This window comes from Primulina tabacum, chromosome 11, assembly GCF_025594145.1.
Source record: "Primulina tabacum isolate GXHZ01 chromosome 11, ASM2559414v2, whole genome shotgun sequence".
Lineage (NCBI taxonomy): Eukaryota > Viridiplantae > Streptophyta > Magnoliopsida > Lamiales > Gesneriaceae > Primulina > Primulina tabacum.
In genome coordinates, this window is record NC_134560.1 from 32110272 (window position 1) to 32182360 (window position 72089).

The 72089-nt window shown below is 38.8% G+C and overlaps 5 protein-coding genes across 5 annotated transcripts in view; 3 read left to right on the top strand and 2 right to left on the bottom strand.

Moving 5' to 3' along the window:
* The first annotated feature begins 38106 nt into the window (after positions 1 to 38106).
* On the top strand, positions 38107 to 39114 carry LOC142519745 (uncharacterized). Its single transcript, XM_075622774.1, has one exon. The coding sequence runs from the start codon at positions 38107 to 38109 to the stop codon at positions 39112 to 39114; it is 1008 nt and encodes a 335-aa protein (XP_075478889.1).
* Positions 39115 to 42324: 3210 nt separating this feature from the next.
* Positions 42325 to 48302, top strand: LOC142517770 (acetate--CoA ligase CCL3-like). The gene is made up of 3 exons (XM_075620208.1): positions 42325 to 42597; positions 45887 to 46474; positions 47263 to 48302. The coding sequence occupies exons 1-3, from the start codon at positions 42382 to 42384 to the stop codon at positions 48157 to 48159; spliced, it is 1701 nt and encodes a 566-aa protein (XP_075476323.1). The 5' UTR covers positions 42325 to 42381; the 3' UTR covers positions 48160 to 48302.
* Positions 48303 to 51895: 3593 nt separating this feature from the next.
* LOC142519746 (uncharacterized) lies at positions 51896 to 52381 on the bottom strand. The gene has a single exon (XM_075622775.1). The coding sequence runs from the start codon at positions 52379 to 52381 to the stop codon at positions 51896 to 51898; it is 486 nt and encodes a 161-aa protein (XP_075478890.1).
* Positions 52382 to 54165: 1784 nt separating this feature from the next.
* Positions 54166 to 55827, bottom strand: LOC142519747 (uncharacterized). Its single transcript, XM_075622776.1, has 2 exons — positions 55660 to 55827; positions 54166 to 55605 (listed from the first exon to the last, which is right to left on the bottom strand). Exons 1-2 carry the CDS (start codon positions 55825 to 55827, stop codon positions 54166 to 54168), a joined length of 1608 nt encoding a protein of 535 aa, XP_075478891.1.
* Positions 55828 to 60726: 4899 nt separating this feature from the next.
* The window catches only part of LOC142518806 (beta-D-xylosidase 1-like), a 13525-nt gene continuing 2162 nt past the window's right edge, over positions 60727 to 72089 (top strand). Inside the window, exons 1-5 of the mRNA XM_075621624.1 lie at positions 60727 to 61199; positions 70288 to 70563; positions 71152 to 71321; positions 71410 to 71507; positions 72035 to 72089. The exon at positions 72035 to 72089 is cut by the window's right edge and continues 290 nt beyond it. Coding sequence (XP_075477739.1) covers positions 60804 to 61199; positions 70288 to 70563; positions 71152 to 71321; positions 71410 to 71507; positions 72035 to 72089 — 995 coding nt within the window. The 5' untranslated portion in view covers positions 60727 to 60803. The remainder of the gene's footprint in view (positions 61200 to 70287; positions 70564 to 71151; positions 71322 to 71409; positions 71508 to 72034) is intronic.

Below are 72089 nucleotides of genomic sequence, written 5' to 3' on the forward strand. Positions count from 1 at the left end.
CGAAATTAAATCTTACCAAAAACTCCGGGTAGTGGTTTCTCATATCTGCTTCTGTCTCCCAAGTGGCCTCTTCCACTGATTGATTCAGCCACCGGACTTTGACCAGTTTATTCACCTTGTTCCGAAGTCTCCGCTCCTGTCTGTCTAGGATTTGGACGGGTCTTTCCTCATATGACAGATCTGGAGAAAGTTGTAACGGCTCATAGCTCAATACATGCGAAGGATTCGCTAAGTACTTCCTCAGCATCAAGACATGGAACACATTGTGTACCCCGGCCAGATTCGGCGGTAAGGCTACATGATAAACTAGTGTCCCAACTCTGTCAAGAAACTCAAACGGTCCAATAAACCTCGGACTAAGCTTGCCTCTCTTCTCAAATCTCATAACATCATTCATGGGTGCTATCTTCTCGAAAACGTGATCACCTACGGCAAACTCTAGATCCCTTCTCCTCTTGGTAGCATAACTCTTTTGGCGACTCTGGGCGGTCTTCATCCTGTCTCGGATCTTGACCACCACATCTGCAGTCTGCTGAACAATCTCTGGACCAAGTTCTAATCTCTCACCGACTTCATCTCAATGAATCGGTGATCTGCACTTCCTCCCGTATAGCGCCTCATAAGGAGCCATACCTATAGATGATTGAAAACTGTTGTTGTAGGTAAACTCCACTAGAGGTAGCTTAGATTCCCAAGTCCCATGAAAATCGATTATACAGGGTCGCAATAATCCTCCAAAATCTGAATCACTCGCTCAGATTGGCCATCTGTCTGATAGTGAAAAGCTGTACTGAATAGCAACTTCGTCCCCATGGCTGCATGTAAACTCTTCCAAAAGGACGATGTAAACCTCGGGTCCTTTTCGGACACAATAAAAACGGGGATCCCGTGCAATCAAACTATCTCTCTGATATAGAGCTCCTCATACTGCGTCATGGAGAAAGTCGTCTTCACTGGCAAGAAGTGTGCCGACTTAGTAAGTCGATCCACTATAACCCAAACGACATTGGATCCTCTGACTGATCTCGGCAAACCAACAACGAAATCCATGATGATAGTCTCCCACTTTCACTCGGGGATGGGGAGTGGCTTAAGCATCCCTGCTGGTCTCTGATGCTCTGCCTTCACCTGCTGACAAGTGAGACATTCAGACAGAAACCGGCGGATATCTCGCTTCATCCCTGGCCACCAGTACAAAGTCTGCAAATCCTTGTACATCTTGGTACCTTCTGGGTGAATGGAGTACTAAGATGCATGTGCCTCTGTCAGAATATCCTCTCTGATCGAATCAACACTAGGCACCCACATCCTACCTCTGTACCTCAAAATACCATCGGACACTGTGTAGAATACACTGCCCTTAGCTTCATCCTTCAGTCTCCATTTCTGCAACTACTCATCTGAAGGCTGAACTTCACGGATTCAGTCAAACAAAGAAGATTGTACTGTAAGATTGGACAACTTAAGAGCCCTCCCCTTAGGATAAACTTCTAAATCAAACATCTGCATCTCTGACTGAAGAGATCTCTGTGCTGACAGCTGTGCTACGACTGCAACTTCTCTGCTCAAAGCATCTGCCACAACATTAGCTTTCCCCTGATGGTAGCTAACTCACAATCGTAGTCTTTCACTAACTCTAACTACCGTCTTTATCTCATATTTAGCTCTTTCTGCGTGAAGAAATACTTGAGAATCTTGTGATCAGTAAATATCTTGCATTTCTCGCCATACAAGTAATGTCTCCATTTCTTCAACGCAAAGACGACAGCGGCTAACTCAAGGTCATGGGTCGGGTAATTCTTCTCATGCACTTTCAACTGTCTTGAGGCACAAGCTATAACCCGACCATGCTGCATCAACACTGCGCCTAACCCGAGCTTAGAAGCATCGGTTTACAACACAAAATTGCCTTGACCTGCTGGCATGGCTAACACCGGTGCTGCAATAAGAGCTTGCTTCAAAGTATGAAAGCTCTTCTGACATTCATCACTCCATACGAATTTAGTATTCTTCTTGGTCAATGAAGTGAGTGGCACTGCTATCGAAGAAAATCCCTGAATAAAATTTCTGTAGTAGCCTGCTAGGCCTAGGAAACTGCGGATTTCTGAAGCATTCTTCGGCTCAACCCATTCCTTAACTGCTGCTACCTTAGCTGGATCCACATCGATACCACTGCTAGATATTATACGACCCAAAAACGCTACCTTCTCCAACCAGAATTAACACTTACTGAATTTTGCAAACAACTTGCGACTCTGCAAGACCTGCAAAACTGTACCCAAATGCTGACGGTGCTCCTCATGGCTCTTCGAGTATATAAGAATGTCGTCAATAAACACTATGACGAATTGATTTAGGTAGGGCTAAAACACTCGATTCATGAGGTCTATGAATATCGCTGGAGCATTGGTCAGTCCAAACGGCATCACTGAAAACTCGTAGTGTCCATACCTGGTCCTAAAGGCTGTCTAACGAAAATCTGCATCTTTCACCTTCAGCTGGTGATACCCCGAACGAAAATCTATCTTAAAGAACACTGTGGCTTCCTGCAACTGATCGAACAAGTCCTCGATCCTAGGAAGTGGGTACTTATTCTTGATTGTTATCTTGTTCAGTTCTCGGTAATTGATACACAGCCTCATGCTCCCATCTTTCTTCTTCACAAAGAGCACTGGTGCGCCCCATGTTGAGAAACTAGGGCGGATAAATTCTTTGTCTAGGAGCTCCTGAATCTGCTGCTTGAGCTCTAACATCTCAGCTGGAGGTAGACGGTACGGTGCCTTAGAGATTGGCACGGTGCCTGGCACAAGGTCAATTGAAAACTCCACCTCTCTCTCTGGTGGAAGGCCTGTGACGTCATCCAGAAAGACGTCAGCAAAATCTCTGACTACTGGTACAACAGCTATTAACGGAGTGGATACATCAGGTGCAGACACAATGCTGGCCAAGAAAGCCTGACAACCCTTGTGCATAAGTCTCCGCTCCTGTATGCAAGAGATCATGCGAGGGAAAATCTTCCATCTAGCTGGCTCAAAGAGAAACTGTTCCATGCCCAAAGGTCTTACTAACACTGACCTTTTCTGGAAATCGATAAGAACTATGTTCTTCGTCAGCCAGTCCATTCCCAAAATGATATCAAATTCTGGCATCGGCAATACGATCAGATCGACATACACCAAGTGACCTTGCAGTTCGAGATCGATGTCTCTGACGACGCTAGTAGCTGATAATTCTTCCCCTGATGGGACTGTCACTGAATAGCTCACGTCGAGTCCAATAGACTTGACGTCTAGATGACTGGAGAACGTCTCTGAGATAAAAGAGTGGGTTGCCCCTGAATCTATCAAGGCCTTCGTGGCGACTCTTTTTATGAAAATATTCCCTGAGAGACGATAGCACAATGCAAAACTTATATCCCAAAAATTCTAATCTTAACCTCAAGCACGGTAGAAATCTCTACACCCAGTCACCAAAATGCTAACTAACGCACTAATAATCCCAAAATCAATTTCAAAATATGCATGGCAAAATAATACGGAGCTTAACTAAATGAGTTTACCGGTCAATAATGTTGTGTCTGGGTTCGCCTCCTGAGCATGCATGGCGAATATTCTTCCCTGGGTCGGCTGCCTCCATTGTGGGCACTTCTTTAACATGTGATCGCTGGCTCCGCATTTAAAGCACTTGCCGGATCCATATAAACATTGTCCCGGATGCTGGCGGTGGCACTTCGGGCACACCGGGTACTCACCCGGCCTCTGAGGAAGCCTTCTGCTGTGGAACAGGACCCTTGCCCTTCGGTGGTCCCTGAATTGGCTTCTTCCCTGGCTGCCCCTGGTAAGGCCTCTTAAACTGAGGTCACTGTTGCAGCTGCTGCGGTGCGTGATAGGGCCTCTTGCTCTGCCTGTCAACCTCAATGTCTCTCTGATCTTGCTCTGCCGCCAAGGCTCTAGATACGGCAACGGCATAAGTAGTCAGGACCAGCAACCCTCACATCATGGCGCAAGATCGGCCGCAAACCATCCATGAAATGCCTGAGCTTCCCCTGGGCATCATTAGCTATCAGGGGCACAAAGTGACACCCCTTTTCAAACTTCCTGACAAATTCTGCCACGCTGCTGTCTCCCTGTCGAAGCGTCATGAACTCCCTATTTAATATGGAGCGTACTTCCTCAGTGAAGTACTTGGAGTAAAAGACCTCCTTGAAACCATTCCAAGTCAAAGTCTGCAAATTAACCGACATAGACGCACTTTCCCACAACAGTCTGGCGTCCCCTTTCAGAAGGAATGTGGCACACCTGACCCTATCTGCATCTTGCAGCTCCATAAAAGAGAAAATCACCTCGATGGACTTAATCCATCCTTCAACTATCATCGAGTCAGTAGTCCTCGAGAACTCCTTAGGATTCATCCTTCTAAACCTTTGGTACACAGTTTCTGGATCTGGGCCTCGCCCCTGTGTCTACTGCAATCTGGTTCCCCGCAAACTGTGCGAAGAACTGGGTCATCCCTGCAAGCATCTGAGCCTGCATATCTGGGGGTGGACGAGGAGGAGTGACCCTCTCTCAATCATGGGCTTCCCTATTCTCATCGCCTGCTTCACGCACAATCCTACATCTGGGAGGCATACTGTTCCAACATTTAACCAACACTGTAAACCCAACATGCAAGAACATAATACTAATATCATAAGATGCACGTAATTTGAACTCAAACATGCACATGCTGAAATCATGACTGGATTCATATTACATGAATGAATTTAAAACTTTAAAACTTACAGACTTGAGTTGTGACTTCGTGAGCTTCTCGCAACTAGCAGTAGGCATAACCCTTTACAAGAACATCGCTCTGATACAAACTGTAACGTACCGTATTTTTGAACTACTTGAAATTTGCGGAAAAATAAAATTTTTTCTTAAATAAGAAATAAACCTTCACACTTCGATTTAAAATAAACTGCTCATCCAAAAATAATTGAAATAAAAAGATCGCGAATAATGTATGCTAAAAATTCTTGTTTAATCATCGTAAACCATAACATGAGATCAGAGTGATAAAAATTGTCGTGCGTAAAATCTTAAAAACATGGGCGGTCCTCGGGTTTAGCCTCCCGCTCAGTCCAACCCGGCTCACTGGTCCTCACCCCTCGTCTCCTCAACTTCATCCTCACCTACATCGATCAAGTCTAGTGAGTTTAAAGACTCAACATGCATAAACTGAAATTAACAAGTAATACGTAATAAAACCACATGCATCCTTAAAATAGGGCGTACATACTTGGAACTTGAACATGCGTGTAAAAGCTTGAACTTACATACATAACATAGACGTGCCATAACGTGAAACTTTTCTGAAACATGCTTGCAACATACATACTTGAACATACATGAACTTCATTATTTTGCGTAGAGATATGTTTCAAAGCAAGTGACCCATACATAAATACGCCTGATCAGACTAAACCACAGTACTTCGCTGGCAGGGAAAGTCCACTACCACATACATGAGATACCCATTCATGCTTTAATGGGAGGATTGGTCCCTGGTCATGCTTTACCGCTTTTCAATCCTTATCTAAACCCGGTCATGCTTTGCCGGGGTGGAGAGGTCCTCGGCCACATTCACCGACTTCCAAACCCATTCATAATTTGGTCACAAGACATTAAGCATACCTCAAAAACTTAAAAGTATTTTCTTTTGCACGTCGATCATACTTACATGGCGTTGAGAGATTCGTTGGATCTTGCTTGGGCCCACTGCTGCACATACTAACATGAGTTCAAACCCTTAACTTTCATAACTTAGATGTAGGTACTCGTGCTCACCACCGAAGTAAGTAAATAGCTTATGACATTTTAGATCACTCGGGACTAGACCTCGTTTAATCATCGTACTAAATAATGACATCAAAATCTCAAAACAATCAATATAATTTTCCCAAAAAAAAAAAGAAGTACACGGACCCCGTGCCCAGATCCGGCTATGGGTCCGTGTAGGCTCTGTAAAACTATATCCGAAAAGAAGGAAGGACACAGACCCCGTGTGAAGTTCCGTCTAGAGGTCCGTGTAGGCTTTGTATGTTGACACTTCAAAGGAAACAAGGGCACGGACCCCGTGTAAGGGTCTGCCCCGGGTCCGTGTACCTGCGGGAGAAGAAAACCAACGAGAATTCCCGTGCATGTGACTTAGTCTCCCTAACTCGATCATTCCGACCTTGAATCGACACCTCGAGACCAATCCTAGGATACTATAGCACTGACTCAAGCCTATACAAATGCCCCAAAACAACTACGCATCACAAGCATGCCAAAAATCCGTGAACACGACACTTGACGCCAAAACTATTCCAACGACTTCTAATTCAACCAAGTGCCTAACGACACTAATCGAAACACCAACAATCACGCCAAAATCATTCTCGATATACCTAAACGCAGCAGTGATCTCCCGTCGATCCCTAACGAAGTCTGCAACAATAAAACTTCAAGAACACATCAAGAACGCATTTTTCAGAAAACGCAGTTTGAGTAGTCCCACGAAAACAATCATAACTCACTCAATTCTTATCCAAATATTTCGAATTTTATATAAAATCGAAGGTATCAAAATGTTCTACGTTTCATATGTTGAAAGTTTTTCCAAAAAACCGACCAACAAATCGCAGTAATTAAAATGATAGCAAATTCGAGTTTTGAGATCCAAAACATTTTCAAAAGTGATCCAACCATATTTGCTCAAACTTCTACATAACATACACATGGTTTTTATACAATAAACATCAAAACTATTACTATGACAAGACGATGCAGAAATGAAAGAATATACATGCCTTTTGATATTTAACGTTACCTAAACGACGATACCGAAGCGGCGAAGATGTGAAGGTCGATCCGGAACGAACGTGGCACGATTTTCTTGAAGAAAACTCAACGAAAAAGTGCTGGAAAAATGAAGGGGAAAAGGGGCGGCTGCTCTTGCTACAAAAGCCCTAGGTTTTGCTCTCAAAAATTAAACAAACAAATGACATACGTGTGTGTGTGTGTCACGTTTGTGAACTGTGTGTAAAACTTTGTGTGTGCGTGTGTTTAGGTAGTAAATAGGGGAAATTATGTGCTTAATCAAAAATTAAAAATTAATTTAAATACTAACCTTCCTCTAACTTTAAATAAAATCTCTTAATTTAAAATAAAGTGTACAAGTGACACATTTCTAAAAGTTTAAAGTCATAAAATCACTTAATAATTAAATTAGGCTTTAAAAATGCTTAAAATTTAATAAATCTTTTAAAAAATGTCCCAAACATATCTTAAAATAAAATACCACATTTTAAATTCGCCAAACATCGTCACCGGTCCCTTCTCCTCGATCCCGCATCGAATAATCGTCTGAAACATGACACTCGAGAAAACATTTAACGTTCATCACGTAAACATAAATATTTAAAATAATGCTATTAAATAGATCATGCATCGCTATAAATAATTTTTAAAATTACATAAACAAATTGACAATTTAATAAATGCATGGGTTTTACATGTACTGATTTTGGGCTCTATAGCATCAGTGTCTGAAATCCCAAGAGACATGGCTCCAGAAGTTTCTGGAATCTGTTCCGTTTCCTGTTGAGTAAATACAATCATCGCACCGTTAGTTGGTTCTGTTTCATGCGCCACTATTTCTGAAATGTTTTTAGTTGTAAGTTCCTGGGGAGGAGAAGAGACAGTTGGAAGAACAGAAGTAGTAGAAGGTTCTTCATTTGAATGAATAACTGCTTCTTCAGCTGGTTGATGAACTAGTTCTTCAGCTGGCATTGCTTCAGTTCAGACTGAGTGCAGCTGAGTCTCTTCAGTTGGTTCCAAAACTGCCTGTTCAGTCATAACTAGTGACTGAACTGGCTCTTCAGTTTCTTCAAAAATGGCCTTATCGGCCTGTTTTTCAAAACTAACAGCTTGATCAGCTGGTTTATCAACAATGATAGGATCAGCTTGTTCTTCAGTAACAGCTGGCTGGTCTGCTGGTTCCTCAGATATAACAACATATTCAACTGATCTTGATGTATCTAGCTGAATATCAGAAGTTGCTGATTTCATAACCTCATCAAGATTTGCCAGTGATAATTCAGCTTCAGAATAAGGCATTGGATCAGCAGTTGAAGATGAAGGTGCTGAAGATGATAATGGTTGAGCAACTGATGTGGAAGGTTCAGTTGTCTATTGAGCAGTTTCAGCAACTGTTTCCTTGGATGGCTCTTGAACTGACTGTTCAGCTGGCTCTTCTTCAGTTGAGAAATCTTGGGAAGCCGCTGGAATGATCAGTTCTTGATCCATTTTCCAGTTTTTGATTTCTATTTGCAAACTGAGAAGATTCGAGTCTAGTTGATTATGCACAGCTGTATCATTGAATCCAGTTGGACTTGTAGGATCAAAATCCAGTCGCAGTTCAGCAACTATCTTTTGTAGCTTCTTAGCTCTCAGTTGATTGGAAAAATAATTATTTTGCTCCAGAGCCTGACAAATTGTAGAAGCCTTGACTACCCTCAGAACAACAGTCTCCAGATTAATAAATTTCTTCAGTTTAGATTTCTTCTGAAGCTGTCTGGCAAAGACTTCCATTTTGAACTTCACCCATTCATTGTAAGCTTTGAGCTTGTCAGCTGCAAATTCATTGATCTCTTTCCAAATAAGATCAATGTGGGTTTGAATGGCATTGGTTGGCCTTGGTACTTCTTGAAATTTGCCTTTGCCTTTAGAATCATTCAGGACATGAAGAATGCTCAGCCTTGATGTAGTTGCATCAATCTTTTCTCTGATCACTATTTCCTTAGGTCTGGCAGTAGGTAGGGAAGTGTATGCAGAGATAATGATAAATGGAGCTTTAACTCCAGCAAGCTTCTTTTTGTCACCAGATTCAGTGATTTTCTTCTTCGATAGAATGATAGATAAAGGCAATTGATCTCAGTTGAGGGTTCAGTTGGAACAGCTTTCAGTGGAATAGCCTTGATAGGCTGTTGAGCTCCTGACTACATCAATCCTTCAGTTGGAATAGTCCCAACTGCAGCAGTAATCTTTGTCTTCAAGGTTCGTGGCTTCTTGACGACCTTGGGCGATGGAGTCTTTTCTGAGTCAGTTTCACTGACAATCAGTTTGCGCTTAAGCACCTTCTTTTGAATCTCGTTCCGTGCTTTCTTAACTGATTTTGGGGCTCCTTCCATCCCAATCTCCGTCTTTACTTGGATAAACTTCTCAGGAGTCATGTCCAGTTTCTGCTTGGGCGGCTGGACATTTTTGGCATTGAATATTTTCAGTTTCGATGACTTCTCAGAATCATCAGTTACCACCCCTTTTACTTTCAGCACATGGCTGAGCTGCACCAGCAAAGCCCTTTGACTGTTTGGACGACTGAAACATATTTCTCAGAATGTTGAAAATAATATTCTTCCAGTTCAGTTTCCGTCCAGCCATAATAGTAGTCATGGCCTGAAACTTCTCAAGAATGAGTGCAGCAAAGGATCCAGCCTTTGTCAAAAGCCCTTTTGCTACTATATCAACCAGCAGTTGCACCTCTGACTTTAGTTCTTTCTTGGGATCGGAAACCTTGATTTTTCGACCAAGTAGGGTTTGCATCTCTTCAACATCAGATGCCTTGACTTCAGAAAATTTAACTATCCCATTAGTAGGCAGTTGGAAAAGGTTGCAGAAGAACTCCTCCTCAATGACCAGCAACTGACCATTTATAGTAGACGCTATATTGCCTTCTTGAGTGACATAGCCATTGGCATAGAGTTCCTGAACCTCTTTGACATAGATTTCTTGGGAGGATAATCCCAAAAATTGTTTAAATCCGGCTTCTTCCAGTTTGATGAAGATGATCTTCACAGCTTCATCCGCTACTGTCATAACCTGATTCAAAATCGATTGCCATAGGATTCATGATGTGAGCGGGGATTTGGTTTTCCATTTGATTGAAATCTGCGAAAAATAGTATGCTTTGAGTAGAATTTTGCTATGTATGCTTGAATGTGCGCGTAAGAAGAAGAACTGAATTGGAGCAGGGTATAGTACTGATGTGAGTGACTGTTCAAATTTTTGGACACGTGTCAGTCCAGAAAAATTTGAATTTAAAACGTGTGTACGTGTGATAAAAACGTGTATAGAATATGAGTGGATTACGTGGGTCCACGTTTCAAAATACTATTCAATGAAAGACATCATTTAATGCTTCGATAAAAAGTCACATCATTTAATATAGAATTTTATTCGATTTATCAGTTAACATATTTGAGAAGATCAGTTGGGGCAACAACTGAGTGACCAGTTGAAAACTTAATCAGTTCAGTTGAAGACCAACTGACTATTGTCTTCTCAGTTAACCTTTTGATCGATATTCTCCCTTAATAAATCCATATAATAAAAAGTAAAGGTAAGAAAGACTCAGTCTCAATCAGTTGAGGTCTGATGACTCTTTGTCTTCCTCCTGTCTCTTCAAGTACTTGTCTATAAATAAGATCATTGATAGTTCGTAATGACATCTGAACTCCAATGGATTGTGAAAGCAGTACACATGTCCCTCATCCTTCATGGACGCCTCAAAAATTTAGGGATTCAAAAGTGACGCTGAAGAATGCATCTTTAGAAAGGTTATGTCCGTTTGGACTACTGCTCACTGCATTCAATTAGTCAATGATGGAGAGTTCCCTGCTTCTGCTCAGCAGAGATCACTAGCAAGGAAGCTTAAAAGACGTGCTCAAGTGGATTGTATATCTGATCTAGTCAAGGTTGATGTGCTGATTCACATGATGCTGTTGAAGGAATGGCATTTGCTTCAAAGAATTGAAAATGCCGAAGCCTTCAAGAATATTAGGAGTCATGACTTGAATAACTGGTTGATGTTGTGGCAAGATGTCGTAGGTAGCGGTCTAAGCGATGTTGTATGGTATCGATTTTATTCGTAATAAAATCTTGATTTTGTACCATTTCTGTTGTATCTTTGCCTTTCTGCAAAACTTAAACTTTCATCAGTTGATAAATAATTAACAACCTGAATACAAGAACTGATAAATTACTAACTGACATCAATTGACAAACAGTTAATCGAACTGAATTCAATAACTGATAAATAACTAACTGACATCAGCTGACAAGCATTTAAATGATAAATGACAAACTGAATGAACAGCAACTGACAAAGCATCAATAAAACTGATTAAGATAAATCAATTAAACCAAGTATATTGCAAAGTGAGAAAACTTAGTCTCTAGCAATGGTTTGGTGAAGATATCAGCAGCTTGTTGTTCGGTCGACACATATTCCAGTCTAATAGCTTTCTTCAGAGCATGATCTCTGATGAAGTGATGCCTGACATCAATGTGCTTGGTCCTTGAGTAAAGAATTGGATTATAAGTTATTGCAATCGTTCTCGTATTGTCATAAAATATGGGAGATTCTTTAGCATCAACTCCATAATCTTTCAGTTGTTGCTGAATCCAGAGCAGTTGGGCACAGCAGCTTCCAGCAGCAAGGTATTCTGCTTCAGTTGTGGAAGTAGCTATGGATATTTGCTTCTTGCTGAACCAAGAGATCAGTCTGTCTCCTAGAAACTGACATGATCCACTGGTGCTTTTACGATCTAGCTTACATCCTGCATAATCTGCATCTGAATATCCAACTAAATTGAAAGAAGAGTCTTTAGCGTACCATAATCCCATATTTTGAGTGCCTTTTAAATATTTTAAAATTCTTTTGGCAACTATAAAATGTGATTGCTTAGGATTTGCTTGAAATCTAGAACACATGCAAACAGCAAATACAATATTAGGATGACTAGCAGTTAGGTACAATAATGAACCTATTAAACCTCTATAGAGTGTCGTCTCAACTGATATTCCCCCTTGATCATTGTCTAGTTTGAGCGATGAACTCATGGGAGTGCTTGTAGCTGAACATGTTTCCATGCCAAATTTCTTGAGCAATTCCTTCGCTTATTTGGTCTGACTGATAAAAATACCAGTTTCCAGTTGCTTCACTTGTAGTCCGAGAAAGAATGTCAGTTCACCCATCATACTCATCTCGAATTTGTCCTGCATTAACTTAGCAAATTTCTCACATAATTTGTGGTTAGTTGACCCAAATATAATATCATCAACAAAAATTTTTACGAGTAAAATATGATCATTCTTAGAAAATTTGAACAAAGTCTTGTCAACTGATCCAACAGTAAAATCATGATCAGTTAAGAATTTTGAAAGTGTCTCATAACAGGCTCTTGGAGCTTGTTTAAGACCATATAAAGCTTTGTTCAAATGATAGACATGATCAGGAAAAGAGTGATTAATAAAACCTGGAGGTTGTTCAACATAAACTTCTTCTTACAACTGACCATTCAGAAATGCACTTTTTACATCCATTTGATAGACTTTGAAGTTCTTGAATGATGCATAGGCAAGGAACATTCTGATTGCTTCCAGTCTTGCAACTAGTGCATACATATCATCATAGTCAATTCCTTCTTCCTGCCTATATCCTTGTGCAACAAGTCTTGCTTTATTGCGTACAACTGAATCATCTTCGTTCAGTTTATTTCTGAATACCCATTTTGTACCTATAATAGTTTTGCATACTGGTCTTGGAACTAAGTTCCAGACATTGTTATGGGTAAACTGATTTAGCTCCTCTTGCATAGCATTTATCCAATTAGGATCAGCAAGAGCTTCATTAGTTTTCTTTGGTTCCAGTTGTGAGACAAAAGCAGAATGAATGAACAAATTTAGCATTTGATTTCTAGTTCTTACCGGGTCAGATGGATTAGCCTATCACCAATTCTGGTGGATGAGATTTCTTCCATTTGAGTTCAACATTTGTTGCAACTGAATGTTTTCAGTTTCAGTTGGAGCTGTATCAGTTGGTAACTGACTATCATCTGTTTGCTCCACCAACTGATTATCAGGAGTAGGTTCCTGTTCATCTGATTGATCTAGTATTTCTGGTTCAGGTGTTTGAAGGATATTTCTATTGATATGATTTTCTTCTTCACTTTCATCCTCCAAACTGATCTCTATAAATCGATCAACTAGCTCAAATGGATCAATTGGCTTATCAGTTAGTACAGTTTCATCAAAAACAACATGAATGGATTCTTCAACATTTAAAGAATTTTTATTAAAAACTCTATATGCTTTGCTAACTAAAGAATATCCAAGAAATATTCCCTCTGCAGATTAAGCATCAAAGGCTTTTAAATGATTTTTACGATTATCAAGAATAAAACATCTGCAGCCAAATATCTTGAAATAAGAAACCACACTTTTTCTTCCATGCCAGATCTCATATGGTGTTTTCACATGATTCTTGTTAATCATTGATCTGTTATGAGTATAACATGCAGTGTTTACTGCTTCAGCCCAAAATCTTTGAGAAATACTAGAATCAGCAAGCATTGTTCTAGCAGCCTCTTTAAGGGTCCGATTTCTTCTCTCAGGCTACACCATTTTGCTGATGTGTTCTAGCTGCTGAGAGCTCATGCTTGATTCCAGTGTTTTCTAAAAAAGTTGAAAGATTTTGATTGATGAATTCAGTCCTTCTTTCAGACCTTATTCGATCAATTCCAACTGATTTTTCATTTAAAAGTCTTTTGAAGAGCTTAATCAGTTGTGCAGCAGTTTGGCCTTTTTATTTGAGAAAAATAACCCATGTAAATCTTGAAAAGTCATCCACAACTACTAGGGTGTATTTTATTCCCCCTAAACTCATGACTGGTATTGGAACAAAAAGATCCATATGTAACAGTTCTAAGCATTCGGGAAGATGATTTACAACCTCTGTTTTTTATTGAAGATCTTACTTGTTTACCAAACTGACATGCTGAACAAAGCTTTATCTTTTGAAAAATCTATTTTGGACAAACCAGTTACAAGATCATGGTTACTTAGATATGCAATAGATTTAAAGTTTAAGTGGTTCAACCTCTTATGCCACAACAAGTTTTTAGAGGATTTGGAAGCAACGAAACAAGCTGGTGCATAAGGTTGTTCAGTCCAACTTACTTTGTAAGTATTTCCACAACGATTTCCAGTTAGAATGACCTCATCAATTGAGTCTCTAACTGAACACGTGTGTCTGTCAAACTGTGGTGTGTGTATGTGGGTGTTGGACGACCGAACGACGAAGGACACAAGCTTTCTTCTTTCCCGATAATTTCGAAATTGTGGTGTGTGTATGTGGGTGTATTGCGGCTGCTGGTTACTGAATTGTGGGGTGAAAAAGCCCTAGGTAATTTATTTATAATTTAATTAACATATTAATGGGCTTTGATTTTGGGTTGCAAGTTTAAGGGCAATTGGGCCTTCTTTAAATAATTAAATTGGGCCCAATAACACTTATTTAATTAAAACATAAAAGTTTAAAAAAATAAGTTCCCATAAAATAATATTTTTGATCTTTTAAAACTCCTTGTTTGCCCAAAACCGGCTTCCTAAGAAAAATCGAGCCCGACTCGTAAAATAATTCGAACTCCAATATTTTTAGGATAATTAAATTAGTTTTAAATCATATTAGAAAGTCTTGCCATTATTTAATGAAAAATACATATTCTTGTCTTGGTCATCCCCGGTCTCCTTTCCCTGCCTATTATCGAATATTCGAGTAAAATCTTTAATTTCATGTAATCATGTCATATTATCATTTAATCATGCAATCATACATTTAATCATATACTAATAAATATCATGCTAGCATTTAAAATCAATTAATTAAAACAATTAAGCAAATAAAATAATTTGCATCCATGTGCTTTACATATGTTGGTTTTTCAGACGTTACATACTAAGTGCATCTGCAACTAGATTCATTCACCCTAGTTGATACTGAATCTCACAATCAAAGTCCTTAAGTAGCTCCATCCATCAATGTTGTCTCGTGTTTAAGTCGAACTGTGTGAAAAAATATTTAAGACTCTTGTGATCAGAATAAATTACAAATTGTTCACTGTATAGATAATGACGCCATATTTTCAATGTAAAATTGGATATTGTTTGCATGTGTTTCTTATCAGTTGAAGCCACATGAGGCTCGAATCCAATTCATGATTTAGTGTTAGCTAGAAAAAGATGCAGTAGCTCGGGAGAAACAGGGCAGCAGCAGGAGCTCATTAGGGAGCTTGGTTCTCACTTGTTCTTGTTTCAATCAGCTGCGGAGCTGTTGGACTAGCTTAAGAAGATGCGGGATTTTTCTGATGGGATCTCGGCAACCACAGCAACTGAGAATATGGGTACGAAGGAGAAGAAGATGGACGCAGTATTGGACGCGTGAGGCTTGGGGGAGAAATGATTCTTATTTTAATAACACATATATACACGTGTATTTAGTATTTTTTTTGTGTTGTATAATTTAGTATTTAGCAAAAATTCTAGAATGTGACACGGTCTAATTTATTTCAACTTCCATATGCTATTAAACTTCAATATGTAAATTCTGATATTTTATATTACATATTTTTAACACTCAACTACATTTATCTGGCTTAATTATTTCAGTTTCGCATTTTAAAATAATTATTTCTAATTCTTGACAAATAATAATTAATTAAATTTAAGTTCTCACATTTTCTCTCTTCTCAAAAACATTTCTATACGCGCACCAATTAGTTTCTTTCATTCATCTTCAAAATATTTTTTCCGCTTACCGTTAAGGTACAAATATTTTCTAAATTGCCAATTATTTTTTAATTAAAAACAACATTTTAAAAAGGCATAGATGTGAATTTTTGGAATTTAATTTAATTTTTTGAATTTAATACTTCATTTTATGTTTTTTAATCTACGATGTATGCAACTATCAAAGGTTGCTTAATATGGATAAGATAATTAAAGAAGACCACCCCGCCAAATCCACAAATTACAAGTCGCAATGTTAGATCAGAAACTTTGTCTAAATTATAGAAGATCACTTTTCAGCTAAGCTCAAGAGAGAATATTTTTAGGAAAATACAAATTTATCAGTGTAGTTAATGTGTGAAGAGTGCCTACGCACTCATTGACTGTACTATTCTGAGAAAATGAGAGAGACGTGCGGCAAAAAATACCATATTCTGCAATGACACCGGTACGATCCAAAAACCGTTCATTTTTTAGCGTTGAAATCCTCTATTTAAAGATCATTATTCAAACTCTTCAGACTACACACTGGCGATAAATTTGGAAATCTATATCAGGTGAAGAAATTCTCGAGTGCCTCGCTGCTAGCCCTGTTGTATTGATATAACTAGCTAGCTAGGAGCAGTTCTGAGAAATAAATACTTGAAAAACTACATTTTATAAATATTGTTTTTCACAATTTTTCAAAATAAACAATATTATATAAATTAACTGTTATTATTATTATTATTATTTTTTTCTTGAAAACAAAGTCATCTATTTTGTAGTCATACGAATTATCCCCAAATATGCCTTTTTCAATGCAAATGAACGCTAAATCATTCAATTTCTCTTAACTCGTTGGTGTTTTCAAATAAGATGTCAATGTATCAGCTATCATTCGATGTGCACTGGATAAACCTCAGGGCTAACAATGTAGCGTGCAAACGTCAGGCAAACTACAATGGACAAACTTTATGTGATAGACTCATCCAAAAAGATGTTAGTAGGAATAATAGAAGTCCAAGATTTCAATAATTTTATTTTGGAAAAACTTCTTTCTATGCCACAAATATATACCATTCAATGAACTGGTCAATTGAACTGATCTTGAATAGGTTCTACGAAATATGTTGGCTCGTCAACTGAACTGATTTCGCTGCTTCAGTTGAACTAGTCAGCTGGACTCTTCATCGGTTGAGCTCTTCATCAGCTGGCCGGGCTTCTGAAGGTCTTCTGCTGAACTGTCTATTAGCTGGACAATTAGTTGAACTGGTCTTTGATATATCAGTTGAACTGATTCAGTTTGGGCGATCAGTTGGCGCTTTCAGTTTGCGTCTCGATAGCTTCATTATTGGCTCGATAACTGATCAGCTCGACGCCTGATCAATTCCAGCTTCCTGCGCACTTAGGTAAATTATTAGAAACAAAATAACAAGTTTTGTTAACATCAAAATCAATATTGCAAACATGAAATGTTCCAACAATATGCATAAATTTTTACAAGTGATGAGTATAACGAAAGGTTGAAGGAGGTGAATTGATTATGACTAATACAATGAGATGATGATATGATGATATGTAAGGCTGAGACTCAGTTGACGGGGGAGAGTGTCGCTGATGTCCTCGTCGCCTGGTACCATGGTTATACGTAGATGGATGTATCGACCTACAGCTGATACGAAAGTCACAATTAACGATCTGAATTCAATAAAAAGGAAAACGTATACGTATATGATGCAAGAAAAAAAGGATATTATGAAAGGAAAATGTTTAAAGTTATGCATGTTCATGAAAATTTATTTTTATTAAAAGTATTTTCATTGTTGCTTGTGAATATATGTATTACTTACTATCATAGTTAAGGTTTGCTGAGTCATTAAACTCACTAGGCGTGATCGATGCAGATGAGCATGATTTTGATAATGATGGAGGACTTGATGGTTGAACTGGCTGGACTGATGATGCACACAACCCGAGGACCATCGCTAGTTTTTCCACGTTACTTTTATGATTTAAGATTACTTTAAAATTTTTATGACTTTTAGTGACTTTTATGCTTTTGAGAGATTTAAGATTTTATGCTTTACGTTGAAAAAGAATGCTAGTTTTAGATTTTGGTTGACGTTTACGATTTTATGTTTTGAATTGCGTTTTTTTGAATTTTTTAAATAATAGGATGGTTGGTTATTTTAGTAGCAAAAACATATATATATATATATATATATATATATATATATATATGGATAGCATAGTTAATTAGGCCGAAAGTGTTTGAAATTTTTTTTCCTAGTATATTTTTAAGAAAAAAAAAGTAGTAGACTTTTCAAAAACGATCCAACTGGACTAGGGATATAATATACGTTCATTGCAAGATATTATTTTTAGTGTAAAATGGTCCAATTAGACTAGTAATATAGTATATGTTCATTGCAAGCAATCAATCAACACAGAGGCTAGATAAAATAAACAGAGACACTTAAGTAAAGGTGTAAGTAAAAAGGACAAGATTTTATGGATGTTCGGAAATACTAACTCATATATCACTCATTCTTTCACTTAAGAATGAATCCATTAAAAGAGTGATTGGTAATAATCTTGTACAAACTCACTTCGATTAGCATTTATCACTGCCTAAGTCAAAGCTCTTAGTGATAATTTATACAACAAACTCTGGTTGTTTAAGAACCATCGGTTCACTAAAAGTAACTAACTTTTCAATAGGTGGCTTTGAACGACTAGAATTGGTAGGGTAGAACAAATTGATATTTGATGTTTTGACATGAACAATTAAGCGCGTGCTACATGAACAACTTGATATTTGAAAGAATAAATGTACTTGAAATATTGTATATTACAGATTGTGAATGTTTGAATATTGTTATCTTTGAAGTTCTGAATCAACATATTTATACACAAATTCTTCCAACTGTTGGAAAACTTTTCAACGATCATCTATAATATCTCTCGGTAAAATGACATTGTCAACTTTTCTTTATCGTACACTGCATTAAATGCTCATTTAATGTTTCTTTACTTTTTACGGCATTGGTTCTTTTAACTTCTTTTTGATTGTATCAATCTTGATCTTCTAATGTCTGACCGATTGTGGTGTGATTATAGTTGAACGGTTCGACTCTAAACACTTATTCGATAAAGCGGCCCGGTTAGAAGCAAATCTAAGTAATGATCTAATATAATGTTTGCAACTTGAGCTTCTGATAGAGCGATTAGCTGCTTGACTTGTCCAGCAACTAAAATCATGTAAATACATAAGAACAACATTTAGACCTTAAAACAACTCGATGTTGTTTTTGTCATTACAAAAAGTTATGATATTTTATTGGCCCTCTAGGTAAAACTAATAATCAATATATGAATAAAAAAATATTTTATTGGGAGGGAGATTTGATTATCTAGTAGAATCTTCTTGATTCGGTTAACACTTGTACCTCTATGGTTAGTGTATTAAATTACAATACACACAACAAGTGTACCTCTTTGACTTTTTGTTTATTGTTTCTTCCTTCATGGCGTATATCTTGTATTACATTACACACGCAATATGAGTATCTCAATTACTATTACAAATAAAAAATAATTTTATGTCTAAAATACATATACATACAAAATAAAAGATAATGAGACCTATAGACCAAAATAAGAAGGGAAATGAGAAACCAGGGAAAAAAATATATAAAAGCACAATTCAATAGAAATTGATGTGAATCCACGTACTGAATAAAAAGCAAACACGATTAAATATGAATCGCGCCCTCAATTTAATATTGAACAAGGAATTCGTGTTGTCCCGATCTTTTGAATCAAGTATTGATTTGTGATATTCACCTCTAAGTTATAAAACTTAGCAACAAATATTCACGATTAAAACAATTGAGAAACAGACGAACCTTCAAAGAACTTGCCCTTGACAATCCGTAAGAAATCAATCGACAAATGCCACAAGAATAAATCCTTGATAAGTTTGATTTTTGATGAACACAAAGCGAAGCTTTGAAAAAATAATAATCTGAATTGTGGTAAAAATTTCGTGCAATATCTTTCACATACTCAAAAGATAACAATATCTAGTTGCCAAAATAACTAGGACTCTAATCAAGGAAATAGATAATTTCTCGAAAATGACTCGCGCTCGGGCGGTAGAGTTTGACCGCTCGAGCGCCGAGGGTTCTGTACTACTCGCTTTCGGGCGGTAGAATGTGACCGCTCGGGCGCGAGGCGTTCTGGAATTTTTCTCCTCGGACAGTAAGTGTGGCGCTCGGGCGGTAATCTTCGGCCGCTCGGGCGCCGATGCTTCTGGACTCCTCTTCATTTATCACTTGAATAATGTTCCTTTGGCTCCCAAACTTACTTCCTTGCATCACGAACCCTTCAACACTTTGCACCTCGCTTGTAATTCCTTCATCCTTGCTCATAAGCCCCTGCAATGCTTCCTTGAATCTCTTTAGTCGTCCCCTCGTGATTTGTTCCTCTGGCAACTCTAAGGGATCCCATGATTTCCTTGGGGCTTGCACATCCGTGTTCGCATCATCCTCCCCTTCTTGAAAAGGATTTGTCCTCAAATCTTGTTCATCACCTACATCAAACAACGACAAATCACTAACATTAAAAGTAGAACTCACGTTATACTCACCTGGTAGATCGAGTTTGTAGGCGTTGTCATGGATCCTTTCAAGGACTTGGAATGGTCCATCACCCCTAGGTAATAGTTTTGAACGTCTCTTTTCGGGGAACCTTTCCTTCCTCAAGTGTAGCCACACCCAATCTCCCTTCTCAAATACCACCTTCTTCTTCCCCTTGTTGGCTTGCTTGGCATATTGCTCATTCTTCTTCTCAATGTTGGCCTTGGCCTTTTCATGCAAACCCCTAACAAATTCAGCCTTCTTTTTGCCGTCCATGTTTAACCTTTCACTCACAGGTAAAGACATCAAATCCAACGAAGTCAAATGATTAAAACCATATACAAGTTCAAATGGCGAGTAATTTGTAGTAGAATGCACGCTACGATTATAAGCAAACTCAACAAATGGCAAACAATCTTCCTAATTCTTTAAGTTCTTTTTAAGTATAGCACGCAAAAGTGTTCCTAAAGTTCTATTAACACCTTCAGTTTGTCCGTCCGTTTGAAGATGACAAGTAGTAGAAAACAAAAATTTTGTACCAAGTTTAGCCCATAAAGTCTTCCAAAAGTAACTCAAGAACTTAACATCGCGATCAGAAACAATAGTCCTAGGCATGCCATGCAACCTAACGACCTCTCTAAAGAACAACCCCGCAATGTTAGATGCATCATCAGTTTTGTGACAAGTAATAAAATGCGCCATCTTTGAAAATCTATCAACAACAACAAATATTGAATCCCCCCCTTTCTTTGCCCTAGGCGACCCCAAAACAAAGTCCATAGAAATATCAACCCAAGGTTCACTAGGGACGGGAAGTGGTGTATACAATCCATGTGGTTGTGTTCTAGACTTAGCTTGCCTACAAGTTATGCATTTTTCACAAACACGCTCAACATCACGTTTCATATGTGGCCAATAGAAATGTTCATGCAATGCACTTAAAGTTTTGGCCACACCAAAATGCCCCATCAAACCACCCCCATGTGCTTCCCTAACAAGTAATTCACGAATTGAAGATTTAGGAATTGACAAATTATCTTCTCTAAATAAGAAATCATGATGCAAATAAAATTTGTCATGTGGACCATGTATACATGTTTCAAATACTCCCTTAAAGTCCTCATCTATCACATATAACTCTTTCACATGCTCAAACCCCAAAATTTTTGCATCCAAGGTAGAGATTAGTACGTACCTACGTGATAGTGCGTCGGTCACTATATTTTCCTTACCTTGTTTATACTTGATTATGTAGGGGAATGTCTCTATGAATGCCACCTACTTGGCATGCCGCTTGTTCAGCTTCTGTTGCCCCTTAAGGTGCTTTAAGGATTCATGATCCGTATGAATCACAAACTCCGTAGGCCTCAAGTAGTGCTGCCATGTCTCTAGGCGTCCTCACAAGTGCGTACAACTCCTTGTCATATGCCGGATAGTTCAGCGCTGCACCATTGAGCTTCTCACTAAAGTACGCCACTGGTCGTCCTCCTTGCATCAAAACTCCGCCAACACCTACACCTGAAGCATCACATTCAATTTCAAAAGTATTAGCAAAGTCAGGCAAAACAAGTAAAGGAGCATTAATTAATTTTTGCTTAATAATATTAAAGGGCTTCTCTTGCTCCTCGCCCCAAAGAATGCAACGTTCTTCTTGATTACCGCCGTCATCGGTGCTGTCAGTGTGCTAAAATCCTTAACAAACCTCCTATAGAAGCTTGCTAGACCATGGAAACTTCGGACTTGACCAACAGTAGTAGGCGTTGGCCAATCTCAAATAGCACTTACCTTGTCTTTATCCACTTGTATTCCCTGTGAGCTTACCACAAAACCAAGAAAGACAAGTTTGCTTGTACAAAAATCACATTTCTTTAAGTTAGCATACAAATTTTCAGCCCTTAGTGTGATTAGCACAAGTCTCAAGTGATTAACATGCTCATCCAAGTTTTTGCTATACACTAGGATATCATCAAAGTAAACCACAACAAATCTTCCTATGTATGCACACAAAACATGGTTCATTAACCTCATAAAGGTGCTAGGAGCGTTAGTTAAGCCAAAAGACATGACCATCCACTTATATAACTCGTATTTAGTTTTAAAATCAGTTTTCCACTCATCACCTTCTCTCATTCTAATTTGGTAATAACCACTCTTCAAATCAATTTTACTAAAATACAGGCACCATGCAATTCATCTAACATATCATCTAGCCTATGTATGGGATGCCTATACTTGATGGTTATATTATTAACTGCCCTACAATCTACACACATACGCCATGAGCCGTCTTTCTTAGGAACCAGTAAAACAGGTACAGCACAAGGAGACATGGACTCACGCATAAAGCCCCTATCTAATAACTCACTTACCTGCCGTTGAAGCTCCTTAGTCTCCTCCGGATTGCCCCTATAAGCTGGACGATTCGGCAATGCACTCCTGGGTGCAAAATCAATCTGGTGCTCAATCCCCCTCAATAGTGGTAGTCCTTGAGGTAGCTCCTCCGGAAATATATCATCGAACTCCTGCAAAAGTGAAACAACAATGCTCGGAAGGGATCCGACTATATCACTTGTGTTAAAGAGGATCTCTTTATAAAGTATCAACACAAGTGGTGCATGTGTGTGCATCAATTGTTTCAACTCACTTTTTCGGGCCATATATATTTCTTTTTGGCCTCTTTCCTCTCATTTTCTTTTCCCTCATTTTCTTTTCTCTCTTTTTCTTTTGTATGGCTATCTCACTCTTTTTATCACTCTTTTTTTCAGCCATCTCATTTTTATTTTCATAGGCCACCTCACTTTTTAGTTCACTCTTTTTTTCGGCCTCATCTTTCTTCTTTTTTTCAACTGGTCCTCCAACACTTGCTTTGGGGACAAATGAAGTAATACAATAGATTCTTTCTTCAATACAAATGAATACTTATTCTTGAATCCATCATATGTCACTCGCCTATCATATTGCCACGGCCTACCCAACAAGATATGACAAGCATGCATGGACACCACATCACACAAGACCTCATCAACATACTTCCCAATAGAAAAAGACACCAACACTTGTTTGTTCACCTTCACCTCCCCACAATCATTCAACCATTGAAGCCTATATGGTTGAGGATGCTTTAATGTAGGCAAACCCAACTTTTCTACCATCTCACTACTAGCCACATTGGTGCAACTCCCCCCCATCTATGATTAGATTGCCAACCTTTTGATTTACAAAACACTTAGTGTGGAACAAGTTCTCCTTTTGGTTAGTATCATCCGCCTTGACTTGGGCACTCATGATACGCCTAGTCACTAGTGCTTCACCTACAACTGCCCCATATCCCTCATCAGGATCCTCTAACGCAGGCATCTCATCATCATCACCCTCACTTTGAGACTCATACTCACCATAGTCATTCAAAATCATCACCCTCTTATTATGACATTGGCTAGCAATATGACCCAACCCTTGACACCTAAAACATTTAGTATCTCTAGAACGATTAAGAGGAGTTTCAGATTTACCTTGCACTCCTTGCTTAGGCGCCTCCTGCTTAATGTCTACTTTGGGCTTGGCCACCAATTTACTTTCATCACGTTTTCCCACATTTGGCCGCCAAGAAGATGATGCGCCCCCAGTTTGATTGGTGCGGCCAACTCCTCGCCTCTTGAGTTGTTGCTCCACCTTTATGTCCATTTGCACCATCTCGTCTAGATCCAAGTAGTGCCTGAGCTCCACTTGATCTTAATTTCCCTGTTCAAGCCACAAAGAAAACGTGCCATGGTCGCCTCACTATCCTCCTCAATATTTGCCCTAATCATGACTACTTCCATCTCCTTATAGTAGTCCTCAACACTCTTTACTTCCTTGCCTCAAAGTTTGGAGCCGCTTAAACATCTCCCTATAGTAGTGATTGGAAACAAACCTCTTCCTCATGACCCTATTCATCTCATCCCAAATTTCAATGGGTCTCTCATTATATCTCCTTCTAGTGGTCACTAATTGATCCCACCAAATGAGAGCATAGTCTATGAATTCAACCACCGCCAACCTCACCTTCTTTTGTTCGGAGTAGTGGTGACATTCGAACACAAACTCTATCCCTCTTTTCTCATTCTAAATATTCCTCCGGGTCAGATTTCCCATGGAATGAAGGAATTTTCATCTTAATGCTACCCATATTACCATCTTCCCTATTTCCATCATATCTACCCCGTACAGCTCTTTTCTTCCTCTCCCAAATCTTCTACCTTTTCCGTTCCTACCCCAATTCTCATTTTGGCTCTCCTCGTCTCCTCCTAAATCAAATTCCTCCTCTTCTCCTCTTCCCAAGTTTTTAGACTTAGACTTATCTCCACTAGTACTAACTTCAAGTTTATCCAACCTCTCATGTAAGGGCTCTAATTCGTTCCTCATCATCCTACTAAAATGCCCAAACAACGCCTCCATTTGAACATTAGATAATCTTTGGTTCGAACTATCTCCTACCTCCCTCTCCATTTACTTTTAGAGTTGTACCTGCAAGAAAATGTTAGTAGAAATAATTAAATATGTTCCTCAACCAAATGCTCACAATCTCTCCAAAGAAAGTCGCTCGTCACTCCTCTCTATTTTTTTGTTTTTTGCTCACAACAAATACTCACTAGTCACTTCAAAGAAAATACACTCGCTCTCAAGTAATTTCACTCAAATTTGATAGTATCCTTGAAAGTGTGCTCAAGCTTTGTATTTGTATATCAAACAATCAAGTTCAACTTGTGAACAATTGTGATCGACTCACTTGGACTGCGTAGACAAGAAATTTGAAGATAAATATTTTTTTTTGACTGTGAGAGGCAATTGAATATGACTCTCCAAAACGACTAGAACAAAATACCCAAACGAAATAATAATCAATTTTCGAAATTTTAGTTTTTTTTTTTGGCTGAGTACCACTCGAAAATTCCAAAAAAAAAAAAGAATCACAAATTTTCGAGAATCACAGATTCACGAAAAAGACGAAGAACGATAGAACAGAAAGCAGATCTGAAAACGGACAAAGAAATAACACAAATCTGAAAATTTAATAACGATATACTTACTTGAATTCAATGAACCTAAGCTCTGATACCAAATGATGTGAATCCACGTACGAATAAAAAGCAAACACGATTAAATATGAATCGCGCCCTCAATTTAATATCGAACAAGGAATTCGTGTTGTCCCGATCTTTTGAATCAAGTATTGGTTTGTGATATTCACCTCTAAATTATAAAACTTAGCAACAAATATTCACGATTAAAACAATTGAGAAACAGACGAACCTTCAAAAAACTTTCCCTTGACAATCCGTATGAAATCAATCGACAAACGCCACAACAATAAATCCTTGATAAGTTTGATTTTTGATGAACAAAAAGCGAAGCTTTGAAAAAGTTTGAGAGAAAAATCTCAAAAAGTTGATAAACTATCAAATAATAATCTGAATTGTGGTAAAAATTTCATGCAATATCTTTCACATGCTCAAAAGATAACAATATCTAGTTGCCAAAATAACTAGGACTCTAATCAAGGAAATATATAATTTCTCGAAAATGACTCGCGCTCGGGCGGTAGAATTTGACCGCTCGAGCGCCGAGGGTTCTGTACTACTCACGCTCGGGCGGTAGAATGTGATCGCTCGGGCGCGAGGCGTTCTGGAATTTTTCTCCTCGGACAGTAAGTGTGGCGCTCGGGCGGTAATCTTTGGCCGCTCGAGCGCCGATGCTTCTGGACTCCTCTTCATTTATCACTTGAATAATGTTCCTTTGGCTCCCAAACTTACTTCCTTGCATCACGAACCCTTCGGCACTTTGCGCCTTGCTTGTAATTCCTTCATCCTTGCTCATAAGCCCCTGCAATGCTTCCTTGAATCTCTTCAGTCGTCCCCTCGTGATTGGTCCCTCTGGCAACTCTAGGGGATCACATGCTTTCCTTGGGGCTTGCACATCCGTGTTCGCATCAGAAATGAAAGTCATCGAATTAGTTAACCAGGAAGAAAAAATTTAGGAACACAGTTCAATACAAATGAAAGTAATCCAAAACAAAGTCATGGATGCACATTGATATGATCCGAGTGAATTGGGTGAGCTGGGTCGGAGCAATCCTACGAATCGGATAAGAGTTTTGTTAAGGGAAAATAAGCAAGAAAATATACCTTGAGTGGAAAGTATATCTCTGTGATATGGCTGCTTCAATTATGTCTTGCATACAAGAAGATGAACCCGTGAATGGGCGTTGAATAGGTGTCCGGTGTGGCCACTCCGATGCTTAAGTCAGCATGTGAAAATGAAAATAGCTGTGTAAGCGTGTGTATGAGTGTCCGTGAATATGCAATATCCGGTGAAAATAAATCAAACCTGCTATTTATAGGAATGAAATACATGATTACCTTGTTTTCAGTGTCCACTTACCAATTAGGGCAAGATGGATGCCCATACCCTACATTCTCAAAATTTTTCTGACACGTCAATCCCTTGTGATTCTGACACTAATGATTGCCAAGCATAAGGTATCTCATACTGGTGCACTCGAGTGATGGGCTACTTTCGAGGTAGCCCGGGTAGAAAGCCTCACGAGAGCTTGTATGAAAGCCCGGGGTGAATATTTCTCGGGCATTCACCTGCTCGGCTACTTATAATCTCATGCTGCAAACTCACCACGATTCGGATGATCCATTTAATGTCTCGGCTCATCCATGACCCGGGCTCTTCCGGGTGTATCACCATCCCTCCCTTAACAGTCGGGCTAGAGTCTCACTCGTTGTCCCGATCAGTCATGCTTGGACTTCAATAGAAAGATAATCAATTATTATAAAAGCATCGGAGCTTCATGCCTCTTGGACATGAAATAAAGTTCTGGGGCCTCATGTCTTGCGGGATTGACCTCATGTCTCCTGGGCTCAGAATAAGATGTCGGGGCCTCATGTCTCCCAGGCTTAGAATATTTTTGTCGTTTCATATTCTCGAGTGGTAGGGTTGATTTCATGATGACGCATGCCCTAGAATTGAATGGCCCAAAAAGCTTCGAATTTCGAGAATGCTATCAGTCTGAGACACCGCGATCTTCGAGCATGTCCTTTCATCTACCCACACAATTTCCGAGACACCTCTTGGTCGTCCGATTTATCCTTAGATCAATGATTGAGATCCATTCCCCTGACATATATAAAACAAAAAACCCACTTCATTTGCCACTTTTACAATTCCTCATTCTTTCCAAAACTTCATTCGCAACTCCAGCGTATCGCGTTCTTCTGTTCCGGCGATTTCCAACCAACAAATCCTTCAATCGCTTATTCTCGTAAGTTCCTTCTTCCATTTCTCTTTAAATATGTCAAATTCAACTTCTTCTACCTCTGTATCGAATGCGCAAGGCTCATCTAGTTACGAGTCCACCGCGATACGCTCCGATTCACCTCCTTCTCCTCCCCCAAAACGTTTTTCACCCACCTTTCTCCAAAAACCAACACACTAAAATCCAAGCCTTCCTCTGTTGGCCCGTCCCGAGCTCTGAAAAAGGGCAAGGGTAAGTGCAAAGCTCGAGCTTTCAGCTCTTCTCCCCCTGAGAATCCAGGAGCTCCTTGGTTTGCTTCAATGAGCAGCACTATGCACTCGGGAGCGAACGAGGAACTTAGGGCTCTCGGCTCTATTCCTCCTTCATTCCCCCTTCTGATTCCCAGCCTCTCTAACAAGGCCGATAGTCCTTTGTCTAGCTTCACAACTTTCTTCAAGGATCGGGTTAGGAATGGCCTTCGATTCCCCATTTTTGCTTTCTATACTGAGGTTGTTGAGTTCTTTAATGTACCAGTAAACCAATTCCACTGGAACTCTTTCCGAATTAGGGTCTCGGCCTATATCCTCTTTAAAATGCACAATTTACTCATCTAACCCCTTATTCTCCATTATTTTTTCGTTTGCCGGATGGGAGATAATGCCTTCTCATTATCTGCCCCCCTAAAATCTCGATTCGTGGACGATATCCCTTCTTCCCAGAAGGGATGGAAAAGACGTTTTTTTCATTCGCCTCCCGACTTCTCTTCCCTGTTTAACTGGTTTCCTCCCCACTCTTCCTTAACAACCTTCTCTTCCCAAATCTTACAAATTAGAGGAGTCTTACCTCCGAAGCCAAGAATTGGTGGAGGGGCAAAAGTTCACCTCTTCTACCCTCATTTCATAGGAAAATCTGCTTGCTTATGGGTTGAGTGTCCGGGTAGAGGACCCTCTCGACCGGGTGGTAGATGAAGTGGCTGGCTCGGGCGCTCAACCTAGTAATTTCCAACTCTAAACTTTCCTTTACTTCTTTTTATTTTATACTTGATTTTCAATAACTCAGCGTTGCTTTTTCCCTTGATTTTGACAGACAATTCCGAAATGCAAGAGGCCTTCACCAAGAAGTGGGAGGCCGAGAAGGCGACCAAGGAGAAAAAGTTGGCAGCCCGGAAAGCAGCTGCTAAGAAGAAAAAACAGATATTGCCCATGCTTTCTGGGACCCAATTATCTGCGACCGAGGAAGAGGTGGCCCGGATGGACGACTCTGCCCCGGTGGTGCATCAGCAAGAGATGGAAATGGTTCGAGTTGATTCTCAGGAATATTCAGCAGACCATGTTCCTCTTATCTAGAGAAAGAGAAAAATTGTGGCAAGCCCAGAGCTTGTTCTTTTGGAGAGCAACAAAGGAGGAGATGAAGAGACCTCCCGGGCAACTCAATCCACTCATCTTCTACAAAATCAGCCACTTAATGAGCCCCTCCAATCCGGCCTGCCATGAGCCCGAGCTAATCTCTTCATTGAGAGAGTCACTCCAACCAGAGTCAAGCTCCTCAAGCAGATGCTTCTTCCTGCTGAGGAGGCACATTTGAAGAGCTTCCTCCCGACCTTTAAGCTCTTCGAGGGATCAAACCAGATCCTTTCCTTAAGTCCTCCTGATCTCTTTCTCTTTCTTTCTTTTTTTTCTTTTTTATTAACTCCTTCTGAACAGGGTGTTCAAATGTCAGTCTCTACTTTTGCAGAAGTGGCTGCGGTGGCTACAAGAGAAAGCGGTCGACCCTGGACTACTCAAGAGCTACACGAGCAACTGGAAGGAGAGCTTTCCCGAGTTCAATCAGCTCATGAGAAAGAAATGGCCGGCCTCCGCACTGCTTTAGATAAGGCCAACCAGCAATTGGCAATAACTCAAGCGGATCTGGCAAAAGCCTGAGATGATGCTGAAGATGGCCTGGTCAGGGAGGAAACACTACGAAGGCAGATCTCTTTCTTAGAGTCAGAGAATCATTCTTTGTCCGAGGAAAAGGAGAGCCAACAATCCTGGGCGTGCTGCTAAGGCTGCCCAGGCTGCTTCTGAATATAACCTAGATAAGTGGCGAGCCTCTTTCCTCCAGTCTCCTGAATTCCAGAAGGCGGTTGAAGATCGGGCCTACTCTTTCTTCCAGACTAGTTTCGATAAATGCCGAGAGCAATTTGAAAAAATTGGGCTTCCTCTAGAAGATAGGGAGTTGTGCCTCATTTTTTTTATTAAGACCCAATAATATGATTTCCTTTCTCTTCACGAGTCGAGCCCTACCCATTAAAGTTACGCCTTAGTGGACGAACGTCATGAGATCCCCAAATAATATTACTTGAAGTCATGGGAGTTTCACATAGATCACATCAAGTATATCACTTGAAGTCACTGATCGCGAGTAGCGTTCATCATTCAATCACTGTTGATGGGAGGCAATGAGATATTAAACCTTTTATAAAGAAATTTCTTTTTTAATTGGATTGATTTAAATTTTTAATCTTATCCAAATGAGGTATTTTGAATTTGAAAATGTATATCATCATTAGTTTTAAAATCTCGTGTCTTGTTTGTTTGTATATTTGCCAGATTCATACAGCTCTTATTATTATATTAATAATAACACAAATACTGATTATTTAAAATATATCACATACATTGTAAATAATAAAAGATGATAGATAACTGAGAACTAATTGATCCATATAATCCATGTATGGATCCAAGTCCAAAACCAAGGTAAGTGCTGGTATGGACATGTAATGTTATATAAGCTTCCAATATTTTACATTTATTTGATCATCAAAACTCTTGAAGATCTGAGCCCGCCATCTTCAAATATTTATCTCTCATCAAATTTAGTATTTACATTAAATTTTCATGGTACATTAGGATACAAATTTAAGGGGAGGGAACGGGCCATGAATCAGACTCACTAATAAAAAATTATCAAACAATTAAAAACACAATATATAAAATATCCTAACATAGACCTAGAAAATTGATTATGACTATCGATCATCTTTTTACAATATAATCTTAAATATTATATTAAATCCATAATATCAAATATTAGCAACAAATCATGTATCTTGCAACTTTGTCAATATATGTTATAATTAGAAATAATTTTAAAAGTTAAATGAACATATTTATCTAACTTCAATTAATTCATTAATGATTGAATTTCTTATAAAACACATTTTACAGTAAATAATTAAAATATAATTCTAATTATTTTTTTTGTAATAACATTCCATAATTTTATCAAAATTTATTTTGAGTGGTTAATTTGATTAATTTTTCATAAAATATCAACATGGCCCAAAATTTTTGAAAATCAAAAAATTGTCCCGAGGCCCTCAAAAGGAAACCCCATGGGAAAGGGCTACCTCAGACCATCTCTGGTACCCTGCTCATGCTCTTTTAAATAATTCCCGAACAGTTCGGGCAGCACCATGCGGGCAGGGCCTTATCTGCCCCCATATTTTTTTAAAAAAAACTAGGCAGAACAGCGTACTTCCTACCTTGGGCAGCGCTGCCCAAAACGGGCAATGCTTGTTTGTTTTTTACTACCCAGATCCTTGATTTTGGACGGACCATAGCATCCCTTCCGAAGGATGCAGAAAAGGAGGAGGACCCAAAAGAAAAGGAGCAGATCCTGGCTCAAGTCCCATAGATTTAGAGTAGGATTGTAAATTTCTTTCCTTTTTATTGTAATCTTTATCTTAGAAATTTCTTTAATAAAATACTCCTCTTTTTACTCATCGTGTCTTTCATAGATAGCATGAGAATATTACAAAATACTCTGCCTTAGAAATAATTAGATTCTTCTCATTCGTATATTGCTTCTGAATGTTAAATCTCAAATTTTTTCTAAGTGTTGGAAAATAACTGGTATTTTTAACAAGTGACTGGGGACTCCTGCCTTGAAACTGAGGTATGAGTTCCTAATTTTAATAAATGGTTGGGGTAAGGAGCCCCAAGCTAGGGTACGGATCCCTGGACTTAATGAATAATCGAGGTGCGGGCCCGAAGCCAGGGTATGGGTTCCTGGGCTTAATGAATAACTAGGGTACGGATCCCTGGACTTAATGAGTGATCAAGGTGCGGAGCCCCGAGCCAAGGTACGGAGCCTCGGGATTAATAACCAGGGTACGAGCCGAGCCAGGGTACGGGTCCCTGGACTTATAGATAATCGGGGTCTGGAGCCCCGGGCCAGGGTACAGGTCCCTGGACTTATAGATAACCAGGGCCTCATGCCTCTCGGGTTTAGATATAATATTTCACACATTTTTTTGAGAAGAAAATAGCTTCATTGTCACTTCAGATAACAGATACATTTTAAGAATAATATTTTTTAAGTAAAAAATATTATGTGGTCATTTATAAGAGCGTCCCTGAGCATCCTCCAAATAAAAGGCTCCAGAGCTAACTTTCTGAATCATTTTGTAAGGTCTTTCCCACCGAGCCTCCAATTTACTCACATCTCCAGCTGGATTGACTTTTTTCATTACCAGATCGCCTATCTAAAAGTCTCGGATGTTGACTCGCTTGTTATATAATTTCATAACTCGGCCCCGATAAGCTTTCATCCGAATCATTGCCTGCTCTCTCTTCTCCTCCACCGGATCTAGTTCCATTGCCCTGCTCTGATCATTATCGTCCGGGTAAAATTCTACCCGGGCGGAAGATTGCCCAATTTCCACATGTAGGACTGCTTCAGGACCATATATCAAATTAAAAGGAATTTCTTGAATAGGTGATCGTGGGATAGTCCTGTATGCCCAGAGAACACTAGGCAACTCCTCCACCCAGTTTTTCCTTTACTTTCAGCCGAGTTTTTCAAATCTTGCACAATAATCATGTTTATTAGTTATGTCTGCCCATTTGCTTGAGGGTAAGCAACAGAGGTGAAAGAATGAGTGATCTTCATTTCTTGGCACCATGACGTTATCTCATTTCCTTGAAACTGTCTTCCATTATCTGAAATTAATCTCCTGGAACCTCGAACCGGCATACAATGTTTTTCCACAGAAACTTCATCACCTCATTCTCAGTGATTCTAGCCAGAGGTTCATCCTCAATGAATTTGGAGAAGTAGTCTACTGCCACCAGGAGAAACTTCTTTTGAGCTCGAGCAACTGGGAAAGGTCCCACAATATCCATACCCCACTGATCGAAGAGACAAGATGCCCAAATAGGCTTCATAGGAGTAGTTGGGCTGTGCTAAAAGTTAGAATGATATTGACATCCTTCACAGGCTCGGACCATCCTAGAAGAGTCTTGGCTTATGCTCGTCCACCAAATCCAGCCAGCATTGCTTTCTGGGCCAACGTTGTTCCTCAGAGATGCTCCCCGCAACATCCTTCATGTATTTTCCGGAGGACATACTCTACCTCTCCCATAGCTAAGAATTTTAACAAAGGTCTTTGGTATGATCTCCTATATAAGATGCTATTTAAAAGAACGAACATGAGAGCTTATTTTTTGATCTTTTGGGCTTGAGCTCGATCTTCAGGTAATACATTATGGGCAATGAATTTGATCAGAGGTATCATCCATAAATCCTCTTCAGTAGAAAGAATTAGCCGAGTAACATGCCATATTTTTCAAATATTGAATTCTGACAAGGAGACGGCCATTTTAGCTAAGGCATCTGCTTAACCATTCTCACCTCGGCGGATTTGCTCAATACTCCAATCCGCAAAAGACTCTGCCTGGGCTTTGATGACCTTTAGATACTTGAGCATTATGTCATCCTTAGTTTCATAAACTCCCTTTATCTGTTGAGTGACAAATTGTGAATCGGAGTATAGAATGATTCGGGAAGCTCCTATTTCCCGGCTGAATCATTTCTGAAAGGAAGTCCGACAAGGCTTGTGCTTTGATAGCAACCCGGAACCTGTATTTGATATCATACTCTCCAAGCTCGACTGTCCACTTTATCATTCTTCCAAAAACTTCCGAATGAGTCATGATCCTCCCAAGATGACTGTTGATGAGCACAATAATCGGATGCGAAAGGAAATAAGGCCGTAATTTCTGAGCAGTCATGACAAGGACAGGGTTATCTTCTCCACTTCATTGTATCGGAGCTTAGCTCCCCTGAGAGCATGGCTAACATAATACACATGCTTCTGATTGGAGCTTTCTTCTCGTATAAACACTGAGATGACAGCATACTCTGTAGTGGATAAGTAGACAAATAACTTCTCCCCGGGATCAGGCTTTACCAAAACTGGAAGCTCTGCTAAGCGACTCTTGAGGTCTTTAAAGGCATGTTCGCACTTTTCATTCCAACCAAATTGTTGTGCCTTCCGCAGGATCTGAAAGAATGGATAACTTATGTATGCAGATCTGGATATAAATCGGGAAAGTGCAGCAATCCTACCAGTTAGTTTCTGAACATATCGGACGGATCGAGGGGATGACATATTAAATATTGACTTGACTTTTTTGTGGTTTACCTCAATCCCTCGATCAGTTACCAAAAAACCCAAAAACTTACCACTCTTCACCCCAAAGATGCACTTGATCGAGTTGAGTTTGATCTCATAATGCATGAGAGTGGCGAACGTCTCTTCCAAATCAGAGATGAAACAAGAAATTTCTCGAGACTTACCCAATATATCATCAACTTATACTTCCACATTTCTTCCCAACTGCTTCTCAAATACTTTATTCACTAAATACTGATATGTAGCTCCAGCGTTCTTTAAACCAAAAGACATAACTACATAACAAAATATACCTCCCGAGATAATGAAACTAGCATTGTCTTGATCATTCTTGGCCAGGGGAATTTGGTGCTACCCCTGGTAAGCATTCATAAAACTGACCAGTTCATAGCCAGGATAATGATCTTTGGGGCAAGACTTGTTGAGATCCCTGAAATCTCCACACATCCTCCACTTCCCAGCATCTTTAGGAACTAACACTACATTCGAGAGCCACGTAGAAAACTGTATTTTTCAAATGTGGCCGGGTTGCAACAATTCTATGACCTTTACATCAATCACTTTGTCCTTCTCAGAACCAAAGTGTCTTCTCTTTTGTTTAACAGGTTGAGACCCCGGAAGGATATTCAGATGATGCTCAGCCATCAAGGGTGAGATCCCAACCGATTCCTGCTATGACCAGGCAAAAACATTAATGTTAGCTTTTAACATGTTTAATAAATTGACCCAGGTTGATAAGTCAATAAGGGGACTCATAATCCCTCTTCAGCATCCGACATTCATTTGTGTTATAAAAACATACTTTGTGAAGGATACATAATCCCTTATTCTCCGGTCTAAGTGACTATGGATTGTAGTTTAGGTCCTGCAATCGTTCTGAGCTTCACTTTTGGACCTCCCTGTCCCGGGCACTTTTCAGAGGCAGGGAAAAATGTCCTAGGTGGACTCTCTTCTGACTTCTTTCCTCGGGTCTTGCCACCCGCTCACCCCTCTCTCTTTTCAAAGCATCAATCTTTTGCTTCTCGGCTTCCTCCATATTGATGTATTTTTCTAACCGGGCCAAAAGATCCTCAAAGCCTCGGGCGTTTTATTGGTCAATGATCGGAAAAATTTTCCCTCCCGTAAGCCCTGGGTAAATGCAGTAGTTTTGGTTACAGGGTAGGGGGGACATCCAAAGCGACTCGATTGAACCTTCGGATGTATGCTCTCAAACTTTCTTCCTGGCTTTACTTCACTTCAAACAAACTGAAAGTGGTTTTTTTTATATTTCTTGCTGCTGTTGAAATGATGCAAGAACACTTTCTGGAAGTCTTCAAAAGATTGTATACTTTGACAAACCAGTCCCTTTAACCATATCTGGGCTGAATCAACCAAAGTGGTCAAGAACACTTTACATTTGATCATATCCCCATAGCAATGTAGCATAGCCATATTCTCGAATATAGCGAGATGCTCTTCAAGATCAGCACTCTCATCGTAATCCTTTATCTTCGCAGATTTAAAGTGCCCTGGCAAAGGTTCCCGGGTAATGACATTAGAGAAGGGACACCCTTTAGCAATTACCCAAGAATTATTCCGACCTTCCACCTGCCCCTCCATAATCTTCATCTTCCTCCTGAACTCCTCAGCTACAGTAGGGGACTTAGAACCAACACTAGATTCTCTCTCCTCCACTCTCACCTCCTCTTCTCTCCCCTCTTGATCTCTCTCCCTGCTCGCCTTCTGGTGAGGTAGAATGATGAGAAGGGTCCTTTCTTTCTATTGCCTTCCCAACAACATCGGATATAATCCAAGCTAATTCTTTGGGTGACAAGATGATAGTAGGTTGAGGTCCAGTGAGTGGAGGACCACCTTGACCAGAGAGAAGTGGATTATCTCCAGGAACCCGAGAGCTATCTTGATTCGCTCTTCTAGTAGGAGCCATATCTAAGTCTTAAGCTCAATTTCCCATATACGGCGCCAATGATGTGATCCGAGTGAATTGGGTGAGCTGGGTCTGGGAAATTCACCGAATTGGATAAGAGTTTTGTTAAGAGAAAATGAGCAAAAAAATATATCTTGAGGGGAAAGTATATCTCTGTGATATGGCTGTTGCAACTGTCATGCAAACAAGAAGATGAACTCGTGAATGGGCATCAGAGGGGTGTCCGGCGTGGCCACTCTGATGCATAAGTCAGCAAGTGAAGATGGAAATGGTTGTGTAAGCGTGTGTATGAGTGTCCATGAATATGAAATATCCTATGAATATAAATCAAACCTACTGTTTATAAGAAGGAAATCAATGATTACCTTGTTTTCAGTGCCCACTTACCAATTAGGGCAAGATGGATGCTCATACCCTACTTTCTGACAACTTTTCTAACACGCCAAAACCTGCGATTCTGACAATAATGATTGCCGAGCATAAGGTATCTCATACTGGTGCACTTGAGTGAGGGGCTACTTTCGAGGTAGCCCGGGTAGAAAGCCTCCCGAGAGCTTGTATGAAAGCCCGGATTTCTGATTAGCCTGGGGTGAAGATGTCTCGGGCATTCACCTGCTCGGCTACTTATAAGCTCCTGCTGCTCGGGCATTCGTGTCCTTCTTACGATGGATCCGGATGAAGTTATTCGACTGATAGATGAATTGAAATTGTCTAGCGTGCATCTTTAAGGGGAAACCCTAACCCTTGAGGATGGGGACTTACATATTGGTGCTAAGTGTTTGGAACATTGGTTGGTGGCCAAAGTGCTCGCGCCTATGTTGATCAACGTGGTGACGTTTAAACAGCAGATACCGAGAATTCTCCAGGGCACCCAGTCGATCGAGATTGGCTCTCTCGGGGATAACTTCTTCACCCTATATTTCACTACGGTCTCGGATCGTCGGCGGGCTATTTTCGGGGGGCCATGGAACTTTTCAGGGATTTGGTTGTCTTTGCAGAAACCCGAGGGCTTCAAAACCATCGCGATTTGAGGTTTGATTCTATCTCGATATGGGTTCAGTGCTATAATTTGTCCCTGATATTCATGTAGAGAGATGTATTGCATAAAGTTGGCAGTCTAATCGGAGAGGTGGAAGAGATTGATACACTTGATAATGGCTATTCCATAGGAAGGTATACGCATATCAGAGCCCGAATTGATGTTACAAAACCTTTAAAAAAAGCCATCAGCGTGTCTGTCAATAAGGACTCGGATATTATTTTCGTCATCTTGGCCTATGAGCACCTTCCCTCATTTTGTTATAATTAGCCGAGAATCTGGCTTATGGGGATTGGCTTTGGGCGACTAATTCAAGAGGAGGGGATAAATTAAAGGGATCATCTCCTTGGAATAACCAGGAACATAGCTCAAAGACCCCGAATGGTACTGACCAGCCCCTGAGCGAGGCAAGTAAATCATCGTCAGCTGTGGTTAAGCACACTCTGACAACGATTTCTGTCCTTGGTGGTGAAACACATGATAGATTGAAGGAGGACAAAGCAATACCTGCTACCCACAGTAAATTTTTTGCATGCAACCAAAGTCCTAGGCTCTCTCTCGCGCCCTCACCATAATTGATGAATGTGGAACAAACTCGGCATCAGATGGTGTATGTCGATGGTGCTGGCCAGCTCTTGTCTGATATGGACGCACCAGGTGTTGTAGGGTCCTATGGGCAGAACCAGGATAAGAAATTGAAAGGCTGGAAGCGTCGTGTCCGGGATCATGGGGCGTCTATTTGTAATCTGGATAGTGGGAATACTGGTAAAGAAAATGATTTTAGGAGGGTGGGTAATAGCCTTGGCAGCAAACGAGTGCTCGAAGATGTAACAAATCCTAATGATAGTACTCCAACGGCGGCAGTGGCTAAGCAACCCCGCCGACATCAATGAGTTGCGTCGTTTGGAATGCTCGGGGACTTGGGAACCAACGGGCATTCCGGGAATTCCAGCGACTTATCGCTGAAAAGAACCCGTCCCTTATATTTCTTTGTGAAACTGAATTAAGGGACTTTAATTGTAAGCGTTGGAATGTTATTCTGGGTTTCTCTTGATTATATGTAGTTAATTGTGAGGGCAAAAGTGGAGGATTGATTATGTTGTGGAAGGAGCCTTTGAATGTCACAATGCTTTCCTATTCTTCTGGGCATATTGACAGTATAGTGCAACATGGGGAGAAGAGATGGAGATTTACAGGCTTTTACGGCCATCCAGAGGCGAATAATAGACATTTTTATTGGACGCTCCTGCGTCGTCTGAGTTGCATGCATGACTTGGGCAAGTTACCGTGGATTGTGGGCGGTGACTTTAATGAAATTTGTTTCGACACAGAAAAGCATGGGGATAACCCACGGCCCTTGGGGCAGACTAGGGAGTTCCGTGACGTGCTTGATGTTTCCAACCTCCAAGATCTTCATGCTGAGGGGGAATTCTTTACTTGGATCAATCGTCATGCTTATCCCAATGTTATCTTTGAAAGGATTGATAGATATGTGGCTACTTTTGAGTGGAGAATTCTATACCCTGCAGCGAGGGTGCATAATCTGGAATTTTATCACTCGAATCACCGGCCTATCTTTCTTGAGGTAGGAGGATCGCAACTCTTTCAAGCTCAGATCCCTGCCTGTATGAGATTTGAACCACATTGGGCCACAGAAGCAGACTGTTCAGATGTTATTATGAGGGGATGGAATAAGCAGAATACTTCTTTGTCACTCCCAAGTAGGCTGGCCAAGTGTCTGGAGATCCTCAGGACTTGGGCAGGAGACAGGTTTCGAAAGTTTCCAATACAGATCAGAAATAAACGCATGCAGCTGAATGCTTTGCGGACTCATGACCAGGGGACACTAGCTGGGGATCGAATTGGGCAGTTGGAACGAGATGTGGAGATGCTAGTAACTAAGGACGAGCTATACTGGAAGCAGCGCAGTCGGGCGAATTGGCTTGCACATGGTGACAGAAACTCCAAATATCTCCATGCGTGTGCGTCGACGCATCGAGCTAAGAACCATATTAGAGGGCTTGTCTCTTCACACGGGGATTGGTGCACTGACACTGCGAGTATGGCGGAGATCGTTCAAAATTATTTCTCCGACTTGTTCTCCTCTAGTAACCCTTCGGAGGAAGACCGATAACAAATTTTGAATCAAGTTTGCCCTATGATTGATGATCAGTTGAATTCTGTTCTTTGTGCCCCTTTTACCTGAAACGAAGTTAGGCAGGCTCTATTTGATATGCATCCAGATAAAGCGTCAGGGCCGGATGGTATGTCGGTGTTCTTTTTTCAGAAGTTCTAGGAAGTGATTGGGGAGGAGGTCACGATGGAGTGTTTGAATATTTTGAATGGAGGAGATGCCACTACTATTACTTTTATACATAAGGTAGCGACTCCAATGACTATGAAGGACTATCGGCCTATCATTTTGTGCAACGTTTGCTATAAAATTGTTGCTCGCGCTCTCACGAATAGACTGCGACCCATTCTCAAACATACTGTGAATGAGTTTCAGAATGCTTTTATCCCAGGCAGACTGATCTCTGACAATATTACATTAAATTTTGAAACGCTGCACTGGTTTAGAAGCGGAAAATAGGGACAAAAAGACTATGCTGCTTTAAAACTTGATATGAGTAAGGCTTATGATAGAGTTCAGTGGTCTTTTCTTGAAGGCATGTTGATCAGACTGGGCTTCTCTCAATGTTGAGTGGAGAAGGTTATGCAATGTGTCAGAACAGTTAAGTACTCTTTCTCTCTGAATGGTAATCTGGTCGGGAATGTCGTTCCTAGTAGAGGACCGAGACAGGGAGACCCTCGTTCTCCCTACTTATTCGTCTTATGCACTCACGGTTTATCATCTGCTATCCTCTCTCTTGAACAACAACGTCGGATCTCTGGGGTTCAGCTAGCTTCTTCCTGCCCATCTATTACTCATCTGTTCTTTGCTGATGACAGTCTTTTGTTCTTCAGAGCTACAATGGAGAACTGTTTGGTGGTGCACAACTATCTGTTATCTTATGTGAAGGCTTCAGGGCAGCTTATTAACTTTGAAAAATCTTCCCTCTCCTTCAGCCCGAATACAAATGAGCAGCTTGCTGAGAATATTAAGTTTGTGTTAGCTATCCCAGTGGTTCACGCCCATGCAGTGTATTTGGGCCTCCCGGCTGTTTCTATGCGTAGTAAGAAACTGCAATTCAGATATCTGGTGGAGAGAGTAGTGAAGAGAATACAAGGATGGGGAAACAAAACTTTCTCGGTAGAGGGTAAGGAAACACTGATCAAATCGGTGCTCCAGTCTATCCCTACTTATGCCATGTCCTGATTTCGTATTCCTAAATCGGTGTGTGAAGAGATAGAGCGTGCATGCTCTAATTTTTGGTGGGGAGTTGACGCAAGGAAAAAGCATATGCATTGGAAATCTTGGCAAGCCTTGTGTAAACCGAAATGCATGGGCGGAATGGGGTTCAGACAGTTGGAGACTTTCAATCAGGCCCTATTAGCTAAACAGATTTGACATATTATCTCGGAACCTGATTCTTTGGTGGCCAGAGTCTTGAAAGGCCGGTATTTTCTCCATCAGGATATTATGGAAACCGAATTGGGTCCTTCCTCCATCTGGAGAGCATTGATGTGGAGCCGGTCTTTACTTGCTGAAGGTTTGTGTTGGAAGGTGGGTGATTGGGCTCGTATTAATACGTTTGAGGATATTTGGCTTCCGGGTCCTAGAATCTGCCTAGCACCGATTCCTGACTATGCTTCATTTTCTAAAGTGAAGTCCCTCATGGTGCATGGGCGATGGAACGTGCCTCTGATCCAACAGATTTTCTCTCCACTTATTGCTCAGAAAATCACCTCTATTACCATCTCACGGACTATTAGAAAGGATGCGACATTTTGGAATTATGACCAAAAGGGTCAATACACGGTACAAGATGGATATAAGGCTGTCCTAGGCCTTTATGAACATCCTTCTCGTACTCGGCCCCTCACCAAAAGGGCTGGTGGAAGTTCTTGTGGTCTTTATCGATCCCTCCAAAAGTGAGAATATTCTGGTGAAGAGCGCTTAATAATATTATCCCTACGGAACAAAACCTACTTGCACATCATGTTCCGGTTACTGGAAGGTGCCCAATGTGTCAGTTTAAATGGGATACTTCCAGTCATGCCCTATTCTCTTGCCCGGCTGTGAAATTTTGTTGGAAATGAAGCTGGATTTAGTGGTCTCTTAAGCAGCTCCGCCACTTGGATGTGTTTGATATATTTCTAGGGATAAAGGAGAAGCTGAGTAAACCTAATTTCGAACTGTTTGCCATGCGCACTTGGGCCACTTGGAATGAGAGGCTTCGCTTTCTTCATGAATGTAGTAGCAAGGCTCGAGATTTGGATGCTGATTGGTGTGAAAATCTGCTCAGGGAATACCGTGCCGCACGTGTTGCAGTTATGAGTGGCACAGAGTCACCTTCGATCAGCTCTCCAGGAACTTGGTCTGCCCCGTTAGTTCACCAATTTCATTTGGATGTTGATGCAGCCTATAAAGAGGGATCTCCTAGTTGTGCAGTGGGTGGTGTGATTCATGATCATGAGGGACAACCGCTTTTGGCTTTCGGAGAATTGATAGATAAGCCCCAATATGTTACAATGGCCGAGCTTCTTGCCATCTAGGTTGGCTTGAAAGTCGCAAGGCAGCACAACATTCAGATTCATCAAATCACCTCGAACTCTCTTCTTGCAGAGCAAGCAATCACAAGGCCAGAAGAGGATCTTAGTTATGTGGGTTCAATTGCAGCGGATATTAACATACTTATGGAGGCTCACGATATGTCTCATCTTATTCATGTTAGGAGATCGGCTAACCGGGTGGCTCACTCGGTTGCTGCTTTTGCTTTTTCATCCTCCTCTCATTTTGTTTGGGAGCATAGATCTTTTCCTTTGTAGTTGATTAAACTTGTAATTGCGGACTTATCTTCATCTTAATAAATTACAAGATTTCAGCTGTCAAAAAAAATAAATGTGAAGAAAACCACAACACGAGAAACCACTCCATAACTAATGTAAGAAAAACAAACAAGAAGTGAAAACAATAAATTCATAAATCAAACTAGAATAAAGATATGTATACATATCCGGAATACATAACGTTTTAGTATTTTTAGTTATACTATATCTTTTTTGAGATAATCTCATTAATCTTGTTTATAGACAATTCAATTTTACTTGCATCACTCGTAAAACGTAATCTGTCTCATGGAAGATTTTGTTTATGAGGTCTTACCGTTCCATTATATATTCTTTTCTAATATTGTCCTGTATTTCAAGATTTTTAGTTTAATAAGACATCAACCATGCGCTGAGCTGACTACACATAAGTTCACAAAACTACACGTAACTCTCTCGTACACGCGCTATGGCGGAGGACAGAGATATCGACCACCTCCCGAAGAACTCCGCCAACTACACGGCGTTGACGCCCCTCGGATTTCTAGAGCGCGCCGCGCTGGTGCACCCCACCCGGAAGTCCTTGATCCATGGCTCCATCGACTACACGTGGCTCCAGACTTACCGCCGCTGCCGTCAGCTGGCTTCTGCGCTTACTAAGCGCTCCGTCACATTCGGAAGCACCGTAAGTCACCTTCCATTTCTAATTTTCCATCGATTTAATCGTCTGCGGATTTATCCTCTTCAAACGATTAATGTATTTTTTCCTCGAGATTTCGCCATCAATTTGGCATTAAGAATTCGATGATTATAATCATTCTTTTTCTTTTTAAATTCTGATTGATTCGTCTATGATGAACACGAACATTGTGCGAGTAATGCATGCGTACTGTTGATTTATTAAATCTTCAATTTCCGGAAATTAGGAAGGACCTGGGTGTAGGGGGTCCAGATCTAAGCTGGCTTAGTTGTGTACCGTTGAATCGTTGACTAGATTATAGTATTAATTTGATGAAAGTATTATTTTAGTGCAGGAGACTGAAGGAAGTTATTACATATGTCATATGTCCGATTTAATAAGACAGTAAGACAAATTAATCTAAATAATTTGGCAATTTCCTTTTATAATACGAGTTTAGTATTTTATAACATTAAAAAACCATCTTGTTGTTATATATGAAAAATGTCTTACTATTAAAATGATCTATCGTATGTCTCCCGTGCAACTGTCTGACGGATCTATATCCATGACAGGGTCGATCCGGTTCATATTTGTAGTGAAAAGTAATCTTTTGACGTAAAAATTAATAATTTTCGACATAAAAATAATAATTTTCACTAAAATCATCATATATTACACACAATTTCCTTGTAATTAACAAAAAAATATACTTTTGTAATAAAAAATAATACGTTGGACATTAAAAGAAATATTTTTAATCTGAACGGTCAGATCGGGTCTGAGATCGGTCTCACAGTAGTTTTTGTGATGATTCTATAGAAATCTTAAGACACCTTAAATACTCTGTTTGGATAAATTATTTTCATTTTCTTTAATGGTAACCACAAAATCTCTTTTATATTTTTACAAGTTCTTGTCTCGGTAATCCATTTTTGCAAGGATTTTTTTTAACATGAACGGTAAAAAGTTGTGTATATCAGATATCAATATTGTCCCAAATGTTGTAACAAATAGAGACAACACGCAGCGAAATAATAAAACACACAAATAAATAACTTAAATAAAAATTACTCAGAGATAATTATACACAAGCATAAATACTTGCGCGATGACTTGGGGCAAAATAATTAGTAGAAAAACAGATTGAGTTTACAAAGCCAACATTAGTGATTGTAAAAAACTACCACTACCTTACCTAACAAGTTAAGGAATCAGAATGCATTATAAAAACAACAATAAATAATAAAATAATCATATAATGAAAAATCCGTGTGCCAAAAAATGGAACAACAAAACAAAATCTTTAATCTTTAAAAGTGTTGTCTTCAGGTGTCTCCAACAACTACGGCAATACAGTTATAAATAACCATATTCTTCAAACGATGGCGTTCTATGACTTAATTCTTCTCTCTGTGAGTATTTATCTCTTTTTCTCCGCTCTTTCGCTTACGTGGGTGGCATATGATCCCACAATTGTTAAAAAGCGGTCGCCTCGGTCGCTTAAGCGCAAAGCGATGCGAGGTGACCGTCATGCGTTTCGAGACACTCTGAAGCGCATCAGGTGGATGAAGCACACGCTTATGTGCGCTTTGCTTGGGGGCATTGGTCGATCGCTTGTGCGCTTCATGGAAGCCGCCCAATTTTTTTTTTTAAGTTTGCCCAAGTCAGTGTTTTATGTTGGCCCACAGCATCCAAATTTAAGACCAACCCATCTGCAGACTTGAAATCTCTCAACAGTCCACCGTCACTGCATCTCCTCTGCCTACTGCCTGTGGTAAAACATGAATACAATAATTTAATGAAAAAGTTTAATCTATTATAAAGTAAAATTAATAATATATTTAAAAAAGTTGTGTTAATTTTTTTTTTTAAATGTTGTTGAGGACAAATTTTCGTTGTCTACACCCATCTAAGTTTCTTGCTCGCTTGTTTATATGGAGCATTACTTTAAATTAAGGTAGCCATTTCTCTATTGAGGTGGTCTCAATGCTTGAGTTGTTTTTAACATCCACATTTTTGGTAATTAAAAATAAACCAGACATGTTCATTCAAGTGGTAAGAAGCTCGAGTCCCTTTCTTTAGCAAGATCATTGCTTTGAGTCTTGTGATCGAAGAAGGCAGATGTTGGAAGAGCTACCCCCGTGATAAGTTTGATTGATCCAAGTTAACCTCAGATTTGTCTAGACCTCATGAAGCTTTTGGAAGCAGGTGTTGAGTCAGTACACTTACGGCCTATTGGTGTCGATCAACTTAACCATAGAGAGTTGAGGTTATATATAGGACATATATGTGGACTATTTTAATCTGGAATCTAGAGAAACTAAAGGTGTCAAAAAGGGATTGGGTCGGGCGGGCCCGCCTAATGGTGGGTTGCAGGCCGTATTTCCCCAACCCGCCAAATTACTCATAAAATTGGTGGGTTGCAGGCCGTCCTGCCCCAACCCGCCCCGCTAGCCCATTTTGACATATATAAAAGAAACTATGGAATCAAGTACTTGAGGCATTTAAAGCAATCAATGGGAGAAAAAAAAGGGTCGACTGGTTTGCTTTGCAATGAGGCAATTAATTTAGTAAACCTTGTGTTTGAAGTTCAAGTTGAATGAGCACCTGGTTGTATGAAAAATAAATTTAATATGACGGAGAAGATGAATATGTGAGAAAATGAGGTAGTTAAGTGCCCAAACCATCGTATATTAGATGGAAAGTGAAGAAGAAAGTGCCATGATAGACAATCTTTTATGATAGAACAAAAATTAATTTATGAGATAGGAAAGTGCCAAAAGACATTTTTATCAAGACAGGGGAAATTTACCCCCAAAATTTATATGTTAAGACTTAAGATTAGAAATGCCAAGCTGGCTTTAGCAATCTAAAATCTGATTGGAATCAGTTATTTACGCCTCTAAGTTTGTACGTGGGCATTATCATGTCAATTATTATTCATAAACTAGCTTATGACATTGACATGTTTTATTTGATTTTGGATTAAGATAGGGTGTGAAGGGACAATGAAAAGTTGGGATATATCTTGTCTGAGATATTTGAGGACTTCGACACAGAGTGGCAGAGTGGGGGGAATGATTTGAACTAATTTTTTATAACAACAATAGAATTTTATTATTTTTTGAAAAACGGGAATTCAAAATCTATGCAAATGCTCTTATTTTCCACTTCATTTGGTGTTCTATGTAACACACTCTCAATTACCTTATGTTGAAGTGTAAAACGTCCTTGTCTTAATCTTTAATGTTGTCCATTTTTCGCCGAATGCTTTTCTTTTTCATAATGACAGGTTGCCGTGATTGCACCAAATGTTCCAGCCATGTACGAAGCTCATTTTGGAGTTCCAATGTCCGGAGCGGTGCTAAATGCTGTCAATATCCGTCTAAATCCACAGACTGTCGCCTTTTCGTTGGGACATTCACAAGCCGCGGTTATAATGGTGGACCAAGAATTTTATCATTTGGCTGAAGAAGCCTTGGAAATTATAGCTAGTGAGAGCAAAGGCAAATACAAACCACCGATCATCGTTATTGCTGATAAAAGCTGCGATCAAAAGTCACTTGAATATGCATTGAGAAGAGGTGCAATTGAATATGAAAAATTCTTGGAAACTGGTGACCCTGAGTTTGCATGGAAACCCCCAAAGGACGAGTGGCAAAGCATTGCATTAGGTTATACCTCCGGTACAACAGCAAGTCCCAAGGGGGTGGTGCTGCACCATCGAGGTGCGTATCTCATGTCTCTGAGTAATGCTATAGTTTGGGGGATGAAAGAAGGTGTGGTTTACCTTTGGACTTTACCTATGTTCCATTGTAATGGTTGGTGTTTCACCTGGAGCCTCGCAGCACTTTTTGGTACAAATGTGTGCCTCAGGCAGGTATTCTCAGACATTTCGGTTTTGGTGTTCCTTGCCTTCCTAAATCTGAATCTTAGCTCCATGGCCGTACATTAATTTAGTTTCATTGAAAATGGAAGTGATTTCCTTAAAAAAAATTCGATATTAAATTGGATTTTTAAAAATTTGAAAATGCTCAAAAAGATTGAATCAATTAACCAAAATTATACTCAATGATGGTTTTAGTTTTAGTGTATTTGGAAAAAGTTTTGGAGAATGCTTTCGAGAAATGTTTCGGGAGATGAAAAAGTTTTGTTTGGTGTTAGACTGTTTTAATCATTAATGTTTTATTTTGTTTGGTAATCATTATTAAATTATGGTTGAAATTTTAATTGTTTGGATGATGATAGGATTTATGATATTTTAAAATCTGAAAATATAATATGTTTTATAAAAATATGTAATAATTCAGTAGGTTTGGGAAGCTTTTGTATGATTGTGTTGAAGAGTCCAGAATTGAAAAAAGAAAATATTTGGGGAAAGATTGAGAATGAGGTGGTACTACTTCATTTTATTTTTTGGTAAGGAGAAACGACATTTTGGGATGAAAGACAAACATTGCAATGATTTGGGGAATTTTAACTTGCCTTCTCCTCGATGATCGAATGAAGAATTTTAAACTATCTTATTCAAACATATTACTGATTCTGCCTTTTCTTTTGAAAACAAAAAGCATTTTAAAATGCAGCCGAAGAACTGCTTTTTTATAGTTTGGTGCTTAGGTGTCCAAACTCAGGCTTAAATTGATATTGGGCTCTGTGTCTCTTTAGGTCACAGCTAAGGGTGTGTATGCGGCTATTGCTAATCTTGGTGTGACACATTTTTGTGCTGCTCCAGTGGTTCTGAATACCATAGTGAACGCCCCCAAAGACGAGGCCATTCTTCCCCTCCCTCGTGTTGTCCATGTGATGACAGCAGGTGCTGCCCCACCCCCCGCCGTTCTCTTTGCAATGTCACAACAAGGCTTTCGAGTCACGCACACTTACGGGCTTTCTGAAACTTTCGGTCCCTCTACCATATGTGCATGGAAACCTGAGTGGGATTCCCTACCACCTGATGCTCAAGCTCGTATGAATTCACGGCAAGGCATTAGATACGTTACCCTGGAGGGATTGGATGTTGTAAGTACTCAAGATATGAAACCGGTCCCTGCTGATGGAACCACAATCGGTGAAATCGTGTTCAGGGGAAATGTTGTAATGAAGGGCTATCTAAAGAACCCAAACGCCAACAAAGAGGCCTTTGCCGGTGGTTGGTTCCATTCAGGTGATCTCGGTGTGAAGCATTCAGATGGTTATATAGAAATCAAAGACAGATCAAAGGATATCATTATCTCAGGAGGCGAAAATATAAGCAGTGTTGAGGTGGAGAATATCCTATACCGGCATCCATCCATATTCGAAGTTTCGGTGGTGGCTAGGCCTGATGAGCAATGGGGGGAGTCCCCTTGTGCATTTGTGACATTAAAGCAAGGGATCGACGAATCTGACCAGCAAAGACTGGCCGGAGATATAATGAAGTTTTGCCGTTCGAAAATGCCTGCGTACTGGGTTCCAAAATCAGTAGTTTTTGGACAGTTGCCAAAGACTGCGACCGGAAAAATACAGAAGCATTTGTTGAGGGCGAAGGCGAAGGAGATGGGTCCAGTGAAGAAGAGTCGGATGTGATGCCACCATACTTAAATTGTATCAACTGAATAATGTATCTCTACCATAGTTGGTGTATGTTATACTGGCGTCTGCAAAAGTCGAATAATCTCCCTTTGGATTCAGTGAATTTATACTACTACATGTTTCCATGTTGATTTTAAGGCTGAAAATTTCCTTGCGTCTTAAGACAACTGTCAGCAAACCATCTCAGAGAAATCAGTTTTCTTGATATATTAATGAGTACTGTTAGTTGTTCCACGTCTGTTGGACAAAATACTTGGGATTGTTGGACAAATTACTTGGGATTGGGAGTTGTATATATGGTGTTGTATAATCCTCTCCCCATGCTCAGGTTCTATTGTTATGTGTTGGACTACCCATAGTTGGGTCACCCGTTCTGCTCATAATTGGGTCATTTGTAAACTTCACGCTCCAGTTGTTCATTTTTGGGCGTGAGAGGGTGTGTTAGTAGTCCCACATCGGTTGTATAAAATACCTGAGAGTTGTATATATGGTCTTGAACAATCCTCTCCCCTTGAGCTAACTTTTGGGGTTGAGTTAAGTCCAAGTTTCAAGTTAACAAGTAGGGATGGTGACATACTCGGGAATTTTAATGAAACCAGTCCAAGATAAAATTGAAGAACTCGAGTTTTTCTTTAAACTAGCTTTCGGCAAACTCGGCCTTTTGACAACTCAACACATTAATGACAACTGCCGGCTTTGGGTCGGGTTCTCTAGGACAAAGACCCAATCCGTAAAGATTTTTTGGAGGATCCATATCCGTCTCTCCATCTCCTCTGTTCAACATGCTCATCCTATTAGTCTTCTCCGATAATTATATTTATAATAATTTATGAGATCTTTAATTTTTAAGTAAACTTTATGATTAAAATTTAGATTTAAAAATTTCAAACTAAACTGATTTTTTTTTTTGCCAACAAAACCAACACAATCAAATCAACTACCTAATAGGTATCATCAGAATATTTTTGACAAATTTCTTATTCCCATCAACTAAAGAACAAGTTGATAATTGATAACATTGAATAATTACTTACAAATAAACAAAAGAATTATGTAAAAAAAATTAAATGATATAGAGTACATATATTTATCTGTGAGACAAGTCGACTTTACTCATTTTTGCAATAAAAGATGATATTTTTGACATAAAAAATAATATTTTTTCATGGATAATTCAAATAGAAGATCTGTGTCACAAAATGGACCCATAAGACCGACTCACAAGAATTTTTGTGTATATTATAATATATTTTCATAAATGTAAAATAAGTCCTATAGTTTCTTTACCATATTTAATATATATTTTTGAATATTATAACTTAATATATTTGTTGAATATATTGTGTACTAAAAAATCCGTAATCCCATCCAAAGAAAAAATATAAATATATGTCGCTTGAGTAGCCAGCTAACCATTTAACAAAACTCACATCAAATATACCAAACATCTTCCCCTACCAATGAATAAACATGTTTGCAACAAAATCTCATAGGATAAGTTGGAACACGTACATTTGTTGGCGATGATATCTCCTCAAGGATAATAAATAATAATTCGATAATGCATATCCAGAAAAAGACAAAAACTTGTGTGAAACGGTCTCACGGATCGTATTTTGTCAGACGGATCTCTTATTTGGCTCATCCATGAAAAATTATTACTTTTATGTTAAGAGTATTATTTTTTATTGTGAATATCTGTAGGGTTGGCCCGTCTCACAGATAAAGATTCGTGTGACCGTCTCACAAGAAACCTACTCTAAACAAAATAAAATCTTAATATTCCAAAATCCTAAATCAGCCCACAAATTATTATGATTACACTAAGGAATTGTTTGAAATCTCTTGATAATCTATTAATTATTTATCTTACATCAACCAAATCATTAATTATTTATTTTACATTAATCAAATCATTCAATATTACTCTAAATAGATAATATTATTAATATTTTATTAATTATTAAAAAGAAAAAATACTAATTTATCATCTTATATCAAATTTTATCAATTAAATCAAAATTAATTGATGCAACTCGGGCGGAATGGACGAGTCGGGTCGGGAACTTTGCCGGATTTGCTATCAAGATGTTAAAAGGAAATATGAGTTGGACGTCTGGATTGAACTCCCCTGCTGAGAGATTTGAGAGATCTGCGAACAAGAAAGTAACCACGTGAATGGGCGTCGGAGGGATGTCCGACGTGACCACTCCGATGCTTAAGTCAGTGAGGAGCTCAAGCAATAAAATCAATGTAGCCAGGTGATGGCTGTGAGATTGGTGTGGAGAGTGGGAGTAAGTGAACAATAAATGAGAACATTCAATGTGTGAATTAATATCTGAATAGAGAGTAAATGCAAGTAAAGAACCTTATATTTATAGTAGAGGATGCAATGACGACCTCGTTCTTTGTGTTTGAGCATTAATTGTAGCAGGACGGCTGATTATACCCTATTGTTCTGACATGTCAAATCTCATACTAGTCACATCCAATCCACTCGATTTTGTCAACCATTTATGTTATTGTCAGAGATAGGTCGGCTGTGCATACTCTATCAAGTCGACGCCATTAAATGCTTCACTCATATCGAGGTGGCTTGGGTAAAATACTTTTGGTATGCGGATGATTCTGTGCATGTGTTGTAGCACCTTTATATATCAGAAAAACCAAGCCAAGTTGCCAACCCACCAAGAGCTAAGTTGGAGCCCCAACTTGTGAAAACTAGACAAAAGAACTTCGATGGAGCAAGTAAAGAAACAGGGAACACAAAGAATGGATGAGGACAAATGGGTTCATGATTCTTCAGTTGATCATAAAGGAAGAGCTCCTCTTCGAGCCTCCACCGGTTCATGGACAGCTGCCCTTTTCATCATAGGTAAACAAATGAATCATGCGCATCAGACGCGTGTGACGTGCTGAATTTCTTGCTAATGAATATGTTTTCAACTCAATGAAACTAGAATGCTGATTACAGTACTTCAGTTTAACTTTATTTTCTGATGATTATGGAAAAAAATACGAGCAGGATATCTGTCATACTTCATGTTCGAAAATAATCGAGCTGCTATTATGCAATGTGGAGTGTTATCAACTCGTTTGCCACAAAGTAAATATTTATGAAGTGGGAAATTAGATCAAGTTAGAATCAGTGCTCCAATTTACCAAAAATATTACTAACAATATTTTTCCAAAGAAATTTCATGACCTCCTCCTCAGTAATTTTGGCCAATGGCTCGGCCTCTACCCACTTGGAGAAATAATCCACAGCCACAAGAAGGAATTTTTTCTGTGCTCGGGCTATGGAGAAGGGACCCACAATATCTAAACCCCATTGATCAAAAGGGCACGAAACTGAGATTGGTTGCATATTAGCAGCTGGGCGATGATGAAAATTATAATGGTGTTGACAACCCTGGCATTTTTGAACAAGTCGGGCAGCATCCTGATTCATTTGGGGCCATCAGAATCCGGCCAAGATAGCTTTTCGAGACAGGGCAGTCCCACCAAGGTGTTCACCACAGCACTCTTCGTGTATTTCTCGTAAGACATACTCTACCTCATCCTCTGATAAGCACTTGAGTAATGGGCCTTGATATGATCGTCTGTATAAAATATCATTCAAAAAGACGAACCTGGGTGCTTGCTTTTTGATTTTTGCGGCTCGGGCCCGATCTTCTGGGAGCTTGCCATGGACTATATACTCAATGATAGGGGTTATCCACGAGTCTCTCTAAATCGGGGGTATTTCTTCATCAATAGAGAGCACCAGCCGGGTAAAACATAGAACTTCCCGGGTGCTTATATCTGACATGGAAGCAGCCAATTTGGCTAAGGTATCAGCTTCTGCATTTTCCTCCCTAGGAATTTGTTCAATGCTCCACTCGGAAAAAGGGTAAGCCCGGGTCGTGATGAGTCCCAAATACTTGAGCATTTTCTCATTTTTGGCCTCATATGTTCCCTTGATTTGCTGGGTGAACAACTGAGAGTCAGAATAAATAATGACCCGGGAAGCACCGACTTCTCGGGTAGCTTGTAACCCTGCCAGAACAGCTTCATACTCTGCTTCATTATTAGTGACCCTGGAGTCAATTCTTAAGGCCAGCTTAATCTTTTCTCCTGATGTAGCAATTAGAACTACCCCAACTCCACATCCCGACAAGTTTGATGCACCATCAACAAACACTCTCCATACCTCTTCCTCTCCCGGTTGAATCATCTCAATCGAAAAGTCTGTCAATGCTTGGGCTTTAATAGCAACTCGAGGTTTATATTCGATGTCATATTCCCCGAGCTCTACAGTCTACTTAATCATTCTCCCCGAGGCTTCAGTGTGTGTCATGATCCTCCCGAGTGGAGAATTGGTGAGGACCACAATGGGATGTGAGAGGAAATAAGGCCTGAGTTTCCGGGCAGTCATTACCAGGGCAAGTGCTATTTTTTCCACCTCACGGTATTTTAATTCCGCTCCTCGAAGGGCATGACTGATATAGTATATTGGCTTCTGGTCGGCTCCTTCTTCCCTGACAAGCACAGAACTAACAGCAAACTCAGTGGCAGATAAATAGATCCATAATTTCTCCCCGGGCTCGGGCTTTGCCAGAATAGGCAACTCAGCCAGATTCTTTTTCAAGTCTTGAAAGGCCTGCTCACATTTGTTATCCCAGCCAAATTTTTGCGCTTTTCTTAGAACTTGAAAAAATGGATAACTCTGATGAGCAAATCGGGAAATGAAGCGTGACAGGGCAGCAATTCTTCCGGTTAATTTTTTCACATCTCGGACAGATTGAGGAGAAGGCATGTCCATTATTGCTTTGATTTTTTCGGGGTAGACTTCGATTCCCCTATCAGTTACCATGAAACCCAAAAATTTTCCACTCCTAACCCCGAACACACATTTGCCCGGGTTGAGCTTTATACCGTACTGTTTCATAGTAGTGAAGGTCTCGGTCAGATCATTAATAAAGTTGGAGACCTCTCGGGTTTTTATTAGAATGTCGTCCACATACACCTCAATATTCCGACCTATCTGTTTTTGGAAGAAAAGATTCATTAAACATTGGTATGTGGCCCCTGCATTGTTTAATCCAAAGGGCATAACAACATAGTAGAAGGTGCCCCCAGATGTGATAAAACTGACTTTATCTTGATATTCAAGAGCCAAGGGGATTTGGTGGTATCCCTGATAGGCATCCAGAAAGCTTAATAATTCGCATCCAGAGGTGGAATCCACCAGCTGATCAATCCGGGGAAGAGGATAACAGTCTTTGGGGCAGGCTTTATTCAGGTCCCTGAAATCGACGCACATTCTCCATTTCCCGGTGGATTTTGGGACGAGGACCACATTTGAGAGCCAAGTAGAGAATTGGACTTCTCTGATGTGGCCGGCCCTCAACAGCTCTCCCACTTGCTCTTCAATGACTTTATCTTTTTCAGGGCCGAAATGCCTCTTCTTTTGCTTCACAGGCCGGGATCCCGGGAGAATATTTAACTTGTGCTCAGCCACTTGGGGTGAGATCCCGGCTAATTCCTATTGAGACCATGCGAAAACACTGATGTTAGTTTTTAAATAGTGTAAGAGATTTACCCGGCTCAATTTCCACCACTTCTTGCTCTTCTTCCGCAACAAAGTGTACTTCCCTCTCTCCGGCCACCTCTTCTTGACTTTCCTTCCCTTCCCTTCCTTTCTTGCTTTCTTCTGGTCTACCCGGACAATCTCCCCGTAGCACTTCAGAGAGGAGGGTTGATTTCCCTTGACTTCCCTGACCTGTCCTCGAATTGGAAATTTGATTTTCTGATGATAAGTTGAGGCCACAGCTCTCATCTCATTCATAGCTGGCCTCCCCAAGATGATATTGTACGACGACGGGGCATCCACCACTGTGAAGACTGTCATCACAGTTTTTCTCAAGTCTCCGGTGCCAAGGGTTAGTGGCAGGGTGATTTCCCCCTCAGGGTACACGGCATGTCCAGCAAAACCAAACATGGCAGTCTTAACCGCCTCTAACTAATATTCATGCAAATCCATCGGACCAGTGCCTCTCTAAAGATGACATTGACAGCGCTGTCATTGTCGACAAATACCCTCAACACATCGTAATTAGCCACTCGGGCCTGGATGACAAGAGCGTCGTTGTGGGGTAGACTAACTCCCCTAAGGTCTTCTGGTCCGAAGCTTATAACTGATTCATCTCTCTTTCTCCCATCAACCTCCAAGCACTCCCTCCTACTCCTCGCTTTTCCAGCCCGGTTGGAATCACCATCTGTGGACCCTCCCGAAATCATTTTTATTACTCCTCGGCTCGGGGAAGGATCCTTCCTTTCAACTTGTCTGCTCCTTTCCTCTCGGGAACTTGTTTTCTCCCTTCTGCTTCCACTCGGGATGTTTATTGATTTGTGAAGAGTGTCTTTCCCGGGACGTCGAGACAACCAGGGTGGCTGTCTAGACTTATCCCGGGGAGGATGAGAGACTGGCATGGGACGCTTGCTAGACTCCTTCCTTAGAGTTCGGCACTCATGGGTACTATGAAAACATTCCTTGTGAAGGATGCAGAACCCTCTCTTCTCTGGTCTTGATGCCCTTGCCATTGGACTGGGAAGCGGGGCTAGATCTGAACTGCATTCCTGGATTTCTTGATCCCGGGCAATCCTCAGAGGGACATGAGAGAAATGTCCTGGACCGCTTTTCTTGTGAGCTCTCTCCTCGGGCTTCACAACCCGGTCTCCTCTCGATCTTTTCAAAGCTTCTCTCTTCTGGTTCTGCGCTTCTTCCATATTGATGTATTTTTCCGCCCGGGATAGGAGATTTTCAAAGTTCTTGGGCAATTTTTTGGTCAGGGATCGAAAGAAATCCCCTTCCCACAGTCCCTGCATGAATGCGGTAGTTTTTGTCTCGGGTGCACAAGATGGGACATCCTGGACTACCCGGTTGAATCTCTTGATATACGCCCTTAAGGTTTCATCTTGTCCCTGCTTCACCTCAAAAAGGCTGAAAGTAGTCTTCTTGTATTTCTTGCTACTACTGAATTGATGCAAGAATACTTTTTGAAAATCTTCAAAACAATGAATTCTCTGTGGTGCCAACCCTTCGAACCATCTTTGTGCAGAGTCGACCAGGGTCGTTAAAAACACCTTACACTTGATCTGGTCCCCATAGCAATGCAACATGGCCATATTTTCAAAGCGATCAAGATGCTCCTCAGGGTCAGAACTCCCATCATAATCTTTGATCTTGGCTGATTTGAAGTGCCTGGGCAGTGGTTCCCGGATAATGACATCAGAGAATGCACAACCCTTTACAACTAGAGCAATGTTCTTAGAAACAACTTGCCCTTCCAATGCCTTCACCTTCTTCCTTAATTCCTCCAACTCCTCTTCCACAGTGGGAGATTTAGAACCCGCACTCGACTCCCTCTCCTCCTCCCTTCTCTCTTCCTCCTGCGGCTACTCACGTTGCTGCTCGGGATGACTGGAATGATGAGTAGTGGTCTCCTTTGCCATGGCTGTCTTAACAGCCTCAGTGATAATCTTATTCAACTCCTCGGGAGTTAGATGGATGATGGGCTGGGGACCATTAGGTGGAGGGCCACCTGCACCAGAAAGACGAGTGTTGTTCTCATCTTGGACTCGGGAAGTGTCTTGGTTTGCTCTTCTAGTAGGGGTCATATCAACGCCTTAAAACTCATATTTCCCACAGACGGCACCAATAATGCAAACCGGGTGGAATGGACGAGTCAGGTCGGGAACTCTGCTGGATTTGCTATCAAGATGTTAAAAGAAAATATGAGTTGGACGTCTGGATTGAACTCCCCTCCTGAGAGATTTGAGAGATCTGCGAACAAGAAAGTAACCACGTGAATGGGCACCGGAGGGGTGTCCGACGTGACCACTCCGATGCTTAAGTCAGTGAGGAGCTCAAGCAAGAAAACCAATGTAGACAGGTGATGGCTGTGAGATTGGTGTGGAGAGTGGGAGTAAGTGAACAATAAATGAGAACATTCAATGTGTGAATTAATATCTGAATAGAGAGTAAATGCAAGTAAAGAACCTGATATTTATAGTAGATGATGCAATGATGACCTCGTTCTTTGTATTTGAGCATTAATTGTAGTAGTATGGCTGATTATACCCTATTATTCTGACATGTCAAATATCATACTAGTCACATCCAATCCACTCGATTTTGTCAACCATTTATGTTATTGTCAGAGATAGGTCGGCTGTGCATACTCTATCAAGTCGGCGCCATTAAATGCTTCACTCATATCGAGGTGGCTTGGGTAAAATACTTCTCGAGATCTCTCATGAGGGCCCGGGCATACAACGTCCCAGGGAAATTATGTTTCGGGTGTTCGAATAGCCCGGCCTATTAACTGGCTGCTTTATTGACACAGGAACACTTCATCCCTCTGACCCGAGCACCCCTCATGGTCAAGCTCCCTGGCCCAGGACGTCCTGGGACCCATCCATGACCCGGGACATCTCGGGGTATCATTAACTATCAATTTTTTAAAATTAGGTTATTTATTTTTATAATATCATCTTATCTTTAACTTCAAACTACGTCTAAAAAAACTGTGTTATAATTAAAATCAAGCCAAAAGTTTTATTGTTTTATCTATTATATTGCGTGACAAATAAGTATGTGATGGATAATTTTGCTAAGCCTTATCGATATTGAATAGATAAGGTGGATAAGTAGGGTCTCTCAATCATCCAGCTAGGATACGTACCAAATTTAGATCTTGTGCTTGTATATCGAAGACGTAGGATTCAGGAACGAGTGAATTTTTCAAAAGGATTGAGTTTTTTTTTATTATTATTATTTTTAATTTTTCAAGTATTAATTCTGAATAAAATAGTATTGTTTTTTTAAAAAAAAAAATTTGGAATCATAAATTAGAAAGAAATATTTTAGTAATTTTTCTGATTTTGTGAAACTGAAATTATAGTTGCTTTATAAATTTATTTAAGTAGGTTTTTTTTTTGTAAATTTGTCAAATTAAAAAAGAATATGTTTGTCCATTTTACTTAAATAGAGTGAAAATAGTTAATTATAAGGGGCATTGACAGTTTTACACTGGTCTCTTATTAGATGATTTTACGAATATTTATCTGTGAGACGGGTCAATCCTACCGATATTCACAGTAAAAATTAATACTCTTAGCATAAAAAATAATATTTTTTATGAATTACCCAAATAAGAGATCATTCTCACAAAATACGACCCGTGAGACCGTCTCACACAAGTTTTTGCTCTTATCAATATAGATAAAAACTATAGACTTTTTGGTTTTTTTAAAAAATTATAGATTCTTTAGAAACTAAAATACTAAATGTCATTAATATAAATTTAGAATTATTTATTGTTTAGGAGGCTGCCTACTCCTCCATTAGAATTTTTTATTTTCAAAAATATTAAAGAAGCACTAGACATTATTAATATGGCTACTTTTTTCTTTATTCAAATAAATTTTAATATGAAATAAGAGGCTTATAATCGAACTTGATTCTTTCAATTATTGTATTTTTGTGTAAAGTCAAATTTCACGTTTTTACCTTGATTAAAATATGAACTTCAAACACTGAATATCAAGTCTTGATCAACTTGTTTATGATTTATACGCAAGCGAAGACCCAAAAATACGAAGAAATAAGCAAAAGGACATCAAGTGTTTTTTGTGATTAAGCGTCTTTAACAATCGAGTTAAGAGCCCAATAATATACACAAAAAACTACAATTTAAGTAAAAAGTTGAGACATTACTCAGAATATATATATATATATATATATATATATATATATAGACACACACAAACACACCATACCCGAGCTATTTATTGCTATGAAGGGGAACTATTAATCCATAGCACAAGTTTTGTCAAATTTTTTTATGACGATGAAATTTGCCATCACTATTTTTTAATGTAAACTAGTAAAATCTCGATCTGACATTGCAGTTTGCGAAACATGCTAGCCAAGTAAATATTGTACTAGACAAAACTTATACGAGTGACACTATTGAATTTATATACATATGTATATATATACATTATGATAAGTCGCCAAAGCTGGTCGATATTGAGAGACTCAAACGAATAATATTTCTTACCTATATGGTAGGTCTTCAACTTCGTATCGGATATGGTTTTAATATTATTTATTTGAGCTTAAGTTGAGTTTTTTGCCGGCTTATTAAATATATTGCATATTTCAAATCCATTAATGGATACCAAGATTTTTTTTGTTATTTTTACTTTGCCTAAAATCTATTTGATTTGGTGTTTATATAAGGTCGTAACAGAATATGTATGGTTTTGGTCTTCTAATTGTTCAAAATTTAGTTTTAATGCAATAAATTACTTTTTCCTTATTTATCCAGAATATTGACATGATGTCATACATCACTTATAGAAATATTTTTGTGTGGACATATCTAACTGAAATTAGTAACTCTGGTTAATATTGTATTAAATATGAAAAAAATGAGGCCAAGATTGTAGTCCAGTGGTCTCATCACTTGCCAGATTAGGTGGCTTCCCGTGTTCGATTCCCCGCGTATGTTCTAATGAAAAAAAATACTTCATGATTCTTTAGCTGGGTTTTCACCGATCAGAGAGAACCAAAAGCTTGTATTGGCCAATTTTCAAACCAATTTTTGGTTATAGACTTTTAATGACTTTTATGGAGTTTAAAAGTTTAGAGGTATTCAAACTAGACTTTTATATACTCCTTAAAAGTTTAGTGGTATTCAATGTAAACTTTTGTAGAATTTTATAAAGTCATGTGATATTCAAACTTGACTTTTAAAAACATTACAAAAGTCTATAGGTATTCAAAATGTCAATAGACTTTTAATGACTATATGGAATTCTATTAAGCACAAGAATTATAGCCTAAGATACAACAATAAAATGTCAATAAAAGTCTTTGATTCAACCTAAAGATTTGGATGTACATTTAATTGAGAAATCTCCCAAATTCCATCTATTTATTTTTCCTTTTATTTGTACTTTTTAAAAACATAATTAAAATTTAATTTTTTTATTAATTATTATATAACATTTTATTTTTAATTATTTTCTTTAATTTTAGTTAATCTATATATTAAATTATTTTATAAGCAAATTCATACCGATACTATACCAAAATTTTCTGTATACCGAACCAAAAAAACCTTACATTTTAAAAAAAATTATAATTTATTGTTTTAAAATATTATATATTTTAAAATTTTTGTATATTTTTCCGGTATTTCGGTATATATCAAAATTTTCAAATTGGATATCGTTACCGTACCGAAAAATTCGGTATTGTTACCGTACCGTATCGAAATCTTCGGTATACTTAAAATTCAGTAAATTCAATATTTTTTTGTTATGGTAATCTCGGTATACCGAAAATTTGGTATTTTTTCCCACCCTAACAGGTCTTGTATTGGCATGTGCTATATTACACAATTTTATTTGAAAGAAGTGTCAATTTGATGAATTTCAAATTGAACTAGATAATGAAGCTCAATTGTCTTCATCAGCACAAGTGACGACTTTGATCAGTTATTTAATACTCAAAAACAACAACGAGCAAATGCTAATGCATGGAGGGATATCATAGCAAATGAAATATAGAACGATTTTGATCAAATTGTCAGTAATGATTAGATTTTTTTTATAAAAGACTATTCATTATTTTGAGTGTTCTTTTAATAAAATTTTATTATGAACTTATAAAAATATTATTCATTAATATGTTGAATTGACATAAAGAATTGAAATTTTGATTTCAATAAATTGGATAGTTTATTTGTCGTTTTTCACAAATTAAATTGATTTAACTTTTAAGTAAGTAAAATTCATTTACATTCATAAATAAAAAAATAATTTAAAATTGAAGACGTTATCTATGTCCAATAATTATTTTTAAAAAATTAATAAAAAATAAATCACAATTATAAACTACAAAATTCACATAATTCTATGAAAAAATCTACAAAAATCTTGAAAAAAGATCTATAAGAGTTTATGAAATTTGTTTTACAACTCTATGAGATTACGTAAAAGTCAATAAAAATCTATCAACTCCACAAAAGTCCATCATTAAAAAAAATTCATTAAAAATTTTTGAATACACCCCTAAAATAATGAAAGTGAGAGAAACCGAACTGATCAAATTAGGAAATAGTTGCGAATAATTGGATAATGATAAATGGGGAATGAACCATTTTCCAAAGGACCATTTCATTCAAACTAATAATTCCAACTACCAAACATATCTATCCACATAAAACTTTAATGATCCTATAATATATGATATAGTACACATAAAAAAGATCGTCCTTTTTTCTCCTAATTAATTAAGATACATAGACATGATATAATTTCAACATATTAATGAAAAAATTATACTCATGGATTCATCAATTTCCATAAAAACAGGAAACAAAATTAAAGCTAAACAAAATTAAATATTAAATCATACACAAATGCGTGTTTCACTTACTCACTCAATCATAAAAATTAGGTTAGCTCACATTATAAACCCACCATTTCAAAACAATATTCCCTATATATACACACACTCACTCCTCATTCATTTCTCACAATTAACTTCTTGTGTACTTGACAAAAAAAAGGGACACGAGATGTATAAAACCTCATCATTCTTCCTTTTCGTCCTCGTCTTCGTCCTCGTTTTTCGTCTATCCGAGTCACGCCCTCCATTCGCCTGTGATCCCGCCAATGGCATGACCAAGAATCTCGTATTTTGCAAAGTGTCATTACCTATAACAAAGAGGGTTAATGACTTGATTGGAAGGCTAACATTGCAAGAAAAAATAAAATTACTAGTAAACAATGCTGCGCCGGTGGAGAGGCTAGGCATCAACGGGTACGAGTGGTGGTCGGAAGCACTTCACGGCGTGTCGAATACGGGCCCCGGTGTGAGGTTCGGCGGCGAATACCCCGGAGCCACCAGCTTCCCTCAAGTGATCAGCACTGCTGCTTCCTTCAATGATTCACTATGGCAAGCAATTGGCCAGGTGTGTGGCATGATATTTTTCAGTTCACATCAATAAATTTACAATCCAAAAATATGTTTTTTGATGTGTTTTTAAACCTCTGGCTAATGGGATTTGTCAATATACTGCTGCATAATGTGACATGGGTTCATCTTTCCTTTTTATCTGAAGCAGGCATCCCTTGATTGACTAAAATATTTGCATGTGAATAATAATAATAATAATAAAACAATAATTGTTGGTTTACTTGACATAATTTGTGTTAGTTGTTCCACGTCGATTAGATAAAATCTCTTAAAATTGTATATTTGGACTTGGACAATCCTCCCTTGTTGAGCTTTCTAGCTTTTGGGGTTGAGTTACGTTGGGATTGAGTTATGTCTAAATCTCAATCTTAACATGATATCAGAGCACATGTTCCACCGTTATGTGTTGGACTGTCCATAGTTGACCACCAGTTCTGCCCGTAATTGGAATTGTGTCATTTGTAAACTTTACGCTTCAGATATTCATTCGTGGACATCCCCGAGAGTTGCATATATGGACTACTGTTTATAGTTAATAATGATCATAATGACAAAAATAATATCTAAAAGAAATTCTTATAATTTTTTTAGGTACATTGAAAAAATCACCCCAATATTATTTTAGATTTGCTAAAATCCACCGCAAAATTATATAGATGTGAAATTTGAATAAAAAAAAATTAATAATAGATATAGTACAGATACAACTTTAATGATGGAGATTCATAGCATGCAAATTTTTTAGGTATGTCTTAAATGAATAATGGTTATAGCTATGAAAAATTAGAAATAATAATTATATAGAATATAATATTTAGTATTAGAAGAAGGCCATATTGGGTTGCATATGGTCAATGTGGGCACAGTCTATATAAATATAAGTAGTTTAATAGTATTACTTGGCGTAATTTAATTTTGGCAATACCTATCCATCATCCACGCATGCTAAAAAGATTGGACCAACAGAGCTTCTCCCACATGTACGTAAGGAGTTGGAAATGGTTTAATCGGAAAAGGCCTCTTCCTTGGTTAAAAAAAATCAAGATTTTTGTCGTCCAACAATAAAATTCTTTTTTCAAATATTTTTTATCGGTAATAAAACCCGCAGTGGTTACCTTTTGATACATACCAGGTAAATACCCAGTTAAGAGAATAACTTGCAAATTATAGTAACTAGATAAATCGCACTAGGTGATAGGCTCGCTTGAGAATATTAGAGTAGGAGAATTAAACTCTTAATCATTGATTAAACATTCATCTACTCTACTAAATCAAATAACTGATCAACGACATATTCGTACTTTTTATTTGTTATTGTAAGGTTTACCTAAGGATAATGTTGTAATTTTGTCCTTATAGTTAATAAGTTATAAAAAAATTATATATTCCTAGAGTAAAAATATTATATTTAAATCTAATTCTTATGGTAAATAAATTATACTTTACTATAGCTTATCCGAAATAGCCAATTCAGTTTTTAAGTTAATTTGCTATATATTTTTTTGGTTTCCGTCATCTAACTAACCAAAATGGAGTTTGATAAGTGTAATAACTTTGCTCTTTTAGCACAAAGATGATTAAAAAAATGAGTTATTGCTTTGGGTGTTTGACAGATATTTTAAACTTTCTCAAACAACTTATAAATTATTTTAGAACTTGCGAGTTTTGAAATTTTGTTTGGTAAATTTTTTAAAAATAACTCATGAGATGTCAAAATAAGTTGTTTAAAATTATTTGAATTTTTTAAAGAACAAATTATATTTATATTTTATGATGTTTCAAACACACCCTCATATTAAATAATATATAAATTAATTAATATCCAATAATAATAATAACTTTTATTATTATATTTTTTATTGTAACTATTATTACATAAATAATAATTGATTTAATTATTATTTCATTGTCTTAGAACTTATGCCTTTTTTATAATTATCATAACAAAAAGTTCTTATAATATTAAACACATCAACAAATTTAAGTTTCATAATTTAATTTATCAAAATACTTCAATAACTTATTTTTAAAATAAAACCATACAACTTATAAACTCATAAAACAACGTATAAGACATAAGAGTTGATACGAATCCTCGTACGAATGAGAAGCAAACACGATTAATTAGAATCGCGCCCTCAATTCAATAACGAACAAGGATCGATTGTGTTGTCCCGATCTTTTAAAACAAACAACAATTTGTGATATTCACCTCTAAGCGATTAACACTAAGCAACAAATATCAACGATAATAACAATCGAATTTCATACGAACCTTCAAAGAACTTGTTTTGACAATCAGTGCGAAAACAATTGACAAATGCCACAAAAATGCAATCTTTGATAAGTTTGATTTTGTGAAGAACAAAGCAAAATGCCTTGCAAATTTGAGAGAAAATCCTCAAGATATTTGATATATGTCTGAATTGGTTCGTTCATGGTCTCATACAATCATTATATAATCAATAAAACATGAAAAAGTAGTGTAAAAAGTCATAAAGAAAGTTGTGAACAATTTCTAAACGGCAGGGCGCGCGACTGCGCATGATCTCGCGCGGTGGCGCGCGAGATTCTGTCCAGGCGCGCGGTGGCGCGCGCATGGGCGCGCGCGGCTGCGCCACTTGTGGCGCGGTGGCGCGCCTAGTGCTGCTTCATGCGCGCGGCTGCGCCGCTTCTGGCGCGGGTGCGCGCGTGCTGCTGTTCTCATGATCATTTAGCACTTGAATTACATTCCAAACACTTCCATCATTGTGTCCATGTTCTCCAAGCTCCTCTAATTTAAACACCCCATTTGTTGAACTTCCTTGGTAGCTCACCATGAATCCTTGAAGTACTTCTTTAAACTTCTTGCTACGTCCCCTCGTTATAGGTCCTTCGGGAAACTCCAACGTCTCCCATGCCTTCTTTGGTGCTTGATCAACCACGTTTGCATCATCCTCCCCTTCTTGAAAAGGATTTGTCCTCAAATCTTGATCATCTCCTACATCAAACAACGAAAGATCACTAACATTAAAAGTAGAACTGACATTGTACTCACCTGGTAAATCTAGTTTGTAGGCATTGTCGTTAATCTTTTCAAGCAATTGAAATGGTCCACACCCCTAGGTAAGAGCTTCGAACGTCGCTTTTCTGGAAATCTTTCCTTCCTTAAGTGCAACCACACCTAATCTCCCTTTTCAAAAACCATCTTCTTCCTCCCCTTGTTGGCTTGCTTCGTGTAATGTAAATTCTTTTTCTCAATGTTAGCCTTGACATTCTCATGCAAACTCCTAACAAATTCAGCTTTCTTCTTGCCATGCATGTTCAACATTTCACTCACAGGCAAAGACATCAAATCCAAAGGAGTTAAAGGGTTAAAACCATAAACAATCTCAAATGGTGAATAATTCGTAGTAGAATGCATGCTACGATTATAAGAAAACTCAACAAATGACAAGCATTCTTCCCAATTTTTCAAGTTCTTTTTAAGTATAGTACGCAAAAGTGTTCCTAGAGTCTTATTAACAACTTCTTTGTCCATCCGTTTGAGGATGACATGTGGTAGAAAACAACAGTTTTGTGCCAAGCTTAGCCCACAAAGTTTTCCAAAAATAACTCAAAAATTTAACATCGCGGTCAGATACAATAGTCCTAGGCATACCATGCAACCTAACGACTTCCTTAAAGAACAAATCCGCAATATTTGATGCATCATCGGTTTTATGACAAGCAATAAAATGTGCCATCATAGAGAATCTATCAACAACAACGAATATTGAATCCCTCCCCTTCTTAGTCCTAGGCAACCCCAAAACAAAATCCATAGAAATATCAACCTAAGGTTCACTAGGAACAGGAAGTGGTGTATACAATCTATATGGTTGTGTTCTCGACTTAGCTTGTCTACAAGTTATACACTTTTCACAAACACGTTCAACATCACGTTTCATATGTGGCCAATAAAAATGTTCATGCAAGGAACTCAAAGTTTTAGCCACACCAAAGTGCCCCATCAAACCACCTCTATGTGCCTCCCTCACAAGTAATTCACGAATTGATGACTTAGGAATGCAAAATCTATCTTCTCTCAATAAAAACCCATTATGCAAATAAAATTTATCATGTGGACTATGCAAGCATTTTTCAAATATCTCCTTAAGATCCTCATCCAACAAATACAACTTTTCCACATGATCAAACCCCAAAATTTTCGACTCCAAGGTAGAGATTAGTACGTACCTCTGTGATAGTGCGTCGGCCACTACATTTTCCTTACCTTGTTTGTACTTGATTATGTAGGGAATGTTCCTATGAACGCCACCCACTTGGCATGCCGCTTGTTCAGTTTCTGTTGTCCCCTAAGGTACTTTAGAGACTCATGATCCGTATGGATCACAAACTCCTTAGGCCTCAAGTAGTGTTGCCACATCTCCAAAGTCCTCACAAGCGCGTACAACTCTTTGTCATACGTTGGATAGTTCAGCGCTGCTCCATTGAGTTTCTCACTAAAATACGCCACTGGTCGTCCTCCTTGCATCAAAACCCCACCAATACCTATACCTGAAGCATCACATTCAATTTCAAAAGTATTAGAAAAATCCGGCAAAACAAGTAAATGAGCATTAATTAATTTTTGTTTAATAATATTAAAAGACTTCTCTTGCTCCTCGCCCCAATGGAATAGCACATTTTTTTTAATCACTGCTATCATCGGTGCTGCCAGTGTGCTGAAATCCTTTACAAACCTCCTATAGAAGCTTGCAAGACCATGAAAACTTCGGACTTGACCAATAGTAGCAGGAGTTGGCCAATCTCGAATAGCACTTACCTTATCTTCATCCACTTGTATTCCCTGTGAACTTACCACAAAACCAAGAAAGACAAGCTTGCTTGTACAAAAATCACATTTCTTTAAGTTAGCATACAAATTTTCAACCCTTAGTGTGATTAGCACAAGTCTCAAGTGGTTAACATGCTCATCCAAGTTTTTGTTATACACTAGGATATCATCAAAATAAACCACAACAAACTTTCCTATGTGTGCACGCAAAACATGATTAATTAACCTCATAAAGGTGCTAGGAGCGTTAGTTAAGCCAAAGGGCATGACCATCCACTCATATAACCCGTATTTGGTTTTAAAAGAAGTTTTCCACTCATCACCTTCTCTCATTATAATTTGATGATAACCACTCTTCAAATCAATTTTGCTAAAGATACAAGCACCATGCAATTCATCTAACATATCATCTAGTCTAGGTATGGGATGCCTATACTTAATGGTTATGTTATTGATTGCTCTACAATCTACACACATACGCCATGAGCCATCTTTCTTAGGAACTAGTAAAACAGGTACAGCACAAGGTGACATGGACTCATGCACAAAACCCCTATCTAACAACTCACTTACCTGCCGCTGAAGTTCCTTAGTCTCCTCCGGATTGCTCCTATAAACTGGACGATTTGGCAATGCACTCCCGGGCACCAAATCAATTTGGTGCTCAATCCCCCTCAATGGTAATAGTCCTTGAGGTAGCTCCTCCGGAAATATATCATCAAATTCCTGTAAAAGTGAAACAACAATGCTCGTAAGGAACCCGGCTATGTCACTTGTGTTAAGGAGAATCTCCTTGTAAAGAATCAACAAAAGTGGTTCATGTGTGTGCATTAAATGTTTCAACTCACCTTTTTGGGCCATATATGTTTTCTTTTTGGCCTCTTTCCTCTCAATTTCTTTTCTCTCTTTTTTGTTGTGTATGGCTATCTCACCTTTTTGATCTCTCTTTCTTTCAGCCATCTCATCTTTTCTTTCAAGGGCCATCTCACTTTTTTTCTCACTCATTTTTTTCGGCCTCTTCTCTCTTTTTTTTTCAATTGGTCCCCCAACACTTGCTTTGGGGACAAAGGAAGTAAAACAATGGGTTCTTTCTTGAGTACAAAAGAATATCTATTTCTAAACCCATCATGTGTCACTTGTCTATCATATTGCCATGGTCTCCCTAACAAAATATGACAAGCATGCATTGGCACCACATCACACAACACCTCATCAACATACTTCCCAATCGAAAAAGAAACCAACACTTGTTTTGTCACCTTCACTTCCGCACAATCATTCAACCATTGAAGCCTATATGGTTGAGGATGCTTTAACGTAGGTATACCCAAATTTTCTACCATCTCACTACTAGCCACATTGGTGCAACTTCCTCCATCTATAATAATGTTGCAAACCTTGCCACTGACAAAACATCTAGTATGGAACAAGTTTTACCGCTGATTCGTCTCCTCTTCTTTGACTTGGGCACTCATGATACGCCTAGTCACTAATGCCTCACCCACAACTGCTTCATATCCCTCATCAGGATCCTCTAATGCAGGCATCTCATCTTCATCCTCTACATCATCTTCCTCACTATGAGATTCATACTCCCCATAAGTATTCAATACCATCACTCTTTTATTGGGACATTGGCTGGCAGTATGTCCAACTCCTTGACACCTAAAACATTTGATATCTCTAGAACGATTAATAGGAGTTTCAGGTTTATCTTGCACTACCTGCTTAGGCGCCTCCTGTTTAATGTCAACTTTGGACTTGGTCACGACTTTACCTTCTTCTCGTTTAACAACGTTGGAATGCCAAGGTGTTGATGCATTCCCCACTTGAGTGGTGCGACCAACTCCTCTCCTCTTGAGTTGTTGCTCCATTTTTATCACCATCTGCACCATCTCATCTATATCCAAGTAGTGCCTAAGCTCCACTTGGTCTTGAATCTCCCTGTTCAAACCACACAAGAAACGAGCCATAATAGCCTCACGAACCTCCTCTATGTTTGCTCTAATCATGACAGCTTCCAATTCTTTATAGTAATCCTCAACACTCTTCACACCCTGTCTCAAAGTTTGTAACCTCTTAAACATAACTCTATAATAGTGATTTGGTACAAACATCTTCCTCATTACGCTCTTCATCTCAGCCCAAGTTTCTATAGGCCTTTCATTGCATCTTCTCTTAGTGGTCAATAATTGATCCCACCAAATAAGTGCATAATTAACAAACTCAACCACAGCCAACCTAACCTTTTTGAGTTCAGAATAGTGGTGACAATCAAAAACAAATTCAACCCGCTTTTCCCATTCTAAATAAGCCTCTGGGTCTGATTTACCATGGACCGACGGAATTTTCATCTTAATGCTACCAATGTTACCATCTTCCCTATTATCATTATCGTATCTACCCCGTACGGCTTCTCTTCTTCCTCTACCAAATCCTCTACCTCTTCCGTTCCTACCCCAGTTCTCATTTTGACTCTCATCTTCTCCTCCCAAATCATATTCATCCTCTTCTTCTTCACCTCTACCCAAACCTTTAGGCTTAGATTTATTTTTGCTATTACTAACTTCAAGCCTATCCAACCTCTCATGTATAGGATCCAACTCAGCCCTCATCATCCTACTAAAATGACCAAATAACGCCTCCATTTGGACCTTAGACAACCCCTGGTTTGAACTATCTCCTACCTCCCTCTCCATTTTACTTTCAGATTTTGTACCTGCAAGAAAATGTTAGTAGAAATAAAAGATATTCCTCACCCAAATTCTCACGATCACTCCAAAGAAATAATGCTCGCACTCAAATGTTTTTCACTCAAATGTGATAGTTCTCTCGAAAGTGTGATCAATCTTTATATTTGTATATCAAACTAACAAGATTCAACTCGTGGACACTTGCAACTGTCTCACTTGGACTGCACAAAACAAAGAACACTAGAATAAAGCAGATCTTACAACAATACAAAGGATAACACGGATCTGAAAACAGAATCAAAATTTTAGAAAGATCTTGAATAAAAACGAAAAGATAACACAGATCTGAGAACAGAATGAAATTTTAAACAGATCTGAAAATAGCAACGAAAGGATAATACAGATCTGAGAACAGAACGAAATTTTAAAAAGTTCTGAAAATAGCAACGATAACTTACTTGAATCAAAGAGAACCAAAAGCTCTGATGCCAAATGATACGAATCCTCGTACGAATGAGAAGCAAACACGATTAATTAGAATCGCGCCCTCAATTCAATAACGAACAAGGATCGATTGTGTTGTCCCGATCTTTTGAAACAAGCAACGATTTGTGATAGTCACCTCTAAGCGATTAACACTTAGCAACAAATATCAACGATAATAACAATCGAATTTCATACGAACCTTCAAAAAACTTGTTTTGACAATCCGTGCGAAAACAATTGACAAACGCCACAAAGATGCAATCTTTGATAAGTTTGATTTTGTGAAGAACAAAGCAAAATGCCTTGCAAATTTGAGAGAAAATCCTCAAGATATTTGATATATGTCTGAATTGGTTCGTTCATGGTCTCATACAATCATTATATAATCAATAAAATATGAAAAAATAGTGTAAAAAGTCATAAAGAAAGTTGTGAACAATTTCTACACGGCAGGGCGCGCGGCTGCGCATGATCTCGCGCGGTGGCGCGCGAGATTCTGTCCAGGCGCGCGGTGGCGCGGGTTTACGCGCGGTGGCGCGCGCCCTGCGCCACTTGTGGTGCGGTGGCGCGCGCCCTGCGCCACTTGTGGTGCGGTGGCGCGCCTAGTGCTGCTTCATGCGCGCGGCTGAGCCGCTTCTAGCGCGGGTCGCGCGTGCTGCTGTCCTTATGATCATTTAGCACTTGAATTACATTCCAAACACTTCCATCATTGTGTCCATGTTCCCCAAGCTCCTCTAATTTAGACACCCCATGTGTTGAACTTCCTTGGTAGCTCACCATGAATCCTTGAAGTGCTTCTTTAAACTTCTTGCTACGTCCCCTCGTTATAGGTCCTTCGGGCAACTCCAACGACTCTCATGCCTTCTTTGGTGCTTGATCAACCACGTTTGCATCAAGAGTTTATAAGATGTTTTAAATAGGTTTAGCCAAAAATCATATATCCAAGTTTGACAAAGTATTTAAATAGTGTTTGTGTGTATATATATATCAACTTCGATTATTTTACTATATAATTCGTTTTCTTTATTTATATATATTTTTTGTTTTGTTTTTTTTTTATTTTTCATTTGGTCATATTAATTCAGGCAGTATCTGATGAAGCAAGGGCAATGTACAATGGAGGGCGGGCTGGGCTCACCTATTGGAGTCCAAACGTGAACATTTTTCGGGACCCTCGGTGGGGGAGAGGCCAAGAAACGCCCGGTGAGGACCCGATGCTAACGGCCAGATACGCCATCAGCTACGTGAAAGGGCTGCAGGGCGATGGAACCGGACTGAAAGTTGCTGCATGTTGCAAACATTATACTGCCTATGATCTTGATCATTGGAATGGAGTGGATCGTTTTCATTTTAATGCCAAGGTATGTACGAACAAGTGTATCTTTACTTGCTATTTAGTAAGATTTATTGATTTAATATTATTCCTATACAAATTATGAAGCTAGGAAAATTTCAATTGTTATCCTACACAATTGCTTTTTTGTAATTTAATTTTGGCCTGATATATTATCATATATCAATCTTACTTTTTCATATTTTAAATTTTGCCAATTTTAGCTAGTTCACATGACTATTGATGTTGTACTGCAAAAGTTAGCAAAATGACAGGGCTATGTCAGGAGTGGAGACTAAAATTGCAAAGAAAACAAAGATTATAAACTAAGATTGAAATTTGACGATCAAAATCACGTAAAAAAAACAAATATATAACCAAAATTGCAATTTTTTCCTTACGGAGCACAACTTGAGTAATTCTTGAACTAAAAGTTTAAACGATATTGTCTCATGCTTGGGTACTAATCTGTCTTGCATATTTTATGACTAAGGGAAAAACAAATTTCTAACTATCATGTTTGTATTCAATCCCATAAATTAATTTTTTTTAAGTTATTACCAAATAAAGGTAATTTATGGGACTTATGTGCACAAAACCTTACAAATTTGTGTAGGTGAGCAAACAAGATCTTGAGGAAACATACAATGTGCCATTCAAAGCTTGTGTTTCGGAGGGTAGAGTTGCAAGCGTAATGTGTTCTTACAATCAAGTCAATGGCAAGCCTACTTGTGCCGACTCTAACCTCCTTCGCGACACCATTCGTGGTCAATGGCGATTAAACGGGTTAGATATTAATGGATTCGATATGAAAACTAAACTCGTAAATGAATCGAATAAATTTTATTCATCTTGTTTTGTGATATCAAAATAGGTACATTGTTTCGGATTGTGACTCAGTAGGTGTTCTCTTTAACGAGCAACATTTCACATCTACGCCGGAAGATGCAGCTGCTATTACTATTAAAGCAGGTTTAATTAATTAAATACACCCTCACACCTCTTATGTTGGATATCGGTAATTATATATATATATATATATATTTGGTATCCTTTTATATTTAGAGTAGATATCTTGTGAGATGGTCACACGAATCTTTATCAGTTAGACGGGTCAATCTTACCGATATTCACAATAAAAAGTTATATTTTTTCATGAATGACCGAAATAAGAGATCCGTCTCACAAAATACGATCCGTGATATCGTCTCACACAAATTTTTGCCTTATAATTTAGTAACTGACGTTTTCAAAGTTTATATTCAATTGATTTTCGTGATGCGATTTCTCTTAAATCAGTAGTTGATGGTTAATAGCACATCTGACACCAATAATCCAAATTATAGAAGTGATAAAAGTTCGAGACCTAATTATACCAACCACATCCCCAACTGAAAAAACAAAAGCAGAGAGATGTTTTCAAAACGACTATATATATATATACGTGTGTATATATTTATTTACAAATTGAGCTTATATTATTATTATTATTATTATAGGCTTGGATTTGGATTGTGGGCCTTTCCTAGCCATTCACACCGAGGGAGCAGTACG

Coding starts and splice junctions, on each gene's coding strand:
- LOC142517770 (XM_075620208.1), top strand. CDS start 42,382: ATGGCGGAGGACAGAGATATCGACCACCTCCCGAAGAACTCCGCCAAC. Junction 42,598..45,886: donor CCGTCACATTCGGAAGCACC/GTAAGTCACCTT, acceptor TCATAATGACAG/GTTGCCGTGATTGCACCAAA. Junction 46,475..47,262: donor CAAATGTGTGCCTCAGGCAG/GTATTCTCAGAC, acceptor GTGTCTCTTTAG/GTCACAGCTAAGGGTGTGTA.
- LOC142519745 (XM_075622774.1), top strand. CDS start 38,107: ATGCTTTCCTATTCTTCTGGGCATATTGACAGTATAGTGCAACATGGG.
- LOC142519747 (XM_075622776.1), bottom strand. CDS start 55,827: ATGACCCCTACTAGAAGAGCAAACCAAGACACTTCCCGAGTCCAAGAT. Junction 55,606..55,659: donor AGGCTGTTAAGACAGCCATG/GCAAAGGAGACC, acceptor CAACGTGAGTAG/CCGCAGGAGGAAGAGAGAAG.
- LOC142519746 (XM_075622775.1), bottom strand. CDS start 52,381: ATGATTCAACCGGGAGAGGAAGAGGTATGGAGAGTGTTTGTTGATGGT.